At 33.8% G+C, this 55,441-nt stretch overlaps 7 protein-coding genes across 9 annotated transcripts; 4 read left to right on the top strand and 3 right to left on the bottom strand.

The window, feature by feature from the left end:
• The first annotated feature begins 8,122 nt into the window (after positions 1-8,122).
• LOC133688077 (gamma-interferon-responsive lysosomal thiol protein-like) lies at positions 8,123-10,079 on the top strand. Its single transcript, XM_062107464.1, has 5 exons — positions 8,123-8,531; positions 8,962-9,027; positions 9,172-9,312; positions 9,446-9,538; positions 9,608-10,079. The coding sequence occupies exons 1-5, from the start codon at positions 8,124-8,126 to the stop codon at positions 9,788-9,790; spliced, it is 891 nt and encodes a 296-aa protein (XP_061963448.1). The 5' UTR covers position 8,123; the 3' UTR covers positions 9,791-10,079.
• A 7,523-nt stretch (positions 10,080-17,602) lies between these two features.
• Positions 17,603-20,043, top strand: LOC133689032 (probable L-type lectin-domain containing receptor kinase VI.1). The gene has a single exon (XM_062108737.1). It carries the CDS (start codon positions 17,772-17,774, stop codon positions 19,797-19,799), a length of 2,028 nt encoding a protein of 675 aa, XP_061964721.1. The 5' UTR covers positions 17,603-17,771; the 3' UTR covers positions 19,800-20,043.
• Positions 20,044-20,711: 668 nt separating this feature from the next.
• LOC133689288 (importin subunit beta-1-like) lies at positions 20,712-25,035 on the bottom strand. Of its 2 annotated transcripts, none has more exons than XM_062109095.1 (3): positions 24,804-25,035; positions 21,336-23,754; positions 20,712-21,211 (listed from the first exon to the last, which is right to left on the bottom strand). In XM_062109095.1, the coding sequence occupies exons 2-3, from the start codon at positions 23,750-23,752 to the stop codon at positions 21,016-21,018; spliced, it is 2,613 nt and encodes an 870-aa protein (XP_061965079.1). In that variant the 5' UTR covers positions 23,753-23,754; positions 24,804-25,035; the 3' UTR covers positions 20,712-21,015. The 2 variants fall into 2 exon arrangements, with proteins under 2 accessions (XP_061965079.1, XP_061965077.1); XM_062109093.1 differs by having other exon boundaries at positions 21,336-23,763; positions 24,804-25,034.
• Positions 25,036-26,252: 1,217 nt separating this feature from the next.
• Positions 26,253-32,885, bottom strand: LOC133689287 (ethylene-overproduction protein 1-like). Of its 2 annotated transcripts, XR_009841289.1 has the most exons (5): positions 30,469-32,885; positions 28,483-28,774; positions 28,091-28,400; positions 27,861-27,966; positions 26,711-26,937 (listed from the first exon to the last, which is right to left on the bottom strand). XR_009841289.1 is itself a non-coding variant. In XM_062109092.1 (4 exons), the coding sequence occupies exons 1-4, from the start codon at positions 32,514-32,516 to the stop codon at positions 26,708-26,710; spliced, it is 2,880 nt and encodes a 959-aa protein (XP_061965076.1). In that variant the 5' UTR covers positions 32,517-32,885; the 3' UTR covers positions 26,253-26,707. The 2 variants fall into 2 exon arrangements, 1 of the variants encoding a protein (XP_061965076.1); XM_062109092.1 differs by lacking the exon at positions 27,861-27,966 and having other exon boundaries at positions 26,253-26,937.
• A 7,633-nt stretch (positions 32,886-40,518) lies between these two features.
• LOC133690359 (uncharacterized) lies at positions 40,519-41,503 on the top strand. Its single transcript, XM_062110629.1, has 2 exons — positions 40,519-41,036; positions 41,289-41,503. The coding sequence occupies exons 1-2, from the start codon at positions 40,601-40,603 to the stop codon at positions 41,348-41,350; spliced, it is 498 nt and encodes a 165-aa protein (XP_061966613.1). The 5' UTR covers positions 40,519-40,600; the 3' UTR covers positions 41,351-41,503.
• A 1,513-nt stretch (positions 41,504-43,016) lies between these two features.
• Positions 43,017-45,519, top strand: LOC133688296 (small ribosomal subunit protein eS4x-like). The gene is made up of 5 exons (XM_062107731.1): positions 43,017-43,173; positions 43,685-43,762; positions 43,873-44,053; positions 44,548-44,645; positions 44,817-45,519. Exons 1-5 carry the CDS (start codon positions 43,171-43,173, stop codon positions 45,246-45,248), a joined length of 792 nt encoding a protein of 263 aa, XP_061963715.1. The 5' UTR covers positions 43,017-43,170; the 3' UTR covers positions 45,249-45,519.
• Positions 45,520-50,204: 4,685 nt separating this feature from the next.
• Positions 50,205-52,523, bottom strand: LOC133687966 (ferritin, chloroplastic-like). Its single transcript, XM_062107321.1, has 8 exons — positions 52,095-52,523; positions 51,907-51,990; positions 51,730-51,790; positions 51,527-51,614; positions 51,197-51,258; positions 51,002-51,067; positions 50,555-50,618; positions 50,205-50,433 (listed from the first exon to the last, which is right to left on the bottom strand). Exons 1-8 carry the CDS (start codon positions 52,418-52,420, stop codon positions 50,399-50,401), a joined length of 786 nt encoding a protein of 261 aa, XP_061963305.1. The 5' UTR covers positions 52,421-52,523; the 3' UTR covers positions 50,205-50,398.
• Positions 52,524-55,441: the final 2,918 nt, after the last annotated feature.

The following is a 55,441-nucleotide window of genomic DNA, read 5'->3' as shown; positions in this document are numbered from 1 at the left end:
GTTTAGTTAGGGTTAATTTACTAATTTGATAAATGAAAAATATTAAAAAATATAGCAAACATGTGCATTGCATGCGACTAATTTTGGTTGACAAAAATGTAGCTCCAGGATGGCGTCCAATTCATCTTAATGACCCTCTATGATTTGGCGATGCATAGATCCAAAAACACCTTTGGTGTGGAGCCAACGACCGTTTCTTTTTTTCCCCATTCTTTTCTTTTTTCTCTTTTATTTTTGCACCCAACCTACCAATGTTTTAGATAAGCTGTTCAATTTTTCTTTTTAGCTTTGAGAGATTAAACTAGTTTTGAGAGATTCGTTTGAGTTTGCTTGAAGTTTTTTTTAAATCTTTTTAAGCTATATTTTTTTAATTATATCATTCAATATTTATTTAATTAGAGATTGAGCTTCGTTTTTTTTATATGCTTTTTGCGTCCTTTGTTCTATCCTTTTTTTTTAATTGGGTTATCTCAAGTCTTTTTATTTGTAGTTCTTTTTTAAATTTATTTGTTTTAAAATAAATTTTATTCTTTAATTATATAGAATTAATTGATTGAATAGGCATGAAATGCTTACTTTATGATATTTTGTTTTGTTTGCTTTCGAGGTTGGTGCTTTAGCGGACCGTGCAATTTCTTTCGGTATTGTCGTGCAACCTTTTGTATAGTGGGGTTTGAACTATTTAGGCAAACTCTTCTGGTGGTGGGCAGTGTCAACATTGGAATCAAGATTGTCAAAAACGCTTTTTTGATACGACACGAAATATACAATATAAACTCGAATCGTAAAATCGTAAGAAAAATGTTTTAACTAATTATATATTGACAATTTCAGTCAAGTAGTAAATAATAATATAACACAATTAAAATAAAAGTGAAATAAACAATACAAATGTCCAAACACCTTAAAATACATAATTCAAATAAAAATTCATACATGGTTTAAATAACTTAAAAATACGAAAAGAAAAAAAATAAGATTGAACAACTATGTTTTATTGATAGAGTTTCAGAATATTTTCTAGAGGACAAGTCTTGAAACACACTGCAAGCAACTAGTGAGATGATACAACATTCTAAGGTATATCACCAACTTCAAAAAAAAATTTAACAGAGACCAATACAGTGAATCCGTGACAACGAGAACAAAAATGTATAAAATGACATCAATTTAATCTCATGCCACCTCACCTTCCACCTTTTTTATGTTAGTAACAAGTCTTAGAAATAATATTCTCTCTGAGTCTTTGTCGTCTCTCTTTGTAGTTAACAAATAGTTAGTCTAAAACATATTATTTCTCTCTATATAAGTATTCATATCTCTTATTTTACTCCTTTGATTCCTCACCATCTACCTTTGTCTTCCCATGGTTTTGATCCTCCGATCATGCCTTCCCGCCCTAAAATACAGTATAAGGCTTTCTTATACCCAAGATTCTCTAATGCTGGTGTTAATCTACTAAAATTGAAAATTTGAGATTTGGGCAACGGGGAAAGGGGAGAATGGGGAGTGGGGACTGTGTAGTGGAGTGTCAGGGGACTCGAATAGGGAGACAGTAAATTTTTTAACTTTTGTGGGTTAAAACTCGAAATCGATCAAACTCGTAAAATCGGTCTGATTTTACTGATTTTAACCGAGTTTGACCGATTTTGACCGAGTTTGACCCGATTTGACACATTATATACATGTTGACTCGTAAAATCGTAAGATTTTAAGAGTCAACTCGTGATTTTAATAACCTTGATTGGAATGATGATAAGTTTCCAACAAGATTTTCTTTCTTCTTTATAGTTAATTATTGCCAAATATTTTTTTACGATTCGTCTGCTGTCGTTGTCTGCCTTCTAAATCTAATTATTAAATTACTCAATTTTATTGGATTCAATCAAGTTAATAATTCGAGTATTGAATTTTTTATTTTTTAAAAATACTATTATTTCATCATTTTTTAACATTGAAAAAATTTTAGACCGGCCCACGACATGACATGGGCCATGAACCTAGTAGAGGTCTATATCAAGAGGGAAAACATTTGTACCTGCGAAATAAAAGTCTCTAAGTTGGCAACAACTTTAACAAGATGAGGATCCAAGCCTATCTCTTCCAATTAGACTTCTCTAAATGCAGTTGTAGAGTCATCTACATCTCCTTCCATCTTAATTTTCCACCTGGCAATGCTGCATCTTCTGCTTCTTCCAAGTAATAATAATTGAGGACTCCATTACTCCTTTTTTTACCAAAAATAAAATCTAGATAATGTTCTTGGAACTTCTGGCTATAATTTTAGAGCCTGTTTCAGACACCTATGAAAAAAGAGAGATCATAGGAGGGTAAAGAGGCAATGCTGCATTATGTCTAGACTCCCGATAATGAGAGGGGGTGGGTTTGCAATGCATGGGGCATGAACCTATCAGGTTCATATGAACATTTCTTCATTCCTCTTTTGCTGAAATGTTTTGCTGGGCTCGTATGTTTAATTAGGTTCATTAGCCATTTTCCAGTTTGCTATTTTGTAGCTTTTTTATCGTCTAGTTCTGTTCTACTAATTATTCATAGAAATAAAAATAAGACAGAATTCATAATATATTCTGGAATCTTAATTCTTTTTTCTTCTCAAATTATTGTGTTGGAGCAAATAAGTCACCTTATATCATAGATTTAGAATCATTGGAGCAAATAAAAAATATTTTGATAAAAAATTCATATATAAAAAATAATAATTTATATAATAAAAAATATTTTTAAATTTATATCATAGCTTTTTATCTATTTTAATTGTAAGAAAGTCTAAGTAATAATAAATTTTGGAAACTATCCCACGACATCGTGGGGTAAGTGCCTAGTTCATAAAGGAATCTTACTTTATTTGGTGAAAGCTGCTGCTTACAATCATTAGACTTCACCTACTTATGTCGATCTAGCGGTACAGTAGATTTCTACAACATGCTAATACCTCTTTTGGTTAAAGAGAGAAAGGATATGTCATGGTAAGCAGCAGCAAAGCTACAAATTTTAGTTTCAAAGGGCAAAATTAGAGAAAACTTTTTAAAGGAGGTCTAAATTTAAGATTTTTTCTTTTTAAAACTAAAATCTTAATTTATTAAAGGACGGGGATGAAAATAAAATTTCCTTGCAGGGTCTGCCTCTGCCAGCCCTCCTAATTCCACCCCTGATAGTAAGACTTTTGGTTAAGGAGAAAAAATCTTGATATGTATATTTCCCATGAAAAACACAGGTATTGAAAACAAAAGGAGTGGTTGTAGATTAATTTAGGAAGAACATAAATTTCTGATCTAAACCAAGAAGGCAGGTGTACAGCAGAAGATGCTCTCATCTGTTGACACTCGAAGCTGACATCGATTTGATGAAAAATATCATTATAGAAAATTGGTTCATGCGTATCAATCAAATTACAAGAATCCATCGCAACCAAATCAAGAACTACTCATAAAATATACTAGAGAGCTGGAAATTGTAAAGAGAAGATACGTACATTCATATATATATGGATTGTATTGCAGCAGTTTGAAAGTTATTCTGAACATAAATATAGAATCAAGCTGATAGCTCCATCATCTCCCTGGCGGTCATCAGGGAAAAAACATTTTAGGCGCCGTGCTAGCCGTCTCCCTATTTGCCTCTCATAATTTGAAATGAGACCAGGCATATTTTATGCACGATGCAGATGCAGTGTCCGTATGTATTTCTATGCTGGTTGCTGGGTTGTCTTGGACTCCATAGATTGATGCATCAAATGCCCTTCTGATCTAATCTGACCCTTGATTTTGGAAATTGTAAAATTCCTTGGCGAAATAAGCTCCGATTGGGTGACTTTTGAGGCATCCTTTAACCGCTTTGCACACGCAAGGTAGAGGATAAACAGAAAAAATGAAGTGAAAAGCAAGAGTAGAACTAGCATCATAATCTCACCGTGGACAGCAAAGTTACGGTCACCGGATACAAGAAGCTCATCGTTTTGAATATGAACATCAGGGGCCAATGTAACTGATGGTAAATCACTAACATTAGCCATAGAAATGACTGGTGACTTGTTTCTTGATAGCTAGCTAAAAGTTGCAAAGGTCGGCTAGAGAAAGGTTCCAGAGTTTCAATTTACTTGGATGGTGCCACCAAAACGAGGAGTTACTTGTTATGGGTTCGATGGTGACAACAGGATTGAGCCGCCAGTAATTTTTTATATATATAAATGTGTTCCTTCAAAAATATTTAAAAAAAATTTAAAAATTATCAAATTATATTTTTATATTTTTATATTATTTTGATACGTTGATATTAAAATAATTTTTTTTAAAAAAATATTTAGATATATTTTTAAATTAAAAATATTTTAAAAATAACCATTACTACCGCAATAAAAAAACGAGATATTAATTTTTTCTTGAACCGTAGATAAGCATCTTCTCTCAATCACATAATTAACTGGCCATTATGGAAAGAAGACAATGAGCAGGTCTTTTTCATGTTTGGCACAGCTTAATTATTTGTCATTTCAACAAGGGAATTACGCAAGATTTGGATGTCCTTTGTTTTTTTCAATAAAATGCGAGTCGAAGAATGCCCCACTCCTTCGAAATTAAGCTTGCTTTGTCGTTCTCAAGAATTGATACAAGAAATTGTCCATTCTGTGTTTTTCCAATCCCTGATTTCGCAAGATCCCTTGTTCTCCTTTCAAGTTACTTATCCTTATCTAGTCAAATAGTAAGCCCAAGGCTCCATGTTCTATGAACCCTAACCATTTGATTGAGTAAACTAGTGCATTAAGCTGTCCACAAGGGCCGGCTTCATCCCTCTCTCGCAGGAATCTCAGCTCTGACTATCATCCATGTATGAAGAGCATTGGAATGAGTTGTCCCAGAAAGAATTACAAGAATTAACACATGAAAAATTCTAAAACTCTACACTTGGACTGCTTTTGCGATAGCTTGTAGCATCACATGTTTACAGAGCAGCTTAAACCACCATTAATCAATGGAGGAATGGGCAACGTTAATATACCTCATTGATTGAAAATTCGCATCTGTTAATAAAAGGGAGGAAACCCTCGATAAAAAGGAGGGATATCAGAAAAATGCATGATAAAATAGCTTCACACAAATATCTATATCCTCCTATGATATAAAAAGGATCTGATCTAATTGGATATCTTTATTACAACAAATCTAGAAAAAATGACCTCTAGATTTCCAAAACAAAACAAAAGAGGAAGAGGTAGAGAAGGAAAAATTATTAAAAATTAAGTTGTGCATTTTCTTACCTAAAACCTTAAATTTTAACTTATTTTCACAAAAAAACACACCTAAAAAAACTCTTATAACCTCAAGAAATTAATTCCCCAACTCAAAAGTCCCTCAAGTTTGTTAAAAAATACAAAATCAAATCATAGAAAAGTTTCTCCAAACCCTTATTTATTTTTTCAAATGATATGGAAGTCATAGAATATCTTAATAACACTTGTCTCATCACGAGTTTTTGACATCAAATGTTGCTATTTTTATTAATAGAATTAGACTAATTGACCTCTTTCTCTTTTTTTTACTGTTTTCTAACGATTCTTTTCTCCTCTCTCGTGTTTAGGGAGTACAATATAAATAAAACAAAATTTTAAACTAAATCATGTAATTTTCAAACTAAAAGGATCGACATAGAAATTGAACAAAATACTACGGCTAATTTAAAAATAAATGATGTCAACATCAATTTTTTTCATTAAAAAGACAATTGCTATTTTACCAAACTTTTAATTTTGATCCATTCATTTTTAATTTTTTGCTAACAAAAAAATTAATTTTATTTTTTTTACAAAGTTAAGTGCCCACCAAATATCAAAAAGTTTTTTAAGACCATGATAACTTAAAAAAACAATAATAAATAAATTATCAAGTCAAATCATGAATAAAAACAATATAAAAATATGAAATTAAAAAAAATTAAATAACTGGAGTAAAAAACAAGGTAAAGACCAAGAAATAAATTGTTTTTTTTAATAATGGGCTGCCATTTCACCTTACATTCAATTTGGTCTTTTTATTTTTAATTTTTTGTAAATAATTAAACCAAATTTATTTTTAGAAAAATCAAGAACCAACTCAATACTTAAATATTTTTTAGACCATGAAAAGTAGAAAGAAAACTATAAAAAATAAATTATGAAATTCATTAATCAATCATCAAAGAAAGCAATAAGAATAAAATTAAAAAACAAAGATTCAACAACCAGAGTAAAAACAAAATTGAAGGGAAAAAATATAAAAATTATGCGAAATCATAGTTTTTTCTATAGTTTTTAGACCTGGCCTGATGACCGGCCTGGGTTTCGGGTTTTGACAAGGTCGCCCGAGTCAATTTTTTTTTTAAAAAAAATCAAAACTATGTCGTTTTAGTAAAAAAAACAAAACAAAAGTCAACAGGTTACAACTAAGTTTTTGACCAGATCTTGACAAGTCACACCAGATTTTTTCTTCTTCTGTTTTTTCTTTAACCCGGCCCGCTTCCAGCTCTAGATTGACTTGTCGGACCGAGTTTTAAAACCATGATTCTTTCACTAGCAGGATATAGTAAAACATTAAAGACCTTTTAGTTTTTCTTTTAATTTATCAAAAAAAAATATGCATCATAATCATATAATATTATTATAAATTTCAGTTAACTGTACCTCCACCCTCTTCTTAATATTTTTTTAAAATTAATATTATTTTAATATTTTTAGATAATTTTAACGTATTAATGTCAAAAATAATTTTTAAAAAATAAAAAAATATATTTTATTATATTTTTAAATAAAAAATATTTTAAAAAACAACCAAAACAGATTTTATCCTTTTCGTATTTGTTTGATTCCGTTTCAACTTCTCTTTATACTCAATTGATGACAAGATGCTTCGCTTCATTATGTCCTCCTCACAATCACATTCTTGTAGCCCGCATAAACCATGCTTCTCTCTCCTTCATTGTTAATTCAATTTCTTCTTTGCATCCACCATTTTGAGTAGCGTTTAGCTTGCTCGATGAGCTTGGCAAAGTAGACGAAGTTTTCATGATCTTTTAATGAATCTATGGCTATTGTTGATCTCTCTCCTAATTTTAGATATCAAAATCAATCACAAAATCAAATTCGAATGACTATTTCAAAAAGCTATGAATTGTTTAGATTTCTTTATCTTTTTCTTATAATATCAAAGAGAGATTGATGTGTGATGTTTGTTTATTTTTTTATTTTTCTTTACGGATGATACAAAAGACTTTTAAAAAACCAGACAATAATAGAGGAAAATCAGGGGTCTCAAGGATTTCAAAACCTGACATTGATACCATGTTTTCAAAATAGAAAGAAAATACTCTCTTGATTTTCTTATTGAAAGAATGAGAAAGGTATAGTATACATACAATACTAATTAAGCTTGGTTAAGAACTAATTATATAAAAAATTATGAAAATAATTATTAAAAGAAATGTCTCTAAATTTGGAAACCATACAACCTATAAAATCTTCAAGAAATCTCAATATTCAAGAAAGTCAAGATTCTCATATACCTTCAGTAGCTTTGTTAAATCAAAGCACGCGGTTCATAACTGCCGCAGTTATTATTCGACTTGAAATGCAGTGTACAGAGAGCCTCATCACAGAGATGTCCTGTCCTTCGACTCTTGTCATTTTAGTCATAAAGTTGTGGGCTAATATCTGCTACAATTTGCAAGAGGTTACTGTGCCTGTACAACATTGTGTTGGGAAAAAATTATGGAAAATAATGTGATCAATGAGTAATGTTTTGTTTGCTTTAGGTCATCTTGCTACTCCTTGAAACATTCTTTATACGTAGAAGTGGACTGCAAGTCCTTCCACTTCAAAGATTGATGAGAAAGAAAAGAAACCATAGCTTTAGATCAGAAAGTCGAAGGAAAATAAACCTGCAGAATTCATTAAATCATGAAATCCGTTGGCCCCAGAAGCTCAGTTTATACAAGCTAAAATGATTATAAGCTAATAGCATTAATAGTATTCCTTGTCCCTGTCAAGTTCATTTGTAATTCGAAAAGGATAGGGAAAATACAAAAATCTTAAACATTAAAATTGATGGTCATTTGTCTTTTAGGAAAGCATGGATATGAGTTTAATTAAGGGCATTGTTGTCGGTTTACCATCGTCAAAATTACCACCCTTTTATAAGTCGACACACTGGAAAAGCATCTGTATACGTGCTATGCTTACAAAAATGGCTTCTGGGAAACTAGTATTCTCTTTCATCATTACTCTCCTGTTGATCTTCCTTCTACCTCCATCTCATGCTGCTTCTCATTCGGATCCTAGTGATATCAAGGATTCATCATCTATCAGTCGTCAAAAGGTTAACCTCTCGGTTTATTATGAAGCTTTATGCCCATCCTGTGCAAACTTCATTGTCCAAAGTCTTGCTAGGGTCTTCAACGATGATCTTATCAACATCATCAATCTCAGGATGGTACCATGGGGTAATGCTCATGTCAACAAAACTGACAGCACCATCATCTGTCAGGTGACATCCATCTTCTACATCTTCATTTGCTTTTGAAATGTCATCTGCCCTCACTGCGCGCGCGCGCACACACACAAAGAGCCAAAAGCTGCTAGATCATCCACTAAAAACGAGGGCCCATTTTCTCTTTTTTCAGTGTTAAGTATCTGATCTTGTCGAGTCTATAATTAGCAAAGAATACTCTCTTAACTCTGTATTAGCTATGATCTTTTAAGTTTTCGATTGTGTGTTTTTTAATTATCTGCCTTAGGCCTTCATATTGTTCCATTGAAGAACGGCAACCGGTAATTCCAGGCTAGCTAATGTCAAAGTGATGTTGACAAAGATGTGCTACTACCATACAAATTTTCAACTCTCTTCTTTTCTCGTAGAGTATTTAGTTTTTTTTTTTTTTTGTCTTATGCAACTATGAATTTTCCAAAATTTGCAGAATGGTCTTGATGAATGTGTTCTGAATAAAATACAAGCCTGCGCCATCAATGTCTGGCATGATGTGGTAGGACCTCCTTTTTATTCTTCCATAAGCTATAATCACCGTATGCATATATTCATATTAACTAGAAGCAAAATTATTGTTATATGTTTTTATAATAAATTATTTTTAAAATAGACATATTCATCTATATATTCTGTAATGCAGGACAAATATTATGCACTGATTTACTGCATTGAGTTCCTCGCTATTGAGGGAAGGCATTCAAATTGGCAATCTTGTTTCAGCTCACTCGGATTGCCTGAAAAACCTATTTTGGACTGTTACAATAATGGAACGGGAGCGAAGGTAGCACCAAAATACTTTTTAACTTTCTGATTTCCCAATTCTAACATTTCTTCTGTAGTATTCCGTAATTCGACACTATCAATTGTTCTTTGCTTTGATTATACCTTAACATTTGAAGCAAATTCACATGCAGCTTCAAGCTCTATACGGTTATGAAACTGCACATCTTAGTCCGCCTCAGACGTTTGTGCCTTGGGTTGTCGTGGATAGTAAACAACTCGGAAATGTTAGTCCATAATCCTTGGTTTCTATCTTTTTTTCTCGTGTGCTAGTGATAACCGTACTTTCAATGCAGGACTATGAAAAATTTACCACCTACATCTGCAATGCATACAAAAGCAATGTCATACCAAATGCCTGCAAATCACTTCCACCGAATAATGTCAGCTCAAGTAAGGAGGAAGATCCTATCCATCCAGTTTGCTACCGAGGTGAAGCTAAGAACTTGACAACTCTGGGACCAATAAAGAGAACTTGACATCTCTATTCTCTAGGCTAGAACACTTTCCTAGCTTATACCGAATGGTGCTATTGAAATGTTGCAGTTTTCAATGCCTGAGTTTTGCAATGTTGGACTGTTGGCTCTTTTTATGTCACATTAATCTGGCATTGGCAATCATTCTGATTGTGAGCTCCAAAACCAGCATTGACACGGATGGCCTGACCACAGTAATTTCCAGTGTAAAGGGGAGAAATTTGGATAAGATGTTATAAATCTGATGGTGTTAGTGTCCATTATTCAATCAATTTACTCAATCCTTTTATTCTGATAGTGCAAATTTAGGCCTAGAGGGGCATTTAGGAGTGTTAGCTGCCTTAAACTTGGCCTGTTAACCCCTCAACCTTGTCCTAAAAGCTCTGTAGGACTCTGAAGATGATTATAGAATCAGAAAAGGGAATCAAGTTCCCACTGAAATACAGCTTCAGCTCCAAGCTTTATAATCTCATACCGTGATTATGTCATTCTAACATTATTCCGTTTTCAAACTCAACTGCTTATTTCTGTAACATAATCAAGAAAATGATCTGTATAAACCTTGCTTCCAAAAATTCATCATTAGTGGCAGTAAATATTTTCTGAAGTTTGCGGTCACAATTCACACTACGCCAGCACCAATGATTAAATACTTCACAGCATTCCAGCTTGGAATCACTTTACCTTAAACATCTTTTTTTTCTCCCCCAAAGATATGATTTTACGGATAGACTTGATGTTGAAAGGAACAATTTCCAGGATTTGGCAGTCATATTAGAGGATAATTTACATGTTCCTGGTGTCATCACAAATTTATCATCTTCTTAAATGGGTCCGACATTGAGCTTCATAAAGTTCATCCAGCTAATTTCTGTATCGAAGTACAAGAAAGTGGTTACCAAAATGGATGGAAGTTAGATTCCTTTGTCATGGTTCTTACATTAACATGGCAGGCCATCCTCTCAAAAAAATATGGTTCCTGTGGAATAAATTTCAGGATATTTTGTTTGAGAGTCAATATTAGCCCAGAAAGGCTTTTCCTCTAAGTATTGTCATGGGGTTTGCATTAACATGTCAGGCCACTAACACAAGTAAAGGCAGCAGGTCTGGTATAGAAATGGCTTTTCTTCTATCACCATCCTTCAATGATCTCATTTCTTGCTTTTCATGTTCATACCCTCATCACAATCATATGGCATCCATTACAGTGAAAAGATTAATGCATCTATCTATTAGGAAACACTATGCCCAGCTTCTGCTGATTTCATTGTAAATGAACAAGGACGCGTGCTCCTCAACAAGTCTCTCATCAGCATAGTCAACCTCAGGATGGTCTCCTGGGGAAATGCTCGAATCGCAGAGCCTAACCAAACCTTTATTTGCCAGGTCCACCTCCATCTTCATTATATTCATCACCGGCCATCAACGATTTAAATTCTCTGTTTCTTTTTTTCTTTCTTGTTTAACTAAACATGCATACATTTTGGTTCTTTCTTTTCTAGCTATTTAAACGATTAGGGATGATATTTAAAATATAGAAAACTTTCAAACTATAGTGGTCAAGGTGTAAAATTAATGAATCTATAGGGATAAAAATGAATTTTACCCTAAAATCCCAATTCTGAGTTAAAAGTGGGAAATTTTAAACCAAAGTAAAAAAAAAAAAAAAAAAAGGATCAAGGAAAGGAAAAGACCACGACTAGAGCCGATAAAAGTGAGTTTTTACCATTGAAAGGGGGGGATAAAATAAACGAGAAGGAGAGAACTAGAAGAAAACAGACACTATATATAGTGGAGTGTTTCTTCAACCGATTTCAAGGAAAAGAGTTTTTATTTTTTTCCTTTATTTTTCTTTGATGTAGTCTAGTTTTAATTATACAATTTAAATTCTAGTTTATTTTTTTTTTTATGTAGAATATTTATCTTTGATCTTATTCCTTACAACTTTCTGAATAATTATTGTTTGATCTGTTAAATCATAATGAGGTAATTTATGATTGAAAACTTTCAATATTAAACACCACTGAATTACATAATATGTTGGTTACAGTATTTCAGTTCATTCTAATTAAAGATTTTTTGTTTTGTCATGGGTACGGAGTTCTAAGTTGTTGCTAAAAGTAGTTATAACTTAAATGCAGTTGAACAAATGGCTTAGACCATGAATATTTTTTTATATATTATTAATCGTTAGTATTCAAGTTAGTTTACGTGTATTTTGATTAATTCTATAGATTTTAAAGTTAATAATCATGTAAGTCTTCAATAATTTTAAAATTTATAAAATTTAAACTGATGATCTTTAAAAATAAATTCAGAACTTAATTAGTTAAATTATACCTTTTAAAATGGTAATAAAATTACCATGAATATTTTCTTCTTGTCGTCGTTGCTGTATTGACATTGCATGTTATAGTGAGGTCCTGCACAAAACCCTCAGAAATATGAAAGAATGAGAGAAAAACGTACAATAATTATAAGATGGAGTGCATTCTATCATCCATCACTCTAAAATAACTTAAAGTCATTATTTGATTTACTGTTTATATAAACAGTAAAACATCTTAAACCTTTTCAAGTCGGTTCATAACAATTCAGTGCCTTAGAGCATCTCCCATGGGAGATATTATTTTAAAAAAGATAAATGGATGAAATAATATTTTAAATAATATAAATATAACTTTTTTTTATTATGTATACTCTAATGAAAAAAAACTCAATTCTATTAGAGTGAAATAAATAAATATTTTATTTTTTTTAATGATTTTGATGTTATTTTTTTTTCACATAACTATATTTAATTGGTTTATTTTTTGTTAGCTTTACTTTGTTAGTTTTAACTCTTTTAAGATATACCTATGAATAACATTTATAAAAAAAATATATTTTAGTATTTTATTTGACTTTCCCCTTTAAACATGAAAAATAAACAAAGAAAAGCAAAAAAAAAAAAATTCGCTCTTTATTTAATAACTGCATTGGAGATGCTATTAGCACAATGGGAAGTATATGAAAACGACGGGTACAGTAAGGCTAGGCATATGACTGGCCTACTACTATGATCACTTGGTCTGACCCTTTTTTTATTCTTTTCTTTTCTTTTTTTTCTTTTGTTTTTTGCACTCCAAAAAAAATATTACCATGATATTTAAATATTATTATAAATTTTTATTTGAGTTAAAATTAAAAAAATATAGTTATTATATATCTGATAGAAAAATACTAATACTAATAATAAATTATTCATGAAAAATCAATTCAAGTCTCCCTTTGTGCTTAAGATCTTTAAATAAATTTTAAACTCTAACTATAACTCTAACCACCACTATGTCATTATGATTACTTGAGTCATTGGTTGAAAATCTCTATCTAAACCTCCTCAAATGCTAAAGACTCGTTCCTGAGTTGGATGTGTTAGGATGGTAATGGAGATCCATTCATAAGTATTTTAGAATGTGTTAAGATGGTGGTGTAGGTCCGTTCATAAATATCTCAGACCTATCCACGAGTTGAGGTGATAATGGTCTTGGCCTCTACACGGATATTACAGATTTGTCTCAAGTTACATGAGTTAGGGTGGCCCTCCAATCCCTTCCACAATTTGAAACGATTATTAGATATAGTTACATTATATTTTATAAGAATTATGAAAATATAAGTACATGTAATTAGTTTAATTTTAATAAAATATTATGTTATATTGATTATTTGTATAATTATATTAATTATAACTGAAGTTATATTTTAGTTATGTGAATTATGTCTTAAGGTTGGAAAAATTAATTATATGAATTGTGAATTTATTTTATTTTGTTTAGAGAGTTAATGGTTGAAAAAACCATGTCATTAAATATTTTTTAATCAAGTCGAAATATTATTTTTTACTCACTTATCACATATGTTAAGTGTGTCACGATAATTCCAAATAATTTATGTAATTCAAACAAGTATGTTATAATAAGTAATTTTTGGGTTGTGCTATTTTACCTCTCTTTTTTTTTACTATATTAGGGTTCATTATTAATATGTATTGCTTATACCAAATTTATTTTTGAAATGGTTTTTGTCCAATAATGGGCCTAACCCTAAGTTGTGTATTGCCATATCCCGAACCGAGGGAACTATTATGGTTTCAAAATGACAAATATAAAGCCTAGCCTTGGCCCTTGGGATCTAGCCCAAAGTTTCTACGCGTTTCAGGGTCGTTAATTGCTCAGCATTTTCTTGGTTAAAGTCAACGTCTAATGATGATGCTGATATTGACATCATACTTATCAATTATCATCATCATTATTATAATAATAATAATAATACTAAGTAATTTGATTATAAGACCGTGACAGCTGGACTAATTAAAAGCTAGAATAGTGTCTTTATAATGATTGCTTTTAAATTGTTTTTTTATAAATTATATTAAAATAATATTTTTTTTTTAAAACCGACCCATTAAAATGATTAAAAAATATCGAAATAAAGAATCTCAACTTATCATATTGCTGCTCCATGTAATTTAATTAGCAGAGCTACTGTGTCCAAATTCAAAACGCTATACAATATTTTAAGAAAAAAATCAAGATAATTAGGCTTAATCCAATTTGATTTATCATAATTCAACGCTGTACGACGTCATTCTCGTCAAATATATTGCTAGGAATTGATTCTATTGGGACCACAAATAAATAAATTAAAAATTAAAAAAAAAAGTCGAAGATAGTAGGATGATTGTACAAGCTAGCTAGGAAACGTAGCCCGACAATGCTAATCGATGAAAGGGAAGCATGTGATTGCTAAGCGATAACTAATAATATCTTTGCATTAGCGGTCAAATAGGCTCACAGAAACATATTTATTTCCTACGAAGACTTTATGCCGTGGCTAATATGTAAAGCTTATATAAAAACAAAACCTAAAACAGTTCACATTTTATTGTGATTCCCACATTAAAATTACCATTTTGTCTTTGGTTTGCAAATTTATTTAGCTTTGTGTTAGGGTTTAGAGGTATTTTACAAGGACTTGTTAGTCATTACAATAATAAACAGGTCAAATAGTCTTTTTACATTTTTTTTTCTTATAATTCAATTATTTTGTTACCCTCGGAAATAAGAGTTTGGACAACACATGTTGGGTCGCTAATGCCCAGAACCTTGCTTCAAGGACATTGGTTGAAGTGTCTCTGCCTCCCTTTTAGTTTCATGTACAAGTTGCGTGCATGGTATAATTGTTGTTGATTTAACACATGTGGCATTTTGTTTTTTTTCTCCTCTTTCTTACTCAATTTTCTTGTTGGCCTTCAAAAAAATCAAATCAACATCTGAGGTTTGTTATCCTTAAGATTTCATATTTATTCTCTTTATTACAATTTTTTTATTTTGAAAAGTTTATGAAATTAAGGATTTTTTTTATTTCATCCCCAATAAATTTTTTAACATGTCAGATTTAGTTTCTATTATTTTAATTACTATTTGTTTTATTTAAGATGGGGTTTTAATTTTTTTTTACAATTTTATCATTCTTGAGTTTTTTCCCTAACAAATATAATCCTTTTTTATTATTGTTATTTTTTTACCTTGCGAGATTTTTTTAGAATTATTTTTTTATTATTTAATCCTACAATTTTTAATCGGTGAGGTGTTTAGCTTCTTAATTGAACTCAGATCTAGAATTTAATAAATTATAGGTTTAAAAGATTAATCTCAGTTTACGAAGTTGACATAGACTTCCTTGATTTTTTTCTTTTAAAAAATTTTTTTTTTCACTTTCCATCATTTTTTTTATTTTTTATTCATTTTATATGCGATTTTTTAGTCGTTTAGAAAATAACATAGATTATCTTGGTTTTTTGTTGTTGTTAACTTTAGCTTTTTAAAAGGAACTTTGTTTTTAAATTAAATTAATTGAAATCATCTTCCAACATTTAATTCTTCACGTGTTGAGTTTTTGGATTGAGCCTGAGTCAAGAATTTAATGGATTACGGGTTTTAGAGTTTAACTCGGGTTTACAAGGTTCACTCGGGCTTACTTGGTATTTTGTTTTTCCTTTTCTAAGCTTTTTTTTTGTGATTTCTTCCTCCAACATTATTTCTTGCGTTGAGTTTTTTTTCCAGACTTTGTTAAATTTATCTTTTTTAAAAGGAATTTTTTTAGTTGAAATAATTTATTGATTTCATCTATTGGCACTTAATTAGGCAGGTGTTGAGCTTCTCAGTTTAGCTTAAGTCTATAATTTAACGGGTTACGAGTTTGAAAGATTAACCTGAGTTTATAAGGTTCACCCAAGCTTGCTTTGTTTTTTTTTAATTTCATCCACCAACATTTTAATAATTTTTTATTCACTTTTTATGAGATTTTACTGAGGTTTTGAAAGTAACAAGGGTTAACTTAGATATTTTTTTTACCTATGTTAAATCTAGCTTTTTTAAAAAGAATTTGATTTTTTAATGAAATTAAATTAATTGCATGAGAGTAAGAATGAGATGAACGATTCATGGTATTTTGTGTTTTTTTCTTTCCTGGTCATTGCTCTAACAGCAAGTGTGACCTCTTTCGGTTACTAAATTCTTAGATTTTTCATACTTCTTTTCAAACATTAATATTGTATGACATCTTGTTTTATGTTGGCGAGAATTAACCACATCCGCAGCATGGCGCGAACCAATTATCTAGTTATAACTCTAGAAAGATAACCATCTAGCTAGGTAGTGGCCTAGTGGTAAGAGCTTGGGACCAAAAGGTTTGCTCTCTCTGTGATCTCAGGTTCGAGTCATGTGGTTACTCATATGATGGCCACTGGAGGCTTACATGGTCGTTAACTTCAGGACCCGTGGGATTAGTCGAGGTGCGCGAAAGCTGGCCCGGACACCCACGTTAAACTAAAAAAAAAACTCTAGAAAGAATCATAGTTATTAAACTCGGTCTAGGGTTGACCCAGGAAAGTGGCTAAGTCTCGAGTCACACAGGTTGACCTGAATCAACTCGAATCAACCCAGAAAAATAGAAAAGAAATTATGTTTGAGGTTTTAATATCCCATATAAAAAGGTTTTGAAATAATTCATGTGAATGTAGGTTATAAAAAAAGAAATTTAAAGCATGAAGTGTAACATAGTTATATCATATCGAAAAGTTAAGAAATAATCAATGTAAATATAAGCTATAAAAAATAAATGTGAAGCATGAAGTATCGTATATGAACTATAGTATAGTTATCCCACATCGAAAAGTTATAAAACAATCTATATATATATATATATATATATATATATATATATAAGTTAAAGAAATAATTCATGAGTTGTAGTCTAAAAAAATAAAATGTGAGACTAAGTATTTATAAATTAATATTATATTTTTAGAGTTTATTAAATAATTAAAATATATATATGTCAAAAAAAAAATCAAGTATCGCCCAGATTAGATTACCTGGGTTTCAAGTTATTCGATCGAATCATCCAGATTTGATCAACCAATTACATCTAGTTTTTTTGGATTCATATCTCTGAAAAGGATGATTGATTTTTCCTGTATGAAAGGAAAGAAAAAAAATCAAAATTACGGGCATCTAGAAACCATGCAATAAATTAAGCATTAAGTCCACAACTATATATTCTTAGGTGTAATATTAGCGAGTCAGCCAACCTTGAAATTTTTTTTATAGAGTATCTTCGCAGGTCTCAACATCACCATGCATTTCCTACACTACCTCGCCTGTCCTAATTAAGATTGACTTTGACAATTTCAAGTCTTTCCAGGAATAATTCTCGTTGGGGTTTGTACATTGCATCATCTTGTTTAGGCAATATAAGACTTGTTTTTATTCCTTGCACTTGCTACACCACATGCTCTTGAGATAAGAAAGAATTGAAAACTTTTTAGCCTTTCTAGCCAAACTTCTTGGGGGGTTTTACGTCCCATCTCTTTGTTTAAGCAATATACTTGTTTAAATTAATTATTTTCGAGTTGCAAGTTCTTAGCTCTCAAAATTCCATGGCCTCGACGATCTATTTAGTTTTGTTGTTCTTATTCTTTTGTATGGTTGCTGAGGCTCAAGATGTAGAATTCCTCTTCAATGGATTCAATGGAAGTGAAGCAAACCTCACACTTGATAAAGTTTCCATTATCAAGCCTAGTGGTTTACTAAGGCTCACCAACAAAACGCAAAATGCTGTAGGACATGCATTTTATTCCGAAAAAGTACAAATGCTTAACAGAAGTTCACCTTCGTCTCCGAATGCTTCTTCTTTCAGCACAGCTTTTGTCTTTCAGATAATCTCTCCATCCAAAGGTGAGGGAGGATTCGGCTTTGCTTTCACCTTATCTCCCTCCGATCGGCTTCCTGGGGCTGAGGCGGGGCATTACCTTGGTCTTTTCAACTCTACGAACGATGGTTCGTCCTCCAACTATATTTTTGCTGTTGAATTCGACACAGTTAATGGATTCAACAAGAGTACAGACTCTGTAGGCAATCATGTCGGAATCAACATCAACAGCATGGATTCAAAAGCAGGAAAACCAGCTTCTTATAACGACAACGTAGACCGGCTTGATTCATTTGAAGAATTGGTGTTGGAGAGTGGTAAACCTATTCAAGCTTGGGTCGAATATAATGGTGTGACTAAATGTACTAACGTAACAATAGCTCCCATGGACCAAGGCAAACCGATTCAACCACTCATTTCCTTCCAACAAGATCTAAGCACTTTTGTTAAGGAGGATATGTATGTTGGTTTCTCCGCCTCTACTGGAAATAAGGCGAGCTCTCATTACATACTGGGATGGAGTTTTTCCACCAAGGGAGCAGCCCCTCCACTAAATCTTTCTCGGCTTCCTATCGCACCGCATGAGAAAAATTCATCGTCTTTCCAACCCTCAGTGATTGCTATTATCGCATCTTTATGCGGTGTGACCACTCTTCTGTTTGTAATGCTGTTCTTTCTTACGGTGTATAAAATAAAGTGGCGGCAATCTGAGGCTCTTGAAGACTGGGAATTGGAGTGTCCACACAGGTTTCGCTATCAAGATCTTTACACAGCAACAAAGGGTTTTAAAAAGAGTGAGATCATCGGAGTTGGTGGGTTTGGCGCAGTGTACAAAGGTAGATTGCCTACAAATGGAAATGAAGTTGCTGTTAAGAAGATCAATAACAACTCAATCCAGGGTTTGAGAGAATTCACAGCAGAGATTGAAAGCCTGGGACGTTTACGGCACAAGAACTTGGTGAATCTCCAAGGATGGTGCAAGAAAAATAATGACCTCCTCCTAGTTTATGACTTCATCCCAAATGGAAGCCTGGCCGGTCTCCTCTTCAGTCGGAGAAATAACTTTGTATTGAGCTGGGAGCAAAGATTGAATATTGTTAAAGGCGTTGCAGCAGGGCTTTTGTATTTGCATGAGGAATGGGAGCAAGTGGTGATTCACAGAGATGTCAAGTCAGGCAATGTCTTGATAGATGCAGAAATGAACGGGCGGCTAGGAGACTTTGGTCTAGCCAGGTTGTATGATCATGGCACGATGTCGCACACCACAAATATTGTTGGCACGATAGGGTATCTTGCACCTGAATTGACACGCACTGGTCAGTCTTCTACCAGCTCCGATGTGTATGCATACGGTATTTTGCTTCTTGAAGTGGCTTGTGGCAGAAAACCCGTTGAAACTAGTAACTTCATTCTGATAGATTCAGTGATTGAATACCATCGAATGGATAGAATTATTGATGCAGCTGATCCAAAGCTGAACTCTGCATTCGTGGTCAAAGAAATGGAGTTGGCACTGGGGTTGGGTCTTCTTTGTTCTCATCGCAAACCTAAAGCCAGGCCAACCATGAGACAAGTTATACGGTATCTTAACTGGGAAGATAAGCTTCCTGTAATTGATGATTTGGGCTCTCCTGATTCTCTGCGTGGGAGCACTAAATTTATGGAAGTTTCGGTTTCCAGTAACACGATCACAGGATCATATCCTTCATCTTCCATCGGTCACATGACTTCAAGTTTTATAGATGCCGGCAGATAGCGGAATCCATCTTCCTTTTATTTCTTCTTCATCATCGGCTTTTTTAGCTTATAGTTTGTAGTTCCATACTAGCAGCTTATAGTTCTAGTTCCATTCTACCAAAAGTAGATTATGTACACCGAAAAGGGTTATTTAATTTTCTTTCTTTTCCCAATCACGCAGAACAGGAAATTGATTCTTGACTGTGTTATGCATCAATCTCATGATTTTTGTTCTGAAATGAACTTGCAAGGCTTTACCAAAAGTGCTAGATGTGGTTATCTTTATCTGATAAAAGTAAATGAGAAATGAGCTAGTATCTTCGCATGTAATAGTCAAATGCTAAAAAATCAAGAAATCAATAGGAGAGAGAATATTTCTGAGAGTGATTCGAATTATAACCGTGGTTGTTTTTAAAATTATTTTTTATTTAAAAATATATTAAAATAATAATTTTTTATTTTTAAAAATTATTTATTATATTAATGTATCAAAATGATATGAAACCATTAAAAAAAATATTAATTTGAAATAAAAAAATATAAAATATTTTAATATTTTTAAAATGAAAAAATAAATAGTTTAAATTAATAATTTTAAATTAACAGGTTTTTTTTTTCATGGTTTAACTTTTAAAAATAACCGTCCGTGAATTGCATCCAAAAAAAAAATACAAAGTAGAACGTCACTTGATACACCTGCCATACCACATAAATTAACAGCACTAACGTTCATGGCTAAAGGAAGGCCCCTAGCTCCATGATTTTAATTTATCCCGTTTGATTCTGCCCTACCAAATACTGCACTGGTCTATGTTGTGAATTATTCAGTGTTTTAGAACCACTGAAAACCGAACATATGTATGTTCACCAAATGAAATTTCAATTTGAAAATACCCTAAAATCTCAATTTTAAGTAATTTTTAGAGATTGCTGAAACCCACAACACCACGTTGATTCAAACTCGGAGTTCATTGCATACAAGAATGAAGCAATTAGAGAATGATTCGTGAGCTTGTAGCTAGAGAAAAAGGACTTTAAAATGACTCAATAGACCACCGATTAGTGGATACATTAAAGGAACCAGAGTTCTACCATGCTTGCACATGGATAGATGACCTCATTTCTTTCTGGGATCCCTCACAGCCTACCAAAACTAGAAGAGGAGAGAGCGGGGAAAAAAGGTGCCTATTCTCTAGATGAAGCAATCAATGACCATAAACAACTTTAGCTCCATCTCATGAAACAACACGAGCAATCATCACTTGGGTCCAATTTGCAGTCTCTTTGAGATGTTCATCTTCAGATTGAAGACACTCGCCGAGGAATTGAACGCAGAATGCTTTGTCTTTAAACAGTATTTTCGTGTTTGGACCAAGGGCATCTGCCAGATCACCCATCACCGCAACTGCTGCTTTTGTAACACTCTCATCCCTGCACAACAAGGAACAGAATATTAGATGTGAACAAATAAATGCAGTGTATATATATATATATATATATCAGAGTGAAGGGGAAGGAAGCAGCGGAAGCAAAGAAATGAAAGAGGACAAGATACCTATATTTCTCTCTGAAAACCAATTCTATGAACTGGAAAAGGTGACCAGCATGTGGCAGCATCAACTCAGGCTTGGAATCTTTGAATCCCTGAAGAATACCAGAATAAGCTTCAAATATGCTACGCTTAAGCTGGTTGCCATAATCCATCAACTCCTCATCACTATTATCCATCTGAGCACAGACCTCAGCAGCACTCCGCATCATTGCTACTGTAGGCTCAATGTACTTAGAGAATTGCTCGCCTATAGCAAGAGCAATGTCCCCAAAGCAGGAGAATATGGGAGGCTTGACCGACCGGTTGAGTTCAGCACTTTGGAGATTGCAGACAAGGTGGTTCATGATCCCATCACAGTATGGTAAAACTTTGTCCTCCAGTGCGCGGCAAATGTCACCAATCACCCCAACTGTGATGGCACAAACCTCGTACTCCTCAAAATTCTGTAGTCCCATCTCCAGGTATTTGTATAACTCAGGCATATACTTCTCGAATTCTGGACCAGAGGCATGAGCCAGTGCACCGATTGCAAGCATTGCTTCCTCATGCACAGTAGAGCTGCGGCAAGCAAAAACCCTGAGGAGCAGAATCATAATTGGATCTGCTGCCTGAAGTATACTGGGCTTAGTCTCATCAGTGCTGCTAAGCTTTTGGATGATCACCTGGATAACAGCACAAAGGGAAGCTTGCAAGTCCCCTTGCTTCTCTCTATCATCTGATGAGACAATTTGAAGCTCTAGAGTCTGCCCCAATTTATGCAAGATGCTTTTGAGCAGCTCCAAAATAATTAGTGATGTTTCCACAACATTGGAAGACCTAACAACCTCGTTCAATGTCTCATAAGCAGAAGTCCTGAGCTTAAAGTCGCTCCCATCTGTCCGCTCAGCAGTTTTGAGAAGTTCAGAGATAATCCTAGGGATGTGTTGAGTTAGAAGCGAGGAACTTGTTCCAGCATCTTCATATCCCTGTGCAAGGTAATAGATTGCCCCACAAACCTTTTCAGCTACATTTGGAGCATCATTAATACTCTCCAGCAAGACAGTTACAATTCTTTCGAGCTTCTCCGGGGAAATCACAGAAAATCCACTGGCAGGACAGTGCAAAAACTCAAATATACGACTAAGCGTCCAGGCAGTTGTGTCCTTGACATTATTATTTTCATCCCTCATTGCATTAAGCAGAAAATCCAAGCCATTAGTAACAAGTGGACCCAATGTTTCAACGCTAGGGCCTTCTAGAATTGAGCCAAATGCATATGTGGCTGCCTCGCGACAATGCCAATCTGGGTTAAGAATATTACCCTCGACAAAGGGCATTACAAGTTTCACAATAGAATCCCCAACAGTTCTAGCAACAAGACCAAGACAGGTCCCCCCTGCCATGGATATATTCCAAATGCTATCATCCTGATCCTGATCCTCCTGTTTCAACATAGTATCCAACAACAAAGGAACAAGATATGGGAGGGCCTTTTCTATGAAGCGTGAATGAGCAGACCCAGAATCCCCACCTTCAACAGTCCCATATTCTTGAAGCTCTATCTCTTCATCGCAGATGGAGCTCCAGAATTCAATTGCTTGGAGGGCAACACTCTCTTCATCCCCTTTTACAGCATTTGATGTTAGCTGGAAGAGGGTCTGCATATAAGGTTCAAGCACCTCATAGTATGTTGATGCTATAGAAACAAGACACTCGAAAGCAGCCTGCCTGATATCCGCCTCTTTGGAAATTGCTGTTTCACATACCACCTTCATGATGTAATTGCGCTCCATTTCATTGTCAAAGTTGGTCTGGGCAAAATCTAAGGCATTATACAAGGCCTTTGTTGCTGCAATACGTACTTCATGACTGTGTTCAGCAAGGTTCATGCCTTGGACAACAGCAGTGAGAACAGAGTTAACTTCATCCTGCACAAGATCCTGATGCGATATCACCTCACAAACATATCCAAGAGTTTCCAGGGTCGCCTGTTTCAAAGCTGCCGGACTATCTTGCTGGGTCATATTATTAAGCAATGATCCGATGAGCTCAGGCCACTGCTTCCGTGGAATCTCAATGGAAGCAACTTTTGCAATTACTTGGGCAGAAGTGTGTCTTGCTTCCGATGCAGATGACCCAAGAGTTCTCAAGAGTGAGTCTTTGATTTGTGATTTGATAGAAATTTCAATTGTCATCCATTGTTGAACAAGATGTTCCTTTCTCACAGAATCTTTAGCATCTAAAGAGTTTTTAAGAACAATACCAGCCAATCTACGTGATTCTAAAGGCTTTACATTGTTTGCAAGCTCCACTGACAAGGATAGAAGGAAAAGGGGCAAGTTCTGCTCTTGGAACTGCCTAAGACTGGCCTCTGCCTGAGTACGGATATTTGCATCCGGTGATTGGGCAGCCAATAGAAACTGAGTGATCTCCAATGCCATTGCTTTCAACACTGCAAGAGAAAACAACACAAAGTCCTATCAGTGAAAGAAGTAGCAATAAATCAAACAGCAGCAAAATGAATAATTGAAGAACTTGGTAAACAACAGAATGGAATGAGAAAAGAAAGATAAAAACATTAAATACAATCAAACCCTGAGAGTCATAAAAACGGGTGAAACCAAATTATTGTATACCATGACAGTATATGCACATGGTAGAATCTACATCAATAAACATCAACGGATCCATCAACAAGATAACACATTCAGTTCCATCTATATGATACCATAATAATTTCAATAACTTATAAATTATATTGAAAATCGAGCTAATGAACAGTTAAAATCATAACCAGAATCAAACCATAAACAAATGAAATGTTTAGGAGAGATTTAGAGAAACAGATAAAAAAAACATTAATTACAGGAATGCCCCATAGCCTATAAAAACAAAGGCAGTACAAAATCCTAAATCCATTACAAAATATGCACGCATTCGTTACATATAAAATATGATATGTAGATCCTACATATCTAAATATCAACAAGATTAATCAAGCAGTCCCAACAATATCTTACTTCAATTACCACAGAAAAAAAATAGATTCTAGCAGATTTAGGTAAGTAATCATGACAGTCCAGACGAACTGATTTGGAAAAATAAACTGGGTTTTTAAATAACAGAAAGTCACAGCCTTCTTCCACCATATACAAATCCATAAACTGGGTTTTTTATTAAAAAAAAATGCGAAATCGACAATCTTCTTCAAAGAGTAAATGCTTGATCAAATAATGAAATTACTCAACAAAAAAACCTCCAACTACTTTTTTAATCTCATTCACTCAATTAAAACAATAAAAATGAAACAACATTGATTTCCTTCCAAAATTATATACTCAAATACTGCAAAAAAAATGCACGAAACAAAAAAAAATGTACAGTCGACTAACGAAAAACAGAAAAGGAGCCCTCACAGTAAAACCATAAAAAATCCCTCACAGAAGATCTAGTGATTAGAATAAAAAAACAGAAATAAAAATAAAGTAATACCTTCAATCAGAGGACCTGCTCTTTCGTTGTTGAAGCTGGAGAGAAGTGGAAACGGAGAGAGGGAAGGGAGAGACGGACTTCAATGAAGAAACTGTTCGATTGATTGATTTCAGGGTTTTGGAAGAAATGTTATCGCTGTTGTCGTTGTTATTTTCGAATGGAATGAAGAAGCGGGAGCCAGGAGGTAATCATAGCGTGGAAAAAGGAAAAAAACAACGGGCAGGGGTTTTTTTGGCTGCCCCAGTACTGCCCGACTTCAAAAACCCTAGCTTTTTTGAATTCTCTCATGTGTGAGTCATGTCGCACGCGTGTCAACGTTTAAAATTCAATGGGCTTGATTGGGCTTTCCTTTGGGGATGGAAAGTGACCACCTCATGAACTGCTTTACATTTTTTTTTGGGTTTCTATATGATTTGGAGATTATTATTTTTTTCTTTTTTGGGTTACTACCCTCTCTATTTTATTTTGTAGAACAATATTGAGGATGAACTTTTGGTGAGACTTGTCTCAAGAAACTCTTTACACCACAGAGCTTGTGCTCCATGCACCATGGGAGTAGAACTTCTAGGCCACAGCTTATATGTGAAGGATATGATCGTCCGACTGTTCTTGAAACGTACTCCTCTGAATAATTGTATGGATAGGGAAGCTTCTTATCAGAATTATTCAACCCGCAAAGCGCAGATGATGCAGTGATATCTGGAAGAAACCGCTCCATCGTGAAATTTAGAGACCGGTTTTCAGTTGAGTCCACACTCTCTAAATTTAGCCTGTCTAATCCGTGCCCTTCCACGGATTTCTGTGCAATATCTATTGCTTCTGTCAATGATAATAGCATTCGAAAACACATCAACCTCTCCACCATCATCGTCGTCGTCAACATCAGCATCACAACCATCGTCATGATCATCAAGTTGACGATACAATTGTGATCACCGTTTTTTGCTGCTGCTTTTTGTAGATGACAACTGCATGGTGGGAGCGTCCGCAGAGGAGTTTCTGCTTCATGGATATCATTTCTATCCCTATCCTTGGGGTTGCCAGGAGATTGTTCCCACCAAAATCGGATCCTATCAATCATATCCTGCAAGGCAGCCTGTGAATTTGTTGCGCAATAAATTTCTCCATTACCAGTGTGACCTCCTAGTCGATAAGAGTGGCAGGTTTAAGTTCAGCTTTCTTGGATATTAACATCAATACGTTGCTCCCTAATCTCCACCTTATGAAAGGCTCACAGGCAAGAGTTAAGTGATTAAAGTAGTAGTTAAGCATCATTTGTGTTAATTTCAACAATTAAAGATCCTAACTGGCATATCAAACTTTATGGCTACTGAGTTTTGAGAAATAATTTATCTTGCAATTATTTCTAGATGTTCTAGAGTCTAAAAACTGATATATGCCATGAAAAGTATAAAGAAAAGGAAGTAAATAAGTACTGAAACGGAGACGTGGAAAATTGGGCATGAATTTTATGAGAAAATTGTGAAGCACAAAGAACAATAGACACTACAGTATGACTTCAGCAAAAATCAGTTAATCCGTCAGCCTCTTAACAAGGCAGACTTCAGCATAAGCTGCCATTCATATACATGTTTCTTCCAACAATGATACATTCATTTCAATCTTTGCTGAAGTGAAATATGGGGCAGTGGCAGGATATCACATACATTTACAAGCTATCCCACTTTCTACAATCCCTTTCTTGTTAACTTCAAATTATTCCTTTCTTCCTCTGCTGAAATTCCTTTCACAAAAAGGCCACCAGGATGTCTGTGTCCCTATGGAGAAAATCCAAAAAAAAATTCCTAGGAAAACTGGCCTTTCTAGTACCAAATATAAGAAAATGTGGTGGCAATGATGTGATTGCCCAGATACTAAAGATAAGAAGCATGAACTTCTGGTTCTCATTTTTCTTGTTCATTACCCCGCCATATTCTCTTATAGAGCTCGATGGTACCTTTGTGATTGGGGTCGAGACAGAGAGCTGCTTCACAGTCTCGAAGGGTGGAGCCATTATCACCCATTGAATCATAAAATGCTGCTCGAAGATGCAGCAGCTGTAAGTCTGGCTTGAAAGCTATGACCCTTGTAAGCTCTTTTATGGCTTCCACTTCTTTGTGGTCATCCATTAAAACTGAAATGGCACAGAATTAGTCTTAGTAGTTTAAAATTAAATGTGTATTCACTCACATAATCCACACTGAATTCCGACTACACAAAATGCAATGATAATCCCAATAGTTTAATATAGAAGCGTTTTTCAGTTAGATCATTAGCCTGAAGCCAAAATATGACCAGCTAAACTTTGAAGTCTACAGAAAACATGTATTCTGAAAGAAAAAGAAACAAAAATCAAACTAACTTTCTTCTAATAACTTAGAAGCAAAAATCAAGTGCTTTTCATCTGATTATGCTAATATTAATCAAGACAACCTGAAACTGTAGCATGGAATAAACAAAAAACAAGGAACATGGTCATGCATACTTCAGAAGCATATCAGAGCAGCAGCCAAGAGCATGCATTCATCAATACAAACAAATAGGGTACTTCCTTTGCCTAGAAGAAGTCCATCATTCAATTAATCTGACGTTTAATAATGAGACAACTTTGAACCCCAGTCATTCTAGTCAAGCACCCTACAGTTAGATCAATAAGCACAATTTAGGCAGGAGGATGTTGGGGGCGCTTTGAAGCCAACCATTTATTAAAGCTCAGAGTAGGAGACTAGATTTTAAATAATTAAGGTGCCACAAAGTTCTATTTATATAACAATATCATAGATAACACAAATGTCTCCAACAAGGTGAAAACAGTTTTTTAGTTGAAAAAGCTCTTCACTAAGGATCTCGAGATGCAGATCTCTTCAAACAAAAATTGAGAGCTATTAAACCCCTAGCAAACTACACAAGCAACTGATCTTTTGTCAAATGCCAACATCTTTCTACAACGAAATCAGCCTAACAGTGGTGCCTATTTCTCTGTTCTTTCTCTTTTTTAATGAAAACTAGTTTCAAGATGACCAGAGGGAATACTTCAACATAAGGCTGGAAGGATACCATTAAGACCACTCTATCAGGCAAAGAATCTCCAACAGGACTACATTCAGTCCCCCAGTCGATGATGTTTAACAATTTGCAGTTCAGAATTAGAATATCTCTGCAACTTCAACACCCAAAGTTTCATAGTTTCAGTGGTTAGTTCACATTTCCAAGATTTATAGCATAATCATTGATGAATGATTGTGAATAACAATCTCAAAGAAAGTAGATGTTGTCATGGAGCTTACCTGCTGCCCTGTGTCTGTATGGATATGTTCTTAGTGGATCTAGTTGTGTTGCCATGCTAAGATCCCTTTTTGCCATGTCACGATCACAATACTCTGAACGCTTCTCATAAGCTGAAGCATTATTCCTAGCTTTTTCTATCAGTTTTGTCATCTCATCATATGCTGCTTTCCTTTGATTTTTTAGATGATGTACACGTGCCAGACCCTGATGTGCTCTTGTATGCTTGATCTCTAGTGCACTCATGTAACAGTCAGCAGCAAGATCCAACTTCTCACAATCAACATATACACTCCCAAGATTGTTCAGTGCCTGGAGAATGGCAAAATTACCCAACTTAAATAATATTGAGGTGCATTCAGAGCAATAGAATTGCATCAAAGTTGTTACTCACTTGTCCTTTCCGAAGGCCATCTGAAGGGCACCTAAGAGCTTCCTCCAAAAGTTGAATAACATACTTTGAGGACTCGGGATCAAGACTTGAATCTGCTAAAGCATATGCTTTAAGGAAAAAAGCTTCAAACGATCTCTGAATTGAAATAGACTCCTCGGCCTTGGATAGTGCTTCTTCATGATTTCCAGTGTCATACAAGATCCATCCTTCATAGACAAGTCTTTCATGGTCGGAAGTAGAATAATTTCTAGCCAGCCGCAAACTACGCATTGCAGCCTTTTGACAATTTAGCCTATACCATTGAGAAACAAAAGGTTCCATTAATATAGATATAATAAAATATTTAGAATGGTCCAAAAAGAATAAGGTTTGGGGGATAAGAAACTCTTCTGTATCCTAGACTCAGTTATCCACAATAATAGCAATTGTGAATATATCACAGAGGCATTGTCTTTTCTATTTCCTTTTTTCCTAGATACTTAGCATCCATGACAAAGGGACCGGGAGATGGAAAAAAGTGACAAAGCAAAAGGACCAGAAGAGCACTCAACACTTGAATACAAAAACATCAACTTGTAACTAAACCATTAATATCATTAGCATGAAAACCTTACTAATGAAAAGTAAAGATTAATGCTTTAGATGTCAAGAAAAAAGGAAAGTTTCCATCACATTGTTACAGGTTCTAAACTCTGACGATAGATTTTATTACAACCTTTCATGACAAAGAAATACTTCTTTCCATAAATCTTCTGTCTATGCTTTTGCAGTTTAAGCACAAATTTGGAATCCTTTCCTAGCTTCTAACCGAGGTCAGCGGTCCAAGACCAATGCATTAAAAACAAAGTCCCACAGATAAGGATTTCGATAATGAAATTATGAAAATATTAATTTGATTTTGGACGGTATGCAGGAGTAGAGCGTTTGCACTTCTCTTTTCTCTAAGCTGTCTTTTCTTGTTTTTCCTTCACTACAGCACTTCAGTTATTGTTCTTGTTCATAGGGAATCAGAATAGCCACCAATTTCCCTTCTTTTTTCTCTTTAATTAGCCTCTAAACTCATCCCCTCATTAAATCAGTGTTAACCTATATTCCTACATATTTTTCGAACTATTTCCATGCTAATTAAACCATTTAAGGAAAACCTGGATCTCTGCGTTAAGTTGCTGCCCAGAAATTCCAAAAATGTTATTACCATCCTAGACCCCTTTCTCTTATGAACTCTGAGCTCCAGAATCCTACACTTTTTAAACGTTGGCTCATCACAAAGTGCTTCTTTGAACGGAAATTCAATCTTCCCTACATCAACAGACAACTGAGTGCACATCATAAGATGATAGAATAAAATATTAAGCAAGAGCTTCCAGTGGCAACCACTGTTGCATTAGTTGTGTCCTCCTCCATGACCATAATTACTTGTAAACATTATCTATATTTTTTTCTTCATTGCTTTTCCACCTTATATAGACCTACTTTATGTTGTGTTGGACTGTAGGGGAGTCATGGAAGGAAAGCAGGTATGGGAGGAGATGGGACAGTGGTTGATGTTTTGAATTACATCTACCAATTATATCATCTCAGTTCCATGCATGACCATTGGAGTCCATTCTATGGATATGAATGCTAGACCACCTTGATCCTTGTGTGTAAAGTTTGCAGTGCAATGTTTCAATTATTTAATTAAAAAAAATGTTGCATCAAACAATTTAAGTCAATATAAGTTCTGCACATATGCAATACAAGTCTACCAACAATTTCTGTAATTGCAAGATTGAATACAAGTATTATGGAAATATAAGATGGAATTTAAGTTCAAGGCCAGTGCATTGACATGAACTTGTAGCTAGAATGATGAAAGTACATGATGTCAATTAGGAAACTTCAAATAGCATGTCTTACTAGGGCACAAAATGCATTATGAACAGAAATAATTAGAAGTGATTAATACAGTTAAGCAAAGCATTGGTAAGATTTGTGAATTATCACCGTAAAAGGAGGAGAGATTGTCGGAACCGTAGAAGGCTCTTCCAGGGGCCATTTGCCAACATTTGGTGTACGACAGCTAGGGAGCCTATATCATCAACAGAGGACCATCTATCATACAGTTGCATCCAGCAGTCTGCCTGACTGCATTGCTGAACAAGGGGACGGAGGAGTTCTACTAGTTGGTCACCATGCTTCTTCCCATAAAACATCATGTGATTTGGATCCAACGTCAAAAGTGCCCGGATATCTCTGAGAGCCCCTTCAAAATCTTCCAATGCCATAGAAATCGAGGCCCGTAATTCAAGGCAATCAGGAGAGACGTTGAAACCAATAATTTTATTGAGTTCTGAGATGGCTGATTCAAGTTTGTTCTCCTGCACCAACAAAACAGCCCGACACATGTATGGGAATGGGAGTGTTGGATCCAATTCAGTTGCTGTGTTCAAATCCATCAATTTTTCCTTCCCAGTACAAAACAAAGACCTCTCTTGATACATCCAACCAACTGGTGAATGATCAGATATCAGCGAGTTCATCATCTTGTATGCTGAATACTTGTGGCCACGATGGTATTTAGCCCTTGCAACACCCACCGACGAGTATATATGACCTGCTTCAACTGCTTCTTCAAACCAGTTCTGGGCATCTTTGTACTCTTTTCTTTCGAGCATAACAACACCTAAGAGGTGATAGGCAAGCTGTTTCTGCCAATCTTCGGTTGCACACTCTCCCAGTCTCTCCAAAAGCATCACAGTGTTGTTAGATTTCATATCTTCCTCCATAGCAATCTGGCTCAGAAAATAATACAACAAAAATGAAGCATGGCCGACCGAAGCCAATCTCTCCCTACCCTCAGATCCACACAACAGTCGCATCACATAAGGATTGTTCATTGAAAATGGAAGCTCTCTCAAAAACACCTGTAAACAAGCTGACACCAAAAGGTTTGCACCTTCCTCCAATCCATACTCAATTAGAATCACGGCACTCTCCATATCACAAACCAAGGATGCCAAATGAGCATCGCAAGCTGACTTCAATTCCTCACAGCAAAACCTGTTTGCCAAAGAAAGAAGCTCCAAAACAATCTTCGGATCAAACGTGCCCAATCTTTTCGTCTGGCTAAACACCATCGCCCCTCTCATTCCCTCTGCCGATATCCCATTCTGCGTAAAATTTATCTTCTCCCTCCTGGATTCCTTAAACTCCCCATACAACATTGCTCTAAAAGGTCTAGAAAGCGATGCCACATTATATCTTACACACCTAATTTCATCATCACCAATGCAAAATGACATATCACAATCATCACCACCACCACCACCACCACCCTCATCAGCATCAAAAGTCAAGTATTCTTCATCCCCCATCAAAACATCCTCCTCCGGCTGCCCTCTCAAACACACGCAGGGATCCTTCACTGAGTCGGGATCATATCCCGACATCAAACAGGCCCTAGGACATTCTAAATTTCTTCCACAGCAATCCATAGCCGACAAACCAATCAATTCATCCTCCCTCCTCTCAAACTTCAACCACGAAGCCAAAACAACCTTGGAATGCACATCCACAGCATGCTGCCTCGCACTCCTTAGACTATTCCGAAACAATTTCGAATCAGACAAACCCTTGAACACCGCACATTGCTCAAGAAATCTGTCTGATTTCTCCAGTTGCGAAGAATTCTCGACTTTTGTATAGACATCAGCTAATGATTCGACGAAATCCACAGATTTAAGACAAGGCTCAATCTTTGGCTCGATGAGATCAACGGTCGGAAGACCAGCTGGCAATAAACTTTCGACAGAGACATTCGTTCTTGTCGTTTGGTTATGGTTAGTCGGTGGATGGGAATTTCGACTCGATTTCGTCCGAATTGAATTAGCTCTTAGATCTTGTAGATGTTGTAAGAACTTCCCTCCAACTTTACCGCCATAACCACCGCAACCGGCTTCTCCGCCGGTTGGATTGAAAGCATAAACTTGAGTTACTTTACATCCTTCCGAGAGTTTTACGCTACGCATTGTTGTGAATATATTGTGTTGCATTTTAAAAAAAAATTCACCATAAAATTGCCAGGAATATCAAAAATAAATTAAGAAATAAAAGATGAGGGAATTTAAGAGCAAAATTGTATCTAGATTACCTCGTTTTAGCCTGCAAAACCACCGTATATACAGAAAATGGATGCCCAAAAAAATGTGAAAAAAGGAAAGACGATGGTAGATGCAGGCTAATGGGATTTAATTTTCCCAATAAAGTGGAATTAGAACCCAAAAAAAATTTTGTGTAATTGAATTGGATTTTCTTTTTCTTTTTTGTGTTCTTCTATATGATACGATGATAGTGTTGGCGGCCTGCCAGATTTTGATGAGGTGGGGGAAACGGTCACTCTCTATTTTTTTATTTTTTATTTTTCTATTCAATGTGCAAACTGCAAACCTCTGTCTGTTTTATGTTGTTTGCTAGTGCCACGTGTTTTGGTTTTTTTTTCTAATTTTGTACTTGTTTTTATCTTGACCCCGAGAATGGCAAGAAGAGAGTGGCCTAGTTTGGCTTGGTATTTTCTTTTCTTTTTTTCTCTTTTTTGTCATCACCGTTAATTGTCGTATCTCTAATTAATTTTAGAGTTCTTTATGATACTCTGTTTATTTTTTAAATTATTTTTTATTTTAAAATATATTAAAATAATGTTTTTTATTTTTAAAAAATTATTTTTAATATTAGTATATTAAAATAATCTACAAACATAAAAAAAATATAAATTTAAAGTAAAATGAATAAATAATTTTTAAATTTTTTTTAAATACTTTCAAAATACAATGTCAAACATACCTTGAGCTATAGTGAGATTATTTCCCTTCTTAATACAGTTGAATCAAATCGATGAATTTTACTTCTAAAAAGCAATTCTATAAAGTATTGATATCTGAAAAAATAAAAAATAAAAATAAACCATTTAGTAAATTTAACTAGCTTGCTTCGTTTAATTCATCTTTTTTTTCATAATAGTTAATTTTTAATTTTTATTTATTTTTATAATATCTCAAAAATATTATCACAATTTATCTTTAAGTTTTTTTATTTTATATTTGATATAAATAAACTATGATATATTTATAAAATAAAAATTATTTATTCTTAATAAGAAAAAATAACCTCCAAGATAAAATAAAAATAAAAATGTATAAACTAAAAAGAAAATTTGAGATTAAGTATTTAAATACTTATATTTTTTAGGAAAGAGATTAGTTTTTCATTTAATATTTAATTAGTATTAATAACTCTTTCTTGATTTATTGATTCATATATTTTTATATTTAGTGCATTAAGAGTAAACAACATTTTTATATTTTTCTATTTAAAAAATTATAATATAATAAAACATATTTATAATATTAATATATTCTTTTACTGCATTAAAAATTTACTTAAAATTATATATATTGTTTAGCCCGCTAACCGATAACTAAATTAAAAAAATTATTAAATAAATATAAATCAAAATATATAATTTCTCGGAGAGGTTTTTATCAATTATATAATGATAAATTTTGTTCAAGAAAAGTATTATTTAAATTCTATAAAAAAATAGTTTTTCATTATATTTCTCATTTTTTTATTAATTTATTTCCCTCAACCTATTTTTAAACATTTCCCATTAACTTTTTTACCGATTACTATCACTTTAATTATTTTTTGCTAAAGAAAACCTACAAATAAAAGAATGAACAAAAGAATTCCAGCTGAAGAGTCCTCCTTTGTTCAATCTCCAAGCATGGGTAAAATAATCCCCATATTTATAGTTATTAAATTGTTGTCATCACCTCCACCATATTTATAGTCAAGCTACAGGTCCCGAACTGCAAGGTTCTTTCGAAAAAATCAATATGCATTAGTCGACATGTGTCAGCTAAGCTTTTTTTAATTTATGTGTTTTTTTAAAAAAAATTATCTTTTTAAATTCAACTTTTTTATGTTTTGATGTGCTAATTATCAAAGAATCATCTCAATTCAAGAACTATCTCAGTTCGATAACTTAAGCTATTAGATGAACTCCAAGATATGATTTATATTATTATCTAACACACCCCCTCAAGTAAAAACCTTTGATCTTGAAATTTGCACAAGCTCATATTACTTTGTGCTTAATTTTTATTAAATAAATAGAGATGATGAGATTCGAACTCGTGACCGCTTGGTTATTAAGGTTCTGATACCATGTTAAAAAAATTATCTCAAACTAAAAGTTTAAGCTGTTAGGTCAAACCTCAATATATGATCTATATTATTCTCTATCACTGATATCAAAAATAATTTTTAAAAAATAAAAAAATATTATTTTAATATATTTTTAAACAAAAAACACTTTAAACCACGACTATTATTACATTTTCAAACACGGCATAAGAATGGTTTCATTAAACATCACACTAATGGTTATTTATGCCTTCTTGACTCCTATGCATAAACTAGAAGCAAAATTGATAGCTTTTTAATCTCCAACATGAAATCATGTAAAAAGATTTGTTAATTTAGGTTATCTCGGCTACTAAAATTGCTTTAATGACTTCATATAAACACCATTTTATTTGGAAGATCAAATATTGTTTGTGAGAACATACATTATCTCGTAAGCCGGCATCAGGAGCTAAGATCAGAACTCATATCCAGATTTAATTCTAATCATTTTTGTGACAAGCTTAACTATTACTCACTGTTTAAGATGCAAAACCAAGAAGCTAATGAAAAATAAATAATAATAAAAAAGAGACAAAACTAATGTTAAAGAGCCTTTTGTTCTTTTCTACATAGCTAGCTAAAGATGACACACATATATGTGCAATAAAAAATACAAAATCACTTATTAAATGCAAAAAAATACTGAAAATAAAAATAACAACAACCATATACAACTGAGTAGAAAGTCTTAGATGTGCATCTCCAATCTCTTGTCACTACCAACATTATGATTTAGATGTCTACTAATATATTTCATTCATTTAAGATGTTGTAAATCCATATTTTATAGAAATTAGTGGAATGATTTATAAATATTTAAATTTTTTATATGATAAAAAATGAATAAAGTATGAATATCAAAAAAATTTGATCTATAGGTATCCATTTCTATCCCTATTTAATATTTGATTTCAATTTATTTTTATATCAGATTTTATCCCTTTTATTTTTTGCGCTTGGTTTTGTTTTAGTTTCTTTTTTGTTTGTTTTTTTTTAATTTTATCATTGAATGTTTTGTAATTGAGAATTTTACTTCAATATTTTTTGAGGTTTGACTTTAATGTAGTTAGTCTCGGGCTCATGATTAAGTTCACGAGTTTCGATTATTAACATGGATTTACTTCAATATTGTTTTTATTCTTTATTAAATTTAAATTTTTTTTTCAATCTCATTCTTCAATGTTTATTATTTGGAATCGGTCTTTGCTTCTTCTTTTTTCCTGTTTTCCTTTCTACATGATTATTCCAATCATATGCTCATTGTGGGGTTAATAGGTTAATCTAGTTTGACTAAGATCTATTTTCCATTGCTTTTTTTAATTTAATTTTTTTTTCTAGTTTCTCTTTTCGACTTTAGGTTTTTGAGTTTTTAATTTTTTTTATTCCAATCATATGCCTATGCAGATTTTGCATGCTAACTCATATTGGTTCAAGTTATTTTTTTATATTTTTTCTTTTCCATTCTTTTGCATTTTTTTATTTATATTATCGAAATTATGTTGGCTTATTAAACCGGATCAAGTCAATGACTTGATTCTCAATTTTGTTTTTTGTTTTTTTTTTTTAGAATGCATGCGCTTTCAATTTTATGATGGAAAAAAATTAGACTAGCTCATAATATAGCGCAAACCACTAATTTAGTATTCAACCATCTAGAGATTTCATGATTTATGGACATGATATATTCTATTTCATTGGTAATCATCCTTATATTTTCTTGTAGTAAGACTATCAACAATTGAATGCCTTTTTTTATCAACAACTTAATATATTCGATGACATAGTATCGTTCTTTTTTTCTTACAAGAGACTTAAACTCAAGTCTCTCAAAAAAAGATGCAATGGGCATGAGACTATTAATTAATAATATAGTAAAAGGGCACAGTGCCTCTATTACTGTTTACCTACACTTGAAACACTATGGATTGGAGCAGTGCAATGGCAATTCAATCTTTGTCACAAAGAGTTGCAAGGACAGCAGGGGAGGGGTGGAGTTATCTTTTAGCGGGAGTGCATTTGGCATTGAAATGATGGTTGAGGAAACAATGATTAGCACAAGTTTTGATGGAGTTGCAGGTCATGGGGAGCGGACACCTGGCGCTGCCCATGCAAAGACAGCTAGCGCTTAGGTTGTCCGGCCCTTACATGAGGCAAATTGAGCGCTACATGATGCATGGGGGGCCTTGCCCTTGTGCGGGGCAGACACGAGAGCCACCTAGTGCTTAGGCAGCTCCGCTACCCGAGACAGACCCCAACGCCACCTGGCGCTTGTGTCTTGGCAAAAGGCCCAATTGGTTGTGGCAGCCCCACCGCCACGTGACGCTTAGAAAAAACTCAAGCACCACCTGGCGCTTGGGCAACTCCAATGTGAGGGGCAGGCACAAGTGCCACTTAGCGCTTGATCTTGGCAAAAAACCTAATTGGCTAAGGCAGCCCAACCACCACATGGCACAAGGGCAGCTCAAGCGCCATGTGCCATTTTCCATTGTTATTATAATATTATTACTTATAATTAAAATACTATTATTTATACCACAACTGATAATATTTTTAGTATTCATACTATTAATTATAAATAAAATAATAATATTTACAGAACAAATAATACTATTTTTATACAAATATTTTAAATTTTAATAAAAATAATAATATTTAAAATAAAACTATTTTTGATAATAATACTTTTAATTATAATAAAAATCAAAATATTTATAACACAAGTAATACTATTTTTTATAGTAATACTTTTAATTATAATAAAAATTAAAATATTTATAACACAAATAATACTATTTTTGATAGTAATACTTTTAATTATAGTAAAAATTAAAACATTTAAAATCCTTCATCAGGATCCAATAGAATTGGGTTACGCCAGACCCATTGAGCTGGGTATATGATGTCGGACCCAAGACAATCGGATCCTGCCACAGACCCAAGATAATTGGGCCCTTAGCCATGACCCATGCGCCACGTGGCCCTTGGGCACAACCCAAGCGCCACCTGGGGCTTAGGTCTTGACAAAAGTCCCGATTGGCTATGACAGCCCCATCGCCACATGGCGCTCGAGTTCAGATGCGTCCGCGCCCAACCACATGTGTGTTTATATAATATTGTGTGTTATAAATATTATTTTTTTCTCTTATAATTCAAAGTGTTCATATCAAAAATATTATTATTTATATTATAAATATTATTACTTTTATTATAACTTGAAGTATTGATATAAAAAATATTATTATTTGTATTGTAATCATCCTTGAAATTCTTAACATAATTATTTATGTTATAAATATTATTATTTTTATTATAATATATAGTATGAATATTAAAAATATTATCATTTGTGTTATAAATATTATTTTTTTTTATTATAATTAACATTATTAATAAAATAATTAATAAATTTGAAAAAAATGATTATTAATATTTTAAAAAATATTATTTATGTTATAATTATTTTTATTTTTATTATGATTAAAAGTATTAATATTAAAAATATTATTATTATTATTACAAATAATATTATTTGTGTTATAATTATTTTTATTTTTATTATGATTAAGAGTATTAATATTAGAAATAGTATTATTTGTGTTTTAATTATATTTATTTTTATTATGATTAAGTGTATTAATATTACAAATGGTATTATTATTTTATTTTTATTACGATTTAAAGTATTAATATTAAAAATAGTATTATTTGTGTTATAATTATTTTTATTTTTATTATAATTAAAAGTCTGGGCGCGTCCACGCCTATCCCCAAGTGAGGCTAGACACAATCACACCTTAATCCAAGTTGGGTTTGGACACGTCCACGCCCACCTCCAAGTTGGGTCTGGACGTGTCCGTGCCAAACCACATGTGTTAATATAAAAATGTGTGTTATAAATATTATTTTTTCTTTTATAATTCAAAGTGTTTAGAAAAAAATAACATTATTTGAGTTATACATATTATTATTTTTACTATAACTTAAAGTATTTATATAAAAAATATTATTATGTGTTGCAATCATCAGTGAAATTCTTAATATAATTATTAATATTATAAATATTATTATTTTTTATTACAATTAATATTATTAATAAAATAATTAATAAATTTGAAAAACAATAATTATTAATATTAAAAAAATATTATTTTTTATATTATAAATTTTTACTTTAGTTTTTATAAAAATAAAAAGTGAATCCATCACATAGCGCGGGCATCTGACTAGTGTATATTATAACTCATTGGACGGTTTTTTTCCCCTCTAATTACAAAGGGTTTGAACTTAAAATCAATTTTTTAAAAAAGATAATTGATTGAGCTACAAATTCATTGATAGGAAATATAGTTGACAAAAAAAATTGCTACATGAGGTACTGTAACGACAAATAATTTATCTCAGTGATTTAACTATATATAATGCCACATCCATCTCATTGATAACTTATCTGCCCAGCAAGTAATTAAATAATATCAATATATTCTGAAACACAATGTTAAAATATTTTAAAATAAAAATTTATTATTTTAATAAAATAATAAAAATACACCAACTAAAATGAAATTGATAACCTTACAACTAACTACATCAACAAACACTATTTATATCCTTCTTTTCCAACCACCATTTTCTTTCTCTTAACATTCAAAATCTTCAACTCTAAAATCACATCAAAATTTTCAAACTTTTTTTCTCTCTCATTAAAATGGCTTACGATTAACTTCAACAATTGAGTACTTTAATTTTTATTTTTCAAAAATATTTTTGAAAACATTTTATTTAATTTTAATTTTTTTTAATTTTTATATTTATTTTAAATTAATATTTTTTAGTGTTTTTAAATCGTTTTAATGTGCTGATATAAAAAATAAATTTTAAAAAATAAAAAATATATTATTTCGATATATTTTACAAACGAAAAACACTTTAAAAAATAATCATTACTTTAAATTAATATTTTTTAATGTTTTCAGATTGTTTTAATGTGTTAATATAAAAATAATTTTTTTTAATATTTTTTAAACAAAAATCACTTTAAAATATTAAAAAAAAAACAATAATTGAAACAGAATAAGTAAGTTCTTTATATCTGGTTCATGAAACCCCCAAATGCTATCCCGTCCATTAATTTTCTTTCTCTAATCTCCTTCAACAACAGCAACAAAACCCCTCATTTCTTTTCCCTCTCAGTGTCAAACCCATTTAGGAAACCCAAAATACCCGACCTCGATCCAACCGAAGAAAATCTGGTTACCACAAACAAATGCTTGACCTTTTTTTGGAATATGAGAACATGCCCTGTTACCGCCACACCACATAAGTCGAAAAGATCCTGCACGAAGACTCCATTTTCAAAAAGAAAGAAAACCCCATAAGAAATTGAGGAGAGCGAGAAATGGTGGGCTAAGTTTTGGGCCAGCCCGGCTGTTAAGTTTATGAACAGAGCTCGCTCATCAAATTTCTGATAAAATTAATGAAATGGAATTGAAACCGAATTTGATTCTGTATCGATGGGAAGATCGGAAATTTTGGCAGGCATTGTACAGAAGTCATAGGTATGTGTAAACTTCAATTTTACGGAAGGCAAAAACGGCGAAACCGAGAACAGGGGAATATTTCCCACCGGCCACCGACCTTGTACAGAAATCAACAAGAAAAACACCTCGTAGGGCTACAAGAGGTGCCACTTGTTTGCTACCAATTGGAGACAAGCTTCATCAGACAACAGCTTCGAAGTACGTGTAAAGTAACCATAGTTTCTATATTAAACAACTCCTTGGACGAGGACGGGTGTCCCCAAAGCCTGTACATAAATTAGTCGGTTGGAACTTGTATTGGAGCAGAACTGAAAGGGAGTCGAGTGACCACTTAAAACAAAAAAAGAAAAATTATGGAAGATGGTGTGCCAGAAGCTGAAAGCCTGTTGCATCCTAAAGACGAAGATGATGATGAGAAAGATAACCATCAAGAAAGTGGAGAAGAAAGGCCAAGTGGGTCGTTCATAAACCATATCTTCTCTAACTTGGTCTCTAGAGGAGAAGCTGAACATCGTGAAGAAGAAGGTAAAGAAGAAGAGAATGAAGAGAAGGGAGGTGGACTACTGGACAGTATCATCCCCAACTTGGTTTCTCCTGTGAGTAAAAAAGAAGAACAAAATGAAGCTTTCCAAATTAGAGATGGTGAAGGAACAAGTGAAGATCAAGTTAAAAAGAAACAGAAGGTAACAACAGGAGTTGATAAAGCAAATGAACGAGTGAAGGCTGAAGAGGAGGGTGGTGGAGGTATCATCGATCACATTGTTTCCCACTTTCCTACATCGCTTCCAGGTATACATGTTCTTTTCACCTCCCCAGAATTTGATGGCTCCTTTGTCCTTCCCTTCCCTTCCGTTTTTTCTTCTTTTTTCTTCCTTTTCTTCTTAATCTCCGCTTAGTTTTTAATGAATTTGATGTGAATACGAGCCATAGTAATTGAAAAAGTAACACTCGTGTTGTTTAGGAGAATTAAGAAACGAGCGTTTTCAAGCTCTGTGAATACTAATTAAATAGCCTTTTACATTCTGTGCTTTTTATAAACAGATGATGCTGTTCCAACAACTGACGAAGCAGCCATCCTCATTCACTCCATCATCCATGATTAAGGAGAGTGAGCTTATGATAATCAAGGATTTGCAGAGGGGATCTGTCACTTGATATGTTTCCTAGTGATTTTTTTTTTACTTTAGCTTTTCTCATTGTATAATGCGTTTTCTGCTTGTTCATGTATTAAATTAGAATTCCAACGTTTAAAATTACAGTGGTTGTTCCCATTTTTTCTTTCTTCAGAAATGGAACAGTGTGCCTTCTAAATGAAAAATTGAAAGTCGACTTGCAAAAGGGATGTGGTATTCTTTAATGAGAAATTACTCTGAGACATTTGTTCATATGCAGTGATATAATAGAAACAAATAAAGAATAAAATCAATTGGCTTAAAGTGTGATATATATACAATATATAAGATATAGCTAAACTATTTCAAACTTTAAATAAATAAGAAAAAAAAAATGAAGAATGGAGAATACGTTGTTTTTGATGTTTTCTCTTATATTTTGAATTAAATTAAATAATTGATATTTAGTTTTATCTTAATTGTTCCGATTCATAAATTTGACGTGTTCATCCACTGGTTATATATGTTTTTTCTTTTTGGTTTTTTATTTTTTTTCTTGATTTTATTATTCAATTTTGAATTAGTTAAGAAATAAACTGCGAATATAATTTTAATTTTTTTAAAAAAAATTATTATGAAATTCAATGAAGTCCATGACATGAGTCCTTTGAGAACTGAGATTGAGTCAATTTGTCATTGTTTCAATTTTTTTTTTTAAATACAACAGGCTATTAGCTCAGAGGTAGAGCAGAGGTAGAGCACGCCCCTGATAATTACGTCGTTATGCCTGGGCTGTTTATTCAATTCAAAAATTGACCAAAAAAATATTAATAAAGAATAAATAATTTCAATCGGTTTTACATGAACTTGATCAACCAAAGACTTATATTTCTATGCAATGATTTAGACTAAGTAATTCATCCATTTAGATTGATTGTATCCATGTGAGATAATGCTAAATTCTAAATTAAATAAAAAAAGGTTAAATAAAAGGAAGATAAGGGTTTACAAAAAATGAAATTCAAGAGAAAATGATTTCATTAGAAGAGTGGGATCAAAATAGGTATATGTAATATATATAATTGCTATAAGCCAATTTTTCTTTATAGATGTTTCGAAAAATATTTTTAAAATACAACTGAATCAAAGATACAAATAGTTGATTTATCTTATGGAAAAAAGATATTCCAATGATTATACAATTCATTAGAGGAGAGTTTTTTTGTTGTGAACAGAGACATCTTTTTTTGTATCAATTTTAAAAAGGTTGACAAACTGGATGGATACATAAAGTATTTTTTTTTTCCATCATTATTTCGACACGTAGAAAAAAAATATTATGACATTTTTTTTTATAACATTTTTAAATTGATTATTTTTTACACGCATATGACATTTTTGTTATGGATTGGAGTAGTATAACCAACTCATCGCTTCACATTTTGCATAATTAAAAACTTAATTTAAATAAAGAGATAAATTACAAGTTTTTAAAAAAATTATTTCAATCCGCGCCAACCAATTAACTACTAATAATTAAAAAAGAACTTTTAGGACAAAAAGTGGATAAATAGTTGGGCCCAAACCGTAGTCCATAACCCAATAGAATGACCCCGACCCGGTTAAATTAGGGACCCAATAATAATAATACTAAGAAGAAGAACCCTAATACTGTACGTAGGTATAAATTATAGTACTGTTTTTTCATCTCTCTCAACCAGTGTAGGCTTTGAAGCTCGCAACAGAGGAGGAGACTCAAGAGAGGCTCAGCTCAGCAGAGTTACTTGCCTCTTGATCTTTACGTTTATAAAATGGTTAGTTTTTTTTTTTTGTATCTTGAGTTATGTGCCTTTTTGGTTTTTGATTAGGTAGCTCATAGGATGTGAGCTTGTCTCAGTGATGCTTAATTGTGTTGTGTAGTTGATGCTTTACAAGAAAACATGGGCTTACATTTTTTCTTGTTGGTTTTGATAATGTGGGATATAAATGTTTCTTTGTTTTGTAGAATGGAGTGAAAGTTGATTAACTGTTCTCATTCTGTTGGTTTTGACGATTGCTAACCTTAGCCCATGTTTTTGTTTGTTTTGTGTAAGATCTTGTGATTGATTTTTGTTACGTTGGATTTTGAAATAATGGCATTTCCTGATTTATTACACCTTTATGCCTTTGTTCATTTGTTTTCCTTCTTTTTCTTGTTGTTGTTGTTGTTGTTGTTGTTTTATTCTGTGTATGATATGACGATAGCATTGATATGTTTCTAGAATTTTTAGATGTTTTTCTTCTTACTCTGGCTTAACTGATCCCTGCTTTTATGATGCGTTACAGGCTAGAGGGTTGAAGAAACACTTGAAGAGGCTCAATGCTCCTAAACATTGGATGCTTGACAAACTTGGTGGTGCATTTGTATGTTTGCGATCTCTGACTCTATGCTGCAATGTCAATGTATTCCTTGTACTAGCTTCTTTCCTGGTCTTCTTCGTTGAATGTAATTAGTTTTATCTTGTGTTGTGTAGGCACCCAAACCCTCATCTGGACCCCACAAATCAAGGGAATGCTTGCCTCTGATTCTCATTCTGCGAAACAGGCTGAAGTATGCTTTGACGTACCGTGAAGTGATTGCTATTTTGATGCAGAGACATGTTCTGGTTGATGGGAAGGTTAGGACAGATAAAACTTACCCATCTGGTTTCATGGGTACGTTTAATTCTTTCTTTTACCCCTACAAGTTTTATGATTTTTTCATGTGCATCTTCTAGATGGGAGTGGGAATTTTTTTTTCCAATGCTTTGGTATTGGTTCCAGATGGGTAAGTAGAAGTTTTTATCATTACTATCTCTGGATGAAAGTAATGGATGAACTTGCTATTATTTTAATTTTTCACCTGTTGGTGGGCATGGTATGATTAAGAAACAGCAAAATAGGTGGTGGCAAGTGATCATATGTGTGATATAGGTTATAACAGCCCTTCTCTGCCAGAAGTTAATGCTTGTTTTAAGTTGTCACTATGTGTAATGAGATCTTTTTCCTGCCAGCTTACTGTCATGCTTGATTGGAAGCGTTTATTATGTGTGATAATCTATTAGAGTTTCTGCACTTTTTTGCTTATATGATCATTTCCTTTTCATTGTTCTCCCTCAAATTCTATAATTTCATTCAGGCTGCTCACTTTGTTTTGCTTTCTGTTAAAGATGTCGTGTCAATCCCAAAGACAAATGAGAGCTTCCGTCTGCTCTATGACACCAAAGGTCGCTTCCGGCTTCACTCCCTTAGAGATGACGAGGCCAAGGTTTGTGATACATTTGGCTATGTGGTTTTGTTGCTTCTATTTGTGATATTTTTTGTTTTTCTGAACCATGCACTGATTTGATAGGTCAATGAGTTGTGTGTGTGTAATTTCATATCTTTGAATGGAATCAGTGCAGCTATTGATTTCATTTGTTGCTTAATGCTTGTGCAGTTTAAGCTTTGCAAAGTTCGGTCTATTCAGTTTGGGCAGAAAGGGATCCCTTACCTGAACACCTATGATGGACACACCATCCGCTACCCAGATCCCCTCATCAAGGCCAATGACACCATCAAGCTGGACCTAGAGAGCAACAAAATAGTTGACTTCATCAAGTTTGATGTGGGAAATGTTGTCATGGTCACTGGAGGAAGGAACAGAGGCCGAGTTGGAGTAATTAAGAACAGGGAGAAGCATAAGGGAAGCTTTGAGACGATCCACGTCCAAGATGCCACTGGCCATGAGTTCGCCACTCGTCTGGGCAATGTGTTCACCATTGGAAAGGGCTCCAAGCCATGGATTTCTCTTCCCAAGGGCAAGGGTATTAAATTGTCTATCATTGAGGAGGCTAGAAAGAGGCAGGCAGCATCCCAAACTGCTGCATGAAGCTCATGATTTTTCCTTGAATACTGGGTTTAGTTTTTACTTTTGCTAATGCTATAATGGATGTTTGTTTGTGTAATTTAGTGCACAATTTTGAACATGGTTTTTACATTTTAATTTTAACTCTTGCAATATGCATTGACAAAGTAGGCACGAGATTTTTCGGTAGCCTATTTCAGAACTCATTCCGAGGAATCTTTTTTGCCTGTTTGGTCAAGAAAAAATTCTATTAATTTTGTTACGCTCCATCAACTATACCTTGGAATTTTCTGAAGGTCTGGATTTTCAATAGGTTTTGTGCCAGGTGGTGTTTGGAATTTATTACCCATTGGGAAATGCTTTCAATACTCGATGAATTGTTCCTTGTTTTGCTTGTAGAAGTGGAGTGCAATGAATTTCAGCCTTGCTTGTCCTCGCATTATCCCTTGGTGTTTACCAGCATGATTGCGAGTCGGCAACTGTAGCCATCTTGATCCTTTTGAAAGGTTTCATCCTTTCAGATTGCTGGTGTGTACTCTTTTGACCCACGTCCTTGTAGTTCCTGTGCATTTGCCAACCGGTGACCTCTCTAGGTTTTGATTTAGTTAGTCCGATGAATATTTGGTATTGAAAGCATGCATGGCCTAAGCCAAACTTGAGAGAAACAAACCCTGAAATAAAGCCGTTTTCAGGCTCTATGCCGTTCGAACACGGACCATCTGATAGATGTGGCGATGTCTCGGACTGGTTTACCAAGTGTTGCACTGAGAAAATAAAGAAGAAATATTTTTGGAGTGTACGATATACGAGAACAAGTTTGGTTAGAGGAATAGAGTTGGTAAAATGTAAATGAAGACAGTTCTAGGGACTACAATGCAAGGATTGGTTGCGATTTGCAAAGTACATTGTGACTGGTAGATTAAAACGCTCTACATTGAAAGTGATTCAAATTGTTGAAAAGAAGAAAATAAAAAACAAGAGAGCGATGCAAAGAGAACCCATTACTAATCAAAGCATATCCTAAAGTGTTTGCCTGCTTCACTGTTTCAGGGGCTGGATTTTGTGTATCTATAAAGTACCAAACTTGGTTAAAATGGCAACTCTTGAAGGAATAAGTGAGCAAAGCCTTGCTTTAGCCAAACTTGAGAGAAACAAAAAATAAAAGGAAAGTAAGATTATAAGCTGCTAGCGAAACCATTTCATGCAGCAATTGCTAGGCCATGCTTGGTCCCTCGAGCTTAGGAGATAGGATACAGGTGAAGAAAGAAAGAAAAAGAAATAAATTCGCTTCTGTAGTGAAACAATACACAAGATAACAAGTTTGGGTAGAGGAATAGAGTTGGTAACATGTCAATGAAGGCAGTTAGGAACTACACTGCCAGGAACGGTTGCAAAGCACATGCATGCTTCAGTATTCTTACTGGTATGCGGTGAGTAAGAAAGGTCCCCAGTAGTCGGTAGATTAAGCTTAACATTGAAAGCTATACAAAGAGAACCCAATAACACCAAGCACAATATTCCAAGTACGTTCTTTCCATCAGAATTCTTTGGATACTCAAAACTTCATTAATATTCTAATAGATTCAGTAATGGACAGTGCTTTCCTGTCTCTCTGTGCGTGGGAAAGAGAGAGGGACGTGTGCAGACACAACACAAAGGAACTGAAGGAAACACCAACCAACCGTTTGACCAGGGCCCCATCACTGCCTCACTTCATTACAATAGAAATAAGAATCTTGGATGAGAGGAAAAGTGGATCGGGAAACTCCAAAATTTGTCCATTTCTTCCCAGTAAGTACTTTCATCTTTACCACATCATCATCATCATTGTTCTGCATTAGAGGGGTTAAGAATGCCAATGTTGTAGATGAAAAGTATTGCTTCATATCAAAGGCTGCCTTTTCATCTACCTTTTAGCTCTAGCTTGATTAAAAGCATTCGCCTAATTCCTAGATATTAAGCTATGTGATGTTGATCTTGATGGGATAAACATTATCAAGTTAAGTACTTGAGAGCAGTTGAATTAAGCTTTAAAGTAAAATAATGCAAAACACAGTATTATTTAAAAGAACCAAGAAAAGTTAGTAACCATTAGAAAAACATAAATACTACAGAGAGGCCCTCATATCTTTACAAATGTTGCTTCGTGATGTGTCGGATTCATTTCTTTGCTTGCCTCGATTTAAATTATTAGTAAGAGAGAGTAGGGACAAAAAAGTAGATATAAAATGGAAGTGAAGAATAAGCAGAACCTAAGTGAAGATGGAGAAGTGGAGGAGCTGGCTGTGGTTCAAACAAACATTTGTCTTCTCTCCCAAGTGTATTCTTTTGAAGCTTGCTTCAAGCTTAAGACACAAAACCAGAGGTAAGATTGAGTTCATTAGAATCTATCCCTTTGTCAAATGGAAGACATTTGTGTTCAGCAATCACATGGGAAGAAGGATTTTGGTTTTATCTGGTTTTCTTATATTCTTATGATGGCAGGAAACGATCACGGGCTCATGAATCTGTACAAGGACATGGAAAGTTGTGGAGAGTATACAGACATACAAGTGATGTGGAAAATGGTTCATTCTTGTCATCCAATTGCTCAAAACACTAGAAGGAAGAGACCTTGCAGGAATTTCTGTTTCAGGCCAATTTGAATCATGTCAATCCTCCAAACTATAAACTTGATGCAGCAGTAATCTTTAAGTTTTAATGTTGGTACTGTGTATTTGACAAGTACTAGTCTTTTCGTCTAGCCTATCGCGTGTAGACATCCAACTCAATTCCCATTGATGCTACCTCAATAATTGAAAGAAGACGTGATGAACTTGCTGGTTTCTCTTCAAACTATTACATCCTGAATAAGGGGAAAAAATTGACTAGAAAACGACTTTTATATATGCGAATTCAAAAGACAAAAAGCATCCATTACTTAATGTTTTCTAAGTGTCCTGTTGGAGATGATGGTGTGTTAATGAATCATTGCATTACCTTGAATCTAAAAGTTGCATTAAGAATACATTGCATTTGGCCTCCTACTTCAACACCAACTAATAGGTTTCTGTTCTGCACTGCTGACACTTCTCAGAGCCATACGCTCAAAATTAGCTATAAAGGTGGCAACATCTCTCTCCCTGCCAAATAATTGCATCGTTTCACATTCACATTGAGAGAGGGGGGGGTGGAGGGGTGGTGGGTGGATTTCAATGAAGTAGCTGATAAACCTGCTGTTTGCGTACCTTTCCCATCTCAGGGTCACACAACCCCGATGCTAAAGCTATCTAAACTACTACATTTTAAAGGCTTCCAAGTAACCTTTGTCAACACTGAGTATAGCCACAAACGACTACTCAAATCCAGAGGTTCCGACTCTCTGGATGGGTTACTGGACTTCCAGTTTGAAGCTATACCTGATGGTCTCCTACAGACAGAAGATTCTGATGCCACTCGGGACATTCCTTCTGTCTCTGAATCCATTCCGCAATTTACTTACTGGCTCAATGACAGTACTTTTGTCTTCCAAAGTCCCACCGGAGAGCTGTGTTGTTTCTGATGGTGGTATGTCCTTTACACTTCTGCCAAAGAATCTGGAATTCCTGAAGTATTGTTTCATACTCATAGTGCCTGTGGTTGTTTAGGCTACACATAGTTCCAGGTTCTTGTTAAAGAAGGCTTTAACACCTCTCAAAAGGTTTAAAAACTCCTTCATGTTCAAAATTTAAGATTCATCTTGTGAGATCAGAACCGCACTAATTTTCTATGATTTGCAGATGCGTATCTAACATTTGGGTACCTAGAAACTACAATAGATTAGATTCCAAGTATGAAAAATATTTGCCTGAAGGATCTCCCAACTTTCATTAGAACTACGTACCCCAACGATATCATGGTCAGCTACCTCACAAGGGAAATCAAGAGCTTCTGCTATCGTTTTGAAAATGTTTACTCCTTCGTACTGGAAGTTTTGGATGCTCTTTCAACAATGTTTCCTCCTATTTCCTATCCACTTGCTTGCTAATAATCATATAACAGATAATAAACTGAACTATATTGGTTCAAATCCATGGAAAGAACAATCAGACTTCACTGATTGACTTGATTTGAAAGAACCAAATTCTGTGGTGTATGTAAATTTTGGAAGCATCACTGTGCAAACACCACAGCAGATGCTACAATTTGCCTGGGGTCTAGCTAGCAGCAAACAACCTTTCTTATGGATATTAAGGCCTGCTAATGGTGGTTGCGAGTCGAAAATTTTGCCACCTGAATTCCTTGCAGAAACAAAGGATAGAGGCAATGTAGCAAGTTGGTGTCCACAAGAGCAGATTTTAGAGCACCCTTCAACAGGAGGTTTGCAAGTCACATGGGATGGAATTCGATGCTTGAAAGCGTTAGTTGTGGAGTTCCATTTCTTTGTTGGCCATTTTTTGTGGAGCAGTAAACCAACTGTTGTTTTGCTAGCAACAATTGGGGTATTGGCATGGAGATAAATAGTGATGTAAAGAGAGAGATCAAGTTGAGAAGCTTGTTAGAGAGTTAACGGAGAGAGAAAGGGCTAAAGAAATGAAAAGGAAGGCGATGGAATGGAAGACAAAAGCAGAAGAAGCTGCTTGCCCGGTGGTTCTTCTAGCCGGAACTTCGAAAAATTTCTAGTAGACATTCTTCAGGTGCAAAAAAGAACGAAATTTGAGAGTGGTAATTAAGCTACTAGTTTCGCCAGTACGCTTGTTATCGAAGAAATAAATCAATGCAGTGCTTTTTTTTTTCCTTAACAAGAAATCAATGGAATGATTGTTATTTAACAAATAAAATCAGCTCTATATTATATGATTTAACTAGGTCATCCATCTTCATATCTATTGATAAATCAATAGAAGTGGTTCTGCACTCAAATAGCACCTGGCCTGAAAGTTGGTCAAAAGGAAATACTACATTCCACCTCCAAGTCAATCATAAGGCAAATTTGCGCATCAAATCATAAGAGTCAATATCTGTTCTTAAATTGTTGCCTCATTTTATTGAAAGCAAAGTAGCTACCAGCTTTTCACTACATTAATTCATCTACACTGACAATTTATTATCCTCAACGCATTGACGCTCCAGAGAAGATATCCAAGACCTGCGATAGCGACGGACTTAAACCAAGAACAGGTGCAGATTGTATTTCCACATCATGCAGCATGACCCTAATTGAGGAGCATCTGATCAAAGTGCCATACTCCTGCAAGCCAATAAAAACTAGTCTTAAAACCCAAAATTATAAATATGTGGAGAATCAAAGAGTAAGTTGGCTAACTTAGTGAAAAGTAACAAGATACTGAAAATGTGAGTTATATGCATACCATGGCCTTTCCCAACCATCCGCAGTTGAGCGACATATTCTGCTATCTTCTTAATGGATTCAACCTGATGAAAAAAAAAGTTGTATTAATCACAAAATGATGCAAAAAGTACTACAAGTTTAACATAGAATGTTACCAATTACGATATGATACTTCTTCTCCCTGTTAAATTTTTAGATTTTGTCTCAGTTTTGGACAGAACAAATGTGTAACAGGTTGAAGACAGCAGGAAAAAGGTAAAATGTGGCATCCACATCTTTTTATGGACATCAATGAATAATTATTCAAACTGTTCTTTATCAGAATTATTGGCACTTCATAAAACTCAAAGCTTTTAGATGTGTAATCTGAAAATCTTAATTTGTAACTCACAGGATTAGATAATACAAGAGTTCAAAGTCTTGTGTCAAATCCAGGGGAAAGAAATAAAATTAATTTCGAGCTCACCTGTTCGGTTAAAAATTCGCTCTCGACGAAATCTGCCATTTGTGGATCATTGTTCTCGTCTGCCACCTAATATTTATCAAGAACATAGCATAGCTCATGAGCACAATTGTAAAAACCATTGACAATTCCAGTTATTCATTGCAAGAAAGTGCTTACTATTTCCTATTTGCAAAAGAAAAAACTAGGAAACATCACCTTGTGCAAGCTCAGCAGTTTCTCATTTGTCAACTTCTCCAAAGACAATGCTAATTCCATTGCTGGATCAAGGGATCAAAGACAGCCCAAGTTAATTATCTCAAAAGAACTGTAATCATCATCCATTACAGAAGCATGCCTTGACACGGTGACACCTCTATATAACGGAAAGCATAACAAAGATCCCAGAAGTAAAAGAAATGGCAAACAAGATTATACTCTTACAATGTCATTTGTCACTACATTAAAATATGGATGGAATTGTAGGCAAAATCCATAAAAAAAAAGTAGTAGCAATTTCTAACAATGAACACGAGTCTAGACACACACCATATAATGCATCTCCTTTCTCAACATGCTCAAATTCAGAAGGGGGTGTCAGTATAGAGTGAAGTACTACTTTCCCTCCTCGTATATTCTGATTACATATAAATGGAGAATGATTAGACAAAATAATAAAAAATACCGAAAATGAAAGAGATAAACCAAGATATTTTAATCAGGGAATATTTGAATTTCAAAGTAAGTGGTACCTGATATTCCATGAGCTTTTCAGCATGTTCTCTTTCTTCTTCACTCGACTCCTTGAAGAATCTGGTTACAAGTCACAACATTACCATACCATACTCAGTTCATATAATTCAAAACTTAAAATTAAAAGAAAGAAAAGAAAATACTCAAGAATAAACTGATGGATTTTGTGTGTTTACTTGGCTAGGCCTTTGAGAGCAATGTTATCCCTGTCAAAGTAGGCAAACATGGCATGGTATACATAGGAAGCTGTGTACTCCACACTGTTAACACAAAAAAAAAACACATACCAATAACACTAATCTGCAATGAGTCCACAAGATTCTATCTTTTATGAAAAAATGGAAAGAGAAAAGTTATCACTGACTTGATCTGCTCATTAATGGCAGCTTCACACTCATCCACAAAGTACTGACGAGCAAGAGAAACTTGAGGAGAATTAGGTACAACAAAGACCTCCTTCTTCACCTCTTCAAATGGCTGGAAAACAACACCAGTAAGAGTTTCTCCAGTGGCAGAAACTACAAGACTGGTGTTTCTTTTCTTTCTTGAAGCCGAAGGCAAGGCTGAAACAGAAGAACAAGAAATGCCATGCCCATCACTTGTAGGACTAGTGATGGGGACACGAGCAGTATCCCCTTGCTTTGCTGCAAGAGAAAAGGCTGGAACAGGGCTCAAAAAGGTTGCTGCCATAGCCTTAATAAGAGAAAAACAGAGATGGGTTTCGGAATTCAGAGAGGTTTTTGGAATGGAAATGGAGATTGGTGGCTGCTGAAGTTGGAGTTGCAGAGGATAGCTTAAATACAGAGAGGAGGGTGTTCCAGGCTGGATGGGCTTTTTTATACCGTTGGATTAAGTTGCATATGGAGGGTTTAGATTTAGCCACGTATTTAGGGCGTGTGGAAGGCTCGTGGTCTATCCAGTGTGAATGGAATCTAACCTAATAATTCGTCCCACGTTGCCAACTTACAATCCTCAAAAAGTTATCTTTTCATCGCACTCGCTTGACTGTGTTATTTGACTCTACTCGCGGTCTGAGATCGAGAATGGTATGAATTTTGACTTTCCCTTTAGATTTGAAAACTCGAATAGTCTCGTGTCCTAACAAGAGAGGTATGAGAGAGTAGGCTATTGTTCTCGCACGCTGCCCAGAAACTTTGAATTTGGACCTGTTTTGTTGTCTTTAGTGCCGGCAACTCTTTTTGGGAGAAATCCCCCAATTTAGTTCCTGTGTTTGTATCAATGCTTCAAAAAAGCCCCTGTAAAAATCATTTGATCAATTTCACCCTTAATCGTCACATTTTGTTGATTCACCGAATTGAAAACATTTGATACTCCTTTTTTTCTCTCAGTAAAATAATTAAAATATCATTAAAGCCAAAAAAATTAAAAAGAAATTCAAGGGTTGCTCAGACTTTTTATTTACAAACTTAATTATCATTGATTTCAAATTTTCTTAAGCTTATGTAGGTTTCTTTCATCTTTTCTCTTTTTTTTTTTACAATTTTGCAGTTAAACTAGGATAAATTTGATATTTCAGCAGAGATAAAATATTATTTAATATTAAAAAGCAACATATATTTTTTTTTCAAAACAACGTATGCAGAGTCCTACAATAATCAAATATACCTTTTCACTGTGGCATTTCAATCTCCATGATAGCTCCTCTATTATTGGGCAACACTTGTGACCAAATTCCCTCTAGTTTTGTATTGGTGGCTTTTTTTTACATTTTTTTTTCTCTTTCACTCCTTAATTTTTATGCATGTCCCTACAAAGTTTGAAAACAATCCTTTGATTTTATTACTATGTGTTTTATTCTAAATAATTCATGGAATTTAAATTCTCTTTCAATTTCATCCCTTTTTATTTTTTTAATTTGTCAAATTTGATACTTATTCTTTTAATTGTTTTTTTTTAATTGAATTTGTTTGTATTATTGAAGCTTTTCTTTTTTTGTTTTAGATCATTTTTTATGAAATTTTTTTTTTCAATTTCATCACTTAGCATTTTATTGATTAAGAATCTAGCCTCATGATTTCTTTATGTTTGTCTTTTATAGGATAATTCTGACCTCATAACCCGGGTTACAGGTCTGAAATGTTAGCTTGAGTTAACCAATGTTTTTTTAGATAATTTTTTATAATTATTTTTTTATTCCATCATTTTATAGGGTTATCTCAATCTCTTGTGTCGAGTTGCGAGTTTCGCGGCATAACCTAAGTTAACTCGGGTCAAGTTTGTTTTGTTTGATTTATCTATTATTGTCTAGGGCCAAATTTATTTTATTTGGGATAATTTTATATATTCTCGATGTTATATAGGGTGCGGAGAGCTAACACACGGTCCTAGTAGGCATATATAACTGGGAATGAGGTCTTTTATTTATATATTCAAATAAAGATACTCATTTCTTCTATCATGGTTTGCACAAACTTTATTTCATCATTATAATCTATATGTTAATCAACTACACTCAAATGAGTAAGCCATCTTGGTTGCTTTCTAGTAGAACTATATAAGGCAATATGAGGAAGAACCATCTCTAATATTGTTCACATGTTCTTACAAGCTATCTAATTATAGATGAAGTTTTAAGAAACTATCAAGTAGAATCGCTTAAAGAGATAATTACAATGTTAGAAGAGTTTCAAGATAGTTGTCTTTCTAAACTCCCTAATTTTATGCCCTCCATGTTTGACATTTAACATGTCATAGATTTTGAGCAGCCTCTTAAGTCTTTTGATTCCTCGTCCTTTATGCTCCACATCCAACATATCATAGATTTTGAGTAGTCTATTATGCTTCATGAATCCTTACAGCTTATTTGTAATAAGGAAGGTAATGATAGTTTTAATTTACTAAGTTATATTCGATCTACATCAAATCAAGTTTTAAATAGTGTTTGTTTCATTCTACACCCTCAGTTATATAATGTTTATGATCATAAACCTAAAATGCATATAGATTGTGTCTCCTCACGTTCAAATGTCTAAGTTATCTAAGTTTTTTGCATATAGAGTACATGATTTGAATGTTGAGATTATAAAATGAATTCCAACAAATAATGAACAATACAAACTTCAAGCTAATTTATATAAGTATCATGATGCATTTAATATTGAAAATTATTTCATAATATAGATAAGACCTGAACAACATCTTTTGGAAACCAATCAAAAATTACATGTGACTAGTTCTAAAAAATCTAAAGTGTTGCAAATAGTTGAGTCAAATATTTATCTTATTAACCTACTATCAAACTTTGGTATGGGCTCTACTTCTAATATAAAGAACTTGGTTATATATAAATGGCAAAAACATATCAGAAAAGAAAATGTTAATATTATTTTGAATATACAAGTTATTATCAGAGATGATGATGTTTAGCAAATCTAATTTTGTGGGTGGGATGACATGCTTCAAACTATAGTTTGATTACTAGAAAAACATTATAATAGCTTGATTTTTAAGAGCATTATTGAAGTTACCTTGAACTACACTCAGTGAGATCAAGTTCTCCCCAACTTCAGGAGAGTTGATGGTGACACTTCCTCAATGAGTGTAGTTCAATATAACAACCCCTATTTATTTGAATTTATTTATTAAGCTTGATTTAATTATTATTAAATATTTTATTAGTAAGCTATATAAGCACAGTTGCAAGTTGTGCAGGGTTTGCTCTGTGTTTCTTTTTACTTTGTGGACAGCTTC

The sequence above is a fragment of the Populus nigra genome, chromosome 3, assembly GCF_951802175.1.
Source record: "Populus nigra chromosome 3, ddPopNigr1.1, whole genome shotgun sequence".
Lineage (NCBI taxonomy): Eukaryota > Viridiplantae > Streptophyta > Magnoliopsida > Malpighiales > Salicaceae > Populus > Populus nigra.
Note: the sequence above shows the minus strand (reverse complement) of the source record. Positions and strands in the feature narration are given on the sequence as shown.

Bases quoted from the DNA above. Each gene is read 5' to 3' on its own strand.
- LOC133687966 (XM_062107321.1), bottom strand. From the start codon at position 52,420: ATGGCAGCAACCTTTTTGAGCCCTGTTCCAGCCTTTTCTCTTGCAGCA. The intron at 50,619-51,001 runs GTGAGCTCGAAA...TTTTTTCATCAG, and splicing joins GCGAATTTTTAACCGAACAG to GTTGAATCCATTAAGAAGAT. The intron at 50,434-50,554 runs GTATGCATATAA...ATTGGCTTGCAG, and splicing joins GATGGTTGGGAAAGGCCATG to GAGTATGGCACTTTGATCAG.
- LOC133690359 (XM_062110629.1), top strand. From the start codon at position 40,601: ATGGAAGATGGTGTGCCAGAAGCTGAAAGCCTGTTGCATCCTAAAGAC. The intron at 41,037-41,288 runs GTATACATGTTC...TTTTATAAACAG, and splicing joins CTTTCCTACATCGCTTCCAG to ATGATGCTGTTCCAACAACT.
- LOC133689032 (XM_062108737.1), top strand. From the start codon at position 17,772: ATGGCCTCGACGATCTATTTAGTTTTGTTGTTCTTATTCTTTTGTATG.
- LOC133689287 (XM_062109092.1), bottom strand. From the start codon at position 32,516: ATGCAACACAATATATTCACAACAATGCGTAGCGTAAAACTCTCGGAA. The intron at 28,775-30,468 runs GTGATAATTCAC...TCAATGGTATAG, and splicing joins CAATCTCTCCTCCTTTTACG to GCTAAATTGTCAAAAGGCTG. The intron at 26,938-28,090 runs GTAAGCTCCATG...GTGCCATTTCAG, and splicing joins ATACAGACACAGGGCAGCAG to TTTTAATGGATGACCACAAA.
- LOC133689288 (XM_062109095.1), bottom strand. From the start codon at position 23,752: ATGGCATTGGAGATCACTCAGTTTCTATTGGCTGCCCAATCACCGGAT. The intron at 21,212-21,335 runs GTATCTTGTCCT...CTTGTTGTGCAG, and splicing joins GTTTTCAGAGAGAAATATAG to GGATGAGAGTGTTACAAAAG.
- LOC133688296 (XM_062107731.1), top strand. The intron at 44,054-44,547 runs GTACGTTTAATT...TTTCTGTTAAAG, and splicing joins TTACCCATCTGGTTTCATGG to ATGTCGTGTCAATCCCAAAG. The intron at 44,646-44,816 runs GTTTGTGATACA...ATGCTTGTGCAG, and splicing joins TTAGAGATGACGAGGCCAAG to TTTAAGCTTTGCAAAGTTCG.
- LOC133688077 (XM_062107464.1), top strand. From the start codon at position 8,124: ATGAGTTTAATTAAGGGCATTGTTGTCGGTTTACCATCGTCAAAATTA. The intron at 9,313-9,445 runs GTAGCACCAAAA...ATTCACATGCAG, and splicing joins ATAATGGAACGGGAGCGAAG to CTTCAAGCTCTATACGGTTA. The intron at 9,539-9,607 runs GTTAGTCCATAA...CTTTCAATGCAG, and splicing joins ATAGTAAACAACTCGGAAAT to GACTATGAAAAATTTACCAC.